This window comes from Camellia sinensis, chromosome 9 (genome assembly GCF_055761805.1).
Source record: "Camellia sinensis isolate YWXY chromosome 9, ASM5576180v1, whole genome shotgun sequence".
NCBI classification, from domain to species: Eukaryota; Viridiplantae; Streptophyta; class Magnoliopsida; order Ericales; family Theaceae; genus Camellia; species Camellia sinensis.
This window is the reverse complement of record NC_138969.1, coordinates 129,290,950-129,363,038: the sequence shown is the minus strand read 5'-3', so window position 1 is coordinate 129,363,038 and position 72,089 is coordinate 129,290,950. Positions and strand designations below refer to the sequence as shown.

Below are 72,089 nucleotides of genomic sequence, written 5' to 3'. Positions count from 1 at the left end.
CTCACTCGGAGGGTTTGAATTAATATTACAGTCCAAATGATAAGCGAATAAAATTATTACAGAATTTCTAATTGAAAGAAAGAATGTAAAAGAAAGAAGAGGGTGGCCGCAGCCTCTGCCTCGGGATGCGCGAACGACGCGTGCTCGGAACTCGGCTTGCCCGAAAAAAAACCGTACCATACCCCTGCCACCTCTGTTTGTCCTGCTCTGTCTTTCTGAAAATTGCCAAAGTCCTGGAGCAGGTTCCTTACACATTGCAGAGCACCACCGACCGGACAGAATCCCCACCGGCACTCTAGGATCTCCATCGGCACTAATTTGATTCACCGGCCGTTCAGATATTGCCGATCGGCACTAAATTCTGCCGGTCGGCATAAACCTCCTGCAGAAGACAGTTTTGACAGCAAACAGAATAGGCAGTGCATGGCATGGAGGTTTCAGGCATATGTGAGCATTGTCATGCTTCCTATCATGTTTTGGACTCAAAGAAGCATGTCCTTCGATTCTCGAGCCATCAATGGTGCATGGTGGCTCAAAGAATCAAATTTGCCATTTGATATAAAGATGCATGCAACAAACAAATGAGATCCAAAGCCTTATCAAGTTGGAGTCAAAGGCCTCGGTGACCGAGAATCAAGGCACATTACATCACTTGAAGTATGAATGTCCCTTGATTCCCAAACTTGGTTTGACACCCCAAACCAAGTAATGTAATGCATGTTATGCAAACACGGCTCAAAATGCGACATGATACCAAGATGCAAGGCACAACAAGTACTATGCGACCCACATGACAAATGTGTAATGCCAAGCATACAAGGTGCAAATGCAATGCAAATCAAGGCCACTTGAGCAATGGGATCAACATGAAACATGACTTAATGGAGCAATTATGTGATAAACATGAAATAAGCATGCAAGAGGGCTTTAAGCCATGAAGTGGCAGACCCTAACCCACCCCAAAACAGTGGCAAAAAGTGTCCGATAGGTGGACAAATGTTCATGCCAACAAGCAAGCCAAAAATCCTACGGTTAAGGCACAAAAAGGGAGACACTCACTCTCATCAACATGACCACTCATGGCATGATTAAAACAAATAAAAATAGAATATTTTCATGCAAAAAGGGACTCCAAACCCTCCTAATATGGCAGCTAAGGTGGCTTCTAAGAAGGCAAATGCACCAAGGCTTAAATGTAGGCATAAAAGGGCACACCCTCAAGACATGAAAGAGGTTATGCATGCACACATACAAGCATGATTCTTGGGCTGAAAAGTGATCCTAAGTGATGCCAAATCATGAGGATGATCACAACCATGCATGCTAGAGGTCAACATGCTCAAAGCTTTCAAGCCAAAATGCAAAGTAACCATAACAAACATGTCAAGCATGGCCAAGTTGATAGCCAACAGACCTTAAGCATGGAAAAATAATGCTAACATCTTCATGGAACCAAGCCAACACATGCAAAAATCATAGCCTAATCTTGAGATGCATTTCTAAGCAAAATGGAGCAATACAAAGCAAGTCCTACAAGCATGCAAGGAGGCACAAATCCGGCCCAAAACAGAGGTTAAATATGACCTAAAACACCCAAAAAAATTCTGAAATGAGGCCAAAAATGATCAAGCACACATGCTACCCTTTTGAGCCAAAAGGCAAGGGAACAAAACAATGAAGGGAGAGGGGTGTCCCTCCCCTATGCAAGACCTCAAACCATCCTTTTTAATACTGAAAAACCACTGGTTTTTGGTGGTGAAAAGGCCAACACACTCAAGCAAACAAAGCCCTATCAAAGAGGCAATAAAAGGGACCAAATAAGGCCTAGCAAGGTGAGTTTGCACTCAAACTACACAACAACCTTAATAAAAGTTCTAAAGCATGAAAATACAAGCCTTTTTTATGTTATACACAAGAGCTAATACAGCAAGCAAGATAGGTAAAAATCTATTGCAAATTTGGGGAATATAAAGCAAGATGCTCACCCTTGAAGAACCTTTGAAGAACAAATGGTCTAGCCCTCTTCTTTTGACCAAAATCAGTCCAAAAACTCAAGAAACAACCCCCCAAGTCCCTCAATCTCGGAGCTATGTGTAATAGTGTGTGTAATGGTGCAAAAGTAAGGTAAAACTCACCTTTAGGCCAAGGAAACACACACAAAGGGAGAGAGAGAGGGAGATATAGAGATAGGGTATATCTATATCTCTATGCTTTGGTTTTTGCCCTAATTTTGCTAACCAAGATCAAAGAGGAGAGGCCTCCTCTTATAGAGGCCCCTCTTGCAAAGCTTATACAACAAGCTTAGTTAGAGGGCAATCCCTCCATACACGTGTATGGAGGGAGGCAGAGTTGGTGCCAGCTATCACAGCTGGCACAAAATATCTCCACAAAGTGGATGAATAGTGGTCGGCTGCCTAAAAATGTCACTTTGACAAAATTTAGTGCCGACCGGCAACAAAAAGTGCCGACCGGCATAAAAGTATGCCGACCGGCAAACTATAGTGCCGATGGAGGCAAAAAACCAGCCAGTGGCCTCAAGCTACTGTCGGTGGTGTGTGGGGATGCCTCACAAGGTATTCCCTGCCCCTCCAAGGCAAGATGCAAGTGTTTGGTGCAAAACCGGACACTTAACGGTCGAATTCGGGGATCCTGAGGCAAGGCGCGCAACCGAGACCTCCGGGAACTCCAAACGAACACAAACATGGATAATCACCGAGTGTTCAAACAGTGACGTCCAAGTCTTGAGGACGGTCAAAAATGGGGTGTCTACAGTTGCCCCTCTTTGACAGAACTCGAAAGTCATAACAATGACGGGAGTGAATGTCAAAGCCCAGAGACGACCTATTTTTGACAAGGCCGAAGACTTGGACAAACAAAATACAAATGAATGAATGGTTGTGCCCGCAGGCTGCCTACGTATCCCTTTGCAAGGAATCAAACCAGCGTAGTTCAGGGGCAGGATGCAAATGATATGCAGGAAGGCTTTGATGATTGGACTTATACGCTACGCGAAGCCGGTTTTGAAAGTTGGACTTATACGCTACGCGAAGCCGGTTTTGAAAGTTGGACTTATACGCTACGTGAAGCCGGTTTTGAAAGTTGGACTTATACGCTACGCGAAGCCGATTTTGAAAGTTGGACTTATACGCTACGCGAAGCCGATTTGTATTCAAAACAATGCAATGTACTAACAAGTACAAGTGAGGTGCGCAAGATAGCGCGATAGAATGCATGCAAAATGCAAGTAAGGTGCACAAAACAGTGCAATGTGCAAGAAAGCGCGAGTGATTTGAAATGCACAAGACAGTGCGAATGAGGTGCGCAGAATAGCGCGAATGATAAACTACACAAAACAGTGTGATTGAGGTGCGCAAAATAGCGCGAATGGATGCATGCAAAATGCAAGTAAGGTGCACAAAACAGTGCGATGCGCAAGAAAGCGCGAGTGATTTGAAACGCACAAGGCAGTGCGAGTGAGGTGCGCAAAATAGCGCGAATACATGCAATGCACAAACAAGTGCAATTGAGGTGCGCAAGATAGCGCGAACAAATGCAATGTACTAACAAGTGCAATTGAGGTGCGCAAGATAGCACGAACAAATGCAATGCACAAAATAGTGCGATGCGCAAAATAGCGCGAAGGAAATGTAATGCACAAAACAGTGCGATGCGCAAAATAGCGCGAACAAAATCTAATGCACTAACAAGTGCGATGCGCAAAATAGCGCGAACAAAAATACAATGCACTAACAAGTGCAAGTAAGGTGCGCAAGATAGCGCGAACAAATGCAATGCACAAAATAGTGCGATGCGCAAAATAGCGCGAAGGAAATGTAATGCACAAAACAGTGCGATGCGCAAAATAGCGCGAACAAAATGTAATGCACTAACAAGTGCGATGCGCAAAATAGCGCGAACAAAATACAATGCACTAACAAGTGCAAGTAAGGTGCGCAAGATAGCGCGAACAAATGCCATGCACAAAATAGTGCGATGCGCAAAATAGCGCGAAGGAAATGTAATGCACAAAACAGTGCGATGCGCAAAATAGCGCGAAGAAAATACAATGCACTAACAAGTGCAAGTAAGGTGCGCAAGATAGCGCGAGTGAATGCATGTTCTATGCAAATGAGGTGCATTTTCTATGCAAGTATGGAAGAGTGCATTTTCTATGCAAAAGATACGAGCATTTTCTATGCAAGAAACAGGAGCATATTCTATGCAATATTGAAAGCAAATTCTATGCAGTATCGAAAGCAAGCATATTCTATGCATGAATCATAACAATGCGCGGCACGCATGTCACAGAAGTGTATACGAAAGTGCACATTCTATGCAATGGAAGGGTATCAAACACGTACTCTGGTGCCTCCGATTTACCTTTCGGAGGACTTTGTAATACGCTCAGCTCAAAAGGGGACACCCTGTTTATGTTGGCAAGAGATAACATCTGCTGTTGCTTTAATTGTCATTCTGACTTGAAGCAGGCTTACACTTGGGGTCGAGATACACTCATACTCCAGAGAGATGGCGAGGTCTGGGAAGGTGCACCTGAAATGCAGTCTCGGATCTTGCCAAAGCTGGAACACCCTAAGATGCTCCAAATTTTCCTCTTTTTTTTTCTTTTGCTTTGCAGTGTGGAACCTACATAGCTTCAGATAGGTCCTTGTTCTACTGTTCACACTTATCGGGGGTGGACCCTGCAGTTTTATGAAAGAACAAATACTGTTTTGCACAAATGTGGAGAATGGCACAGCACTCTGAGCACAAGATGATTTTTGAAAATTGAGAAATGAGTTCTTAACCGGGTATTGAGCCGACGACTGGCCACAGCCAAAACGACTCGACAAGGGAAAAAAAAAGGTAAACAACCTAAACACATTGAGTAACACGCTCGGAACGACTCAAAGAAAGAATCGAGACAAACAAAACAAAAGACACGACACACAGACGTGCACAGGGAGCCTGTTTCACCGGGTATTATTCCCACCCTTTCTTATTTGTGATTCTCACATCACTCGGCTCTCAAGCTCGGTTTTTCTCTCAAAACCCTTTTCTCACTTTTCCTCTCATCGCACATCTCTCTATTCTTCATTCTCTCATTTTTCATCCCTCCCCTGGGTGGTTGATGGACAAACAGCAAACTGTGGGCTCGTGCCCCTGGTATTCTACCAGCTTTTGATTCTTGTTCACAACAGTGAATTCCTCCCACAGAGGGGTTGCAATGCGACCAGACGCGCAGCAGATCTGCAATTGACATCGGTTGACGATGCTCCGCTGGGGAGTTTGGACGTGATCAGATCTGTCCAGATGAGGGAGTGGAATATCTTGATCCTTTCCAGTTTGTGCTTCGCACTTGACTTGATTCCTCGTTGCTTGGAGGATGAGAGAGCTTTTAGCCCTTTGTTGTTGACTTCAGTTGTGCCCTTTTCTGGCAGGTAGAGTGCCCTTCTTGGCAAGTATGTTCTGACAACGGGGGAAAGACAGGAAGCCTGACTCAACTGTGCCCCTAGTTCATCATTTTGACCATTTTTTGTTTTGGTTTTCTACTAAAACAATTTTGACCAATATGAGAGTTAGATTAACATACTTGTTCGATTTTTGATTTGAAATCATGCAAGTCAGGCTATGAGCACTGAAAATTTTCCTTTTTTGGGTCCAAGAAATGGTCCAGTTTTTGGAAAAGATGGAACAATTTTCGAGAAAAGTAGTCAGCTTCAGTAAAAATTCTCAAAAACTATTTTTGCAAACGGCTAATGCTTAACAAGCACGGAACCCACTCTTGAGATGCACAACCTCGGATTTGGAGGAAAATTGCCCCCTTGCTCGAAGAGAGCTACATGGCAACGGAACGTTGCCCCTTGTTTGCACGGCACCGCAGCGCATTGAATGGCAACGGAAAGTTGCCCCTTGTCTGAATGGCACCGCAGCACATTGTAGTCAGTCTTCACAGTGAAGGTCACAACCAAACTCTCAGATACAGAGAAGGCAAAGATGATCAAAACCATTACATGGACACAATTGATTTTAGAGGTGTTTGTGGCTGGACTTCAGAATGAAGTTGCCTACGTATCCCAAACATGGGAATCAAGCCTTACGTAGTTCCGGGTTAAGGTACACTCGGGTATTAACCTCTCCTTTTTAGGCTCTAACTTTTGCCAAGGCGCCCGATGCGGGTTTTCGACCTTGCGAGCTTTGTTCTTCTTTTCTTTTCAATTCTTTTCATTTCTTTTCATTTCATTTCCCTTTTTTTTTTTTTGATTTTCTTTTTTTGTTCTTTTCTTTGCATTTTTTCTTTTTTTGTATTTTTCTCTTGCTCTAACTTTTGCCTGGGTCGCCCTTCCGGGTTTTCGACCCAGCGAGCCTCTCAAGGGTAAAAGTGTAGCTTTGTCCATGTCAAATGGTTTTGAGATCCTGAAGTCATTTGAATCCAGGAGAATGGCTGCTATTTTGCAAGAGGACTCATCTTCAGCTCTTCGAGCATGTCTAATATCTTTGCCCCTAGTTCGAGGGGTACTTCTGTTCTAGCTTTGCAAGCTTCTTCTGATCTTCTGATCTTTTGATCTGACTTTCCTGGCCTCTTGTTCGAGGGCTGCTTCAAATCTAGCCACACAGGCCTCACATCGTAGTTGACCGTCGAACCTTCTGATTTCAAGTTCAAGGTTTGGAAGCGAAGGGGTTGAGTCTCGAGGCTGAGAGCGATCCTAAGCTGCACAATCTCAAGAGCGATTCCACACAGGTCTTCGCAGGATCGCGCAAAACATTTTTTTTTTGAAATCTTTTAAGAAAGCGACTAGTCGCTCGCGCTGAAGACAGTGTGGGACCAATCTGGATCAAGCTAGGGTCCTTCTTAGTACTCACATTAACAAGCATGATCTCAATCATTAAGGGCTTAGCATGCCTCTCTTTCTCTCAAATGATCAAAGTTTTGCAAATCCCAAGGAATTCCTTCCTCTTTGTTTTTATCACAATGTTTCGAAAAAAGTTTTGGAAAACTTAGGTCATTACAATGACTTTGAGGCACAGAAAAGGCAGGCGAAGAGCACTGTCATTCCATTCAGTACTTCTGGCACAACTGGCACACGGCAGAAGCAAACACAAGAGTGTGAAAATTACTGCTGTTCCATTCAAATCTGTTGGCATAACCGGCTCCAAGGCAGAAACAGACTCAAAAGAAGGCAAAAAGACAAACACAAAACAAAATAGTGATGCTCGAGGTAACACCCCCGGAATCACCTGACTCTAACAAAACAGGACTGACTCGATACAACAAGACAGACCATATACAAAACAACAAAAACTGACCCAATACCCAAGTCAGAAAGTACAAAAACTAGTGTTCGCAAATGCTCACAGCGGTGCGTGCCAAACGCCACATCTGGAGTAAACTGAGTGTTGCCCGCAGGTGGTTCACCCCCTGATCACACATTCGTACTATCCCCCGAGTTCACTGATCCAGTGGTGATAGACTTTACTGAGCTGGTGCGGCGATGACCTCATTGTCAATCAGATCTTGTATTTCACGGCGAAGACGGAAACACCTATCAGTGGCATGGCCAACTTGCTGATGAAAGGCACAGTACTTGGCCGGATCATGGGAGGAAGGAAGTCTATCTGGCAGTGGTCGCGGCTCCAGGGGTTTTAGATCCCCCTCTCTAATCAGGACCCTCAAGGCCGCCGATAGAGACATGTACAGTGGTGCGAACACCCTCTGGCCTCGAGGTGGATATTTTGAGGTTTGTGGATTTTTACTGGGCGCACCAGCAAAGGGATTAGCAGGCGTTGACTGGGTTTGCTGATCGTTTCCGAGCATAGGATTAGGGCTGAAAGGAACATTCCTCGTGCAAAGGCCCTTCTCCTGGCTTGCCCCTTGATTCAGACCGCTCTCATTCTGAGTGGCAAAAGTGTCATCCACAGTTTTTGTGACAACCGCGAGGACTTGCTCTTTGTTCAGTCCCTCAGCTTTCAAAGCCTCAATATCCCACTGAAGGTGTTCATGGGGACCAATGCCTGCTCCTACCTTGTTCTTACCAGTCGCTTCCACTTTGTCAAGAGATCGGCCTTCTTCCAATGCAACCCGTCCCAAAGTTGGGGAGCCTTTAGACATGAACTCCCTGGTACGTGATGTGGTTGATGACGGGACCAAAACCCCAAAGGCCAGATCTGCCACAGTTCTCTGAAGATCTTCGATCATCCTCATCAGTTCAAATGTAGTAGGCTCTTGAGCCTGGTATAGCTGGGAGGCCCAGACCGGGTGCGCAACAGGCAACCTGGGCGAATGTGGTGCACCACCATCGATCTCGCCCTGCAAACTGATTCCTTGACCTAATGTGGCTGTCATAACCACAGTCTCTTCTGAATTCTGCGCCATCATAAGTCCCGCCTCAGCAAAGGGGGAACACTGGCTATTCTGTACTACCTCTCTGACTCTCTGAACCTTCAAAGGAAAAACAGACAGCATTTCGGCCCAAACTGATCAAACACGGGCGTAGCCGACCAACTGTACTTTATTACTGATCACTGTTCCTCAGAATCACTGTCCCCAAAACTGAATCCGGATACCCGCAGATATAACTGATTCTCAAAACGCTGATGCTGATGCCCACAGGCCTGATACCCAGACTTGCAAACTGGTATATGCGTTCCTATAGAGATACACTCTAAAAGCACATAGCAAGTAAGAGAGAGCCAAAACACCCCTATGTTGGGGTAGGGTTTCCCTGTCCTATTTTGTCAGGAGCTAGGGTTTCACTACGCACACAGCGGTTCCAAACAACTTAGCATCGGGTAAGCAACCTGTCCTAGCTTGGAATGGTCACTATGGATTTCGATATGCACTAGGTCGAATGGTCAAAAAGGGGTGCCCCGGTAAACCGGGGTTTGTGTTCCCATACTGTCAGAGCCCATAGCCGGTCAGCCTTATGGACATGCCTTGACAAGACAAGCCTCCGGCAAACCGTTCAGGAATGGCAGATGGCAAACACTGTGTTCCTAGGCGCACCAATGCACATGCAATGCAAAGAAACATATAAATGAAGTCAAAACAGGATATCACGAGTTCGAGTCAAACTCTCTAAAAATCCCCAGCAGAGTCGCCAGAAACTGTAACAGCGCCCGTGGGCCTCATGCTACAGTTCGGACTCGATTTGTGTCACGGTTCTTAATCTGAAACAAAGAGTCCAAATCTGGCAAATCGTTTTGAGAAACAGATTTTTGAAAAAGTATTGCCAAACATGGACTGCTTTGCCAGATACAGAGTCGCCACCTAAATATTTTAAAATGGGAGAATTTAGGAAACCCTGACTCGGTGCCGAAGGCCACATGTCCATCATCACCGGAGTTGTCTCGGCTCGGGAGCTTGGGTACGATCGGGGAAGATCAGCTATGAGCACCCCCTTTCGCCCGGTCCGAAGACCGGCCTCTACTAACCGTGATATCCGTTTTTGAAAACTTTATGTGTTCTTAAACCAATTGTTAGCCTAGAATTACTATGTTATGCGCGCGGCAAACAAGTATAGACCAAATCGCCCAAATTGGAACAAAACATTTCATGTTTGTTTTTAAAATGGTTTGCTACTCGTAAGTAGGCTAAAATGCAGATTTTGCCACCCTCAAGTGGGCTTTTAGAAAAGATGATTTTGCCACTATCTAGTGGGCTTAAGAAACATCGCAGTTTTAACGCATTATCCCAATTTAAGCAATTCGACCTTCACCCACAGGCATTCAAACAGTTTATCTCATATAAGCACTTAGCCGCATGGCAAGCATACTGTCATGGCAACACTCACACGCATGCTGGATGCTAAAGCAAAAATACTTACATCGTACTCCGTGCCAAAACAGTAAACTAGTTAGCAAACATGCATGTCCTAGTTCATGTTAAAAGTGGCTAATGCATCACATGCAAAATGCGATCTAGGCAGGCTCGGCTAGCCCTAAACATGGCATATGAAATGCGATCAACTATCACATAGTCAATTTTTGAATTGAAGTACGAATGCAGTTAGCGTGATGTACCGAGCCTAATGCATGTCAACAAATGCATGAATGCACGCATGCATAGCATAAGGTATGCTAAAATAAATGTGCCCTAATCTACCATCATAAGCAGGTAAATAAAAGGGAAGAAAGAAGTGGGGTTGGAAGACATACATCACACGCACACACACTTATTACATATTTACCCTCACTCGGAGGGTTTGAATTAATATTACAGTCCAAATGATAAGCGAATAAAATTATTACAGAATTTCTAATTGAAAGAAAGAATGTAAAAGAAAGAAGAGGGTGGCCGCAGCCTCTGCCTCGGGATGCGCGAACGACGCGTGCTCGGAACTCGGCTTGCCCGAAAAAAAACCGTACCATACCCCTGCCACCTCTGTTTGTCCTGCTCTGTCTTTCTGAAAATTGCCAAAGTCCTGGAGCAGGTTCCTTACACATTGCAGAGCACCACCGACCGGACAGAATCCCCACCGGCACTCTAGGATCTCCATCGGCACTAATTTGATTCACCGGCCGTTCAGATATTGCCGATCGGCACTAAATTCTGCCGGTCGGCATAAACCTCCTGCAGAAGACAGTTTTGACAGCAAACAGAATAGGCAGTGCATGGCATGGAGGTTTCAGGCATATGTGAGCATTGTCATGCTTCCTATCATGTTTTGGACTCAAAGAAGCATGTCCTTCGATTCTCGAGCCATCAATGGTGCATGGTGGCTCAAAGAATCAAATTTGCCATTTGATATAAAGATGCATGCAACAAACAAATGAGATCCAAAGCCTTATCAAGTTGGAGTCAAAGGCCTCGGTGACCGAGAATCAAGGCACATTACATCACTTGAAGTATGAATGTCCCTTGATTCCCAAACTTGGTTTGACACCCCAAACCAAGTAATGTAATGCATGTTATGCAAACACGGCTCAAAATGCGACATGATACCAAGATGCAAGGCACAACAAGTACTATGCGACCCACATGACAAATGTGTAATGCCAAGCATACAAGGTGCAAATGCAATGCAAATCAAGGCCACTTGAGCAATGGGATCAACATGAAACATGACTTAATGGAGCAATTATGTGATAAACATGAAATAAGCATGCAAGAGGGCTTTAAGCCATGAAGTGGCAGACCCTAACCCACCCCAAAACAGTGGCAAAAAGTGTCCGATAGGTGGACAAATGTTCATGCCAACAAGCAAGCCAAAAATCCTACGGTTAAGGCACAAAAAGGGAGACACTCACTCTCATCAACATGACCACTCATGGCATGATTAAAACAAATAAAAATAGAATATTTTCATGCAAAAAGGGACTCCAAACCCTCCTAATATGGCAGCTAAGGTGGCTTCTAAGAAGGCAAATGCACCAAGGCTTAAATGTAGGCATAAAAGGGCACACCCTCAAGACATGAAAGAGGTTATGCATGCACACATACAAGCATGATTCTTGGGCTGAAAAGTGATCCTAAGTGATGCCAAATCATGAGGATGATCACAACCATGCATGCTAGAGGTCAACATGCTCAAAGCTTTCAAGCCAAAATGCAAAGTAACCATAACAAACATGTCAAGCATGGCCAAGTTGATAGCCAACAGACCTTAAGCATGGAAAAATAATGCTAACATCTTCATGGAACCAAGCCAACACATGCAAAAATCATAGCCTAATCTTGAGATGCATTTCTAAGCAAAATGGAGCAATACAAAGCAAGTCCTACAAGCATGCAAGGAGGCACAAATCCGGCCCAAAACAGAGGTTAAATATGACCTAAAACACCCAAAAAAATTCTGAAATGAGGCCAAAAATGATCAAGCACACATGCTACCCTTTTGAGCCAAAAGGCAAGGGAACAAAACAATGAAGGGAGAGGGGTGTCCCTCCCCTATGCAAGACCTCAAACCATCCTTTTTAATACTGAAAAACCACTGGTTTTTGGTGGTGAAAAGGCCAACACACTCAAGCAAACAAAGCCCTATCAAAGAGGCAATAAAAGGGACCAAATAAGGCCTAGCAAGGTGAGTTTGCACTCAAACTACACAACAACCTTAATAAAAGTTCTAAAGCATGAAAATACAAGCCTTTTTTATGTTATACACAAGAGCTAATACAGCAAGCAAGATAGGTAAAAATCTATTGCAAATTTGGGGAATATAAAGCAAGATGCTCACCCTTGAAGAACCTTTGAAGAACAAATGGTCTAGCCCTCTTCTTTTGACCAAAATCAGTCCAAAAACTCAAGAAACAACCCCCCAAGTCCCTCAATCTCGGAGCTATGTGTAATAGTGTGTGTAATGGTGCAAAAGTAAGGTAAAACTCACCTTTAGGCCAAGGAAACACACACAAAGGGAGAGAGAGAGGGAGATATAGAGATAGGGTATATCTATATCTCTATGCTTTGGTTTTTGCCCTAATTTTGCTAACCAAGATCAAAGAGGAGAGGCCTCCTCTTATAGAGGCCCCTCTTGCAAAGCTTATACAACAAGCTTAGTTAGAGGGCAATCCCTCCATACACGTGTATGGAGGGAGGCAGAGTTGGTGCCAGCTATCACAGCTGGCACAAAATATCTCCACAAAGTGGATGAATAGTGGTCGGCTGCCTAAAAATGTCACTTTGACAAAATTTAGTGCCGACCGGCAACAAAAAGTGCCGACCGGCATAAAAGTATGCCGACCGGCAAACTATAGTGCCGATGGAGGCAAAAAACCAGCCAGTGGCCTCAAGCTACTGTCGGTGGTGTGTGGGGATGCCTCACAAGGTATTCCCTGCCCCTCCAAGGCAAGATGCAAGTGTTTGGTGCAAAACCGGACACTTAACGGTCGAATTCGGGGATCCTGAGGCAAGGCGCGCAACCGAGACCTCCGGGAACTCCAAACGAACACAAACATGGATAATCACCGAGTGTTCAAACAGTGACGTCCAAGTCTTGAGGACGGTCAAAAATGGGGTGTCTACACTGTGTTCAACCAAAACAATTTTGTAACCATAAAAAAATATAAAAAAATCTAATATTCATTACATATACATATATCAAAACTTTCAATATCATGATCAAAATACAAATTCAATCGCAAAAACAACATCATAACAACAATATCACAAGCAAAATCAAAATCACCAACTTAAACTAAAAAACACGAAAACATCGAAATTGAAATCAAAATCAAACAAACCAGTCGAGTTTCCTCTACAAAATCGTAAATCACAAAATCTAAATATACACCAAACGTAAAATCGCAAATCCCAATTTGGAAATTGCGAAGATTCACAAAATTACAAAAGCAAATCACAAACCGAGCTCCCTCCACAAGATCGCAAATTACAAATCTAAATATACACTAAACGCAAAATCACAAATCATGAAGCTCCATAAAAATACATTAACAAATCGCAAAGTTCCACAAAATCCAAATCACAAACCCAAACCCAAACCCAAACTTACATCATAGTATTTTGATGACAAAAAGCAAATAGAAAACATGGCAAAAATAGGGGAAAACAAAATAGGGGTAAAACGGTACAAAAAATAGAGCTCCAGGACCTATTGGTGCATAAGGCCAATCTTCCGAACTAAGAGGGGAATAACTATAAAAAGCAGGACAAGCCAGTAAAAATCCCTAAATTATTAGCAACCAAAGTAATTAGGTGGTCATAAATGTAGCCCATGTTTTTTGCGACTAAATAATTGTCGTCGCCAAAAAATTATATTTGGTGACTAAAATTTTAGTCACCTATCACGACCCAAACCCGCCCCTATAGGTTTAGTATCGTAACCGGCCAGTAATCCTAAAATTACCTACGGCCTCTGAAATAGAATCACAAAATAAGGGGCTAGCGGAAGCAAATACATAAATATAATTGTCCAATGAGCCGTGCTGACTTATATGAAACAGAATATTTAAAACTTTATATACATATCCAAAAGTCATTCTTACATTATACACACACACATTATAGCATCTTAAGTATAGCCAACAAAAACAAACAAGTCTTATATACAGAAACAACCAGATCTTAACACGTGACATTTCAGGAACCTCCATGTGAGGCACAATGGTTAGCTGACAACAGAACACAGATCCAAACAAAAGTCTTCAGGCCTGATCTCCAGAACGCTCACCTATACATATATATACACATAGTGAGCTAAAACCCAGTGAATAACATTAATGTAAAGAGGTTAGTGAACGAATTCTGAACATTTCATAATCATAAAACAGATCATAACATAATCATCCTCATATCCGAACATAATAATGGTAAATCCCATATAACATATCACATCGTCTTCCGATTAGAGTAATCGGTTCCGGATACCGATTATACACATCACCACTTGACAAGTGGCTAACGAGATCTCGTAATCACATATATGTCATGGACCCGCATTAACATGCCATCTCCCATGACTTGGGGCTATCTATTGATGCCATAATAGATTTCAAACATAAAACATTTGTTCACGTAAATAAATATCATTTCAGAAATCATAACTTATCAAATCACATTTCAAACATAATTCATATGAACATATCTTTACAATAACGTTACTCACAGTGGACTTTCAGAAATGGTTGGTTAGTCTCCGAGCCTTGACCTACAAACACAAATATATATAGCACAAAACATGTCTCATTATTACTCAGTCATATGGCCATACATGGCTTAGCTTTCTTGCTTTAACTTCTTATTCATTCCATGCCACATAACTTGTTCATATTGGACCACATACTCGGATTCAACACATATTTTCTAACTTACTTACGTATGATGTTTCTTAGCTCATTAATCCTTAATGGCTCATAAATCATGCCTAAGAATGCCCGAAAAGAGATAGAAGCGAAGATATGTACTTAAAACATCTTTTGAAAACATGTTGAAAATAAGCTATTGGCTAGAGCCGGCTTTTCGTGGCTAGAGCCAACTGAAGGCAAAAATTGAGCCCGCTCGAGCCACCACTTCTTCGCTCGAGCCAGCTTTTGCAGAGTTCAAAATACTGGAAGCTCATAATGTTGGCTCGAACCACCACTTCTTCACTCGAGCCAGCTGTGAATTTCTGGGCACCAAATTTAACAAAAATGGCTTCCAAACAACCTTCAAAACTTGGGGTCTTGCATAATTTGATCAAATACATAAAATAGCTTTAGAAAACTCCAATACAAGACCCTTAAAACATCTTTTATTCAAAAACTCATCAATTCTTGAAAGATTTGAACCAAAACTTCTTTATGTAAGATTTTAAAACTCTTTTCAAAGTTTTTCATAACATGCAAATGGTGATTAACAAACTCATGAATTTTTGAAACAATGGACATGATTAAAACTTACATGTATGCAAGGACTTCAAAACTCAAACTCAAAATGATGAAACCGAAGGTTAATCTCCAAGAATGTACATGCAAGTCATCATCTTGATCAAAGACCCATTTCCTTACAAATATCGTGAAATTAGCTCAATAACTTGATGAACTCATGATGCATGGAGGATTTACAATATAAATTAGTCATAGAATTCTTACCCAAAGCTTTAATTTCAAAAATGCGAGATAAACTCTCCTAGTTTCTTCAATCTCTAAAACAAAGACAGGCTTCTCTCTCTAGAATGAGCTATCTCTTTCACTCTCTCTCTCTCTCTCTAGCTCAAGACACGGATGAACTCAATGAAGCCAAATGAATGACACAACATTCCCTTAACTCATCAGAATATACAAAACACACACACACTCTCTCACATTTTGAATGAGTAACACATGCACACACATGCACTACTTCAACAAACCCACAATAAGTGATCCTCTACGCTCAATAGCATCACATGCCTAAGCACATCATATACTTAATCACATCTTGGATTATGAATAAGGTTAGATTAGGTACCAATCATGCATCATTTTAATCAAACACAAGTAGCCTTAATTAATCAAGGTTAGCACATGACTCAATTAATCCAAAATAGTTCCAACTAAGGCTCAATTTAATCACATGCATTTTTTTTTTTTAACTAAACTAAATCAATTTTTAACAAAATATCTCATATGGTTCCAAATATTCTAGTTAGTCAATCCATGAACTCAAATTCGGTTTCTAAAAGCATTTAGGCTAACAATTTCAGATTCAAAGTAGAAATCATGACAAATAATTTTCAAATCAAACATATATGCACAAATTACTACAAAGCACATATCACAATTAATAATAACACATATTTTCATTCTAAACACTTAGTTAACATTCTTAATTACGAATTAGTAATTATTTACAGATCGGGGTTGTTACATCGCCAGCCATATATTAACTTCGTCGCAGAAACTTTTTCCTTGTTCCTGTGTAGAAATTTAGCCTCATGCCAAACCCAATCACGAGCAATCATGTTAACTAGTCGCCAATAGTTTAGTTTTTGGAAACAAATCCATATATGGTCGCCGACTATGTATATTTGGTGACCAATTTATATTATGTTGCTTAAAATATTCACCAAAAATGTTTTCTGTTGTAGTGAATTAAAACAGATTAAGAAACAAATAAATAAAAGAGAGAGAGAGATCTCAAGGAAATATTATATGGTTTCAAGACCATAATCAGAATATACAGTGGAAAACAATATGACGAGGTAGCATAAGTTTTTGAATCAATTGTAAGGGTCATGGGAAACTTTCATAGATTTTGATGAGAATGATATGAAGAAAGTGTTGCATAGTTTTCACTTTTTGTCATTTAAGTAAAAGCTTGAAGTAATAGTGAAAGAAAGTTGCGTGAATAGCATAATTTATCACTAAATAATGGTTTCAAAAGTAATAAAATTGGAAATTTCAACCGAAGTGAGTCCAAATAAGTCTTTTTGACATTATCCAAAGGGCTTTGTGAAAGTTTCTTACTAACTTCTTGATTATTCAAGAAATTTCAAGACATTATTCGAGAAATTTCAGAATGTTTTTACTGGTTTTCTTGATTATTTTTCAAGGGTTTCGTCCTAACTTCTGAGACAAATTTTGAGGAAAAGGTTGCCCACAACCACATAATTACAACACTCCTTGTAGTCCTATTCCATTGAGAATGGAATTATTGACAATTCTTATTCAATTTTTCCATTATCACCAAAGTATTTAACCACTCAAATCCTAGTTCCCTTTAATACAAAATGATGAAATCGTAGTAGACACCGACACGGAAGCGGGCACGGTGACTTAAATATATATATATATATATATATAGATACGGCAAGAATACTGCAAAAAAAATTAATTTTTTTTATATATTTTAATTTACTATGTATATGGATATAAATTAAGAGCATAGAGATATAAGGTATCAATGCACATGTGGGTATGCTTCTTCTTTTTTTTTTCACTTTTTTCTCTTTTTATTTTCATATATTTTAGTTAGACTCCAAATTAGCTTTTTAAAATTATATAATAAATAAATAAATAAATAAACAAACGTGTCTTAACGCGTATTTAAATACATCGCACATCGCATATCAATGAAATATTCTCAATATATCCTGCTGAAAAATAACAACTAAAAAATTAACACGTAACATGACATCTCCTACACATTGATGTACATGTCTACGGTATGTCAATGTCTGATACGAGACACCCATTTGGAGCATCCAAGCTTTCTAGGTGAAATCCTTCATCCACCAGTCCTCTACTTTGCATGAGCAATTCAGTTTTACCAGTCAAATGGTTACGTCTAGCAGTTGTATGCTCTAGCCAAGCCAACTAGTCCAATTATTAGAGCCAATTTAGCCAAAAAAAACATATAGCAAAATATGTTCCCAAATTGATGAAGACATAAATAGCTAGACAGACATCCAACAAAAATGGACCACTCATATGCAACCCACGTTTCGTTTCCTTACTCTATGAGGTGTCCTTCCTTCTGTCATTAGTCTGTCGCGAAATTTGGAGATAGAACTTGACTACTTCCTCTCATTTATTATAAGAATAACTAAAACAAACTTGAAGTTCTCATTTGGTAAATAATATTTTAATAATTTTTTTAGTTTTTTAATTAAAACATGAGATAAAAAAATTACTATGTTTTGAAATAATTTTTTTGTTATTTATGAAATGATGTACAAAAAGTAGAGAGAAATTTTTTTTAAAGTTTTTTTGTATAAATTGTTAGTTTTCTAATTTTTTTTTACTAACTGTTTTACTTTTAGATTAAAATATTGAATTACCAAACGAGACCTCAGATTGTCTGAAAATTCTAACATGAAAAAAGTGAGGTAAGTAATCCTACGACAGATCTTTGAATTCTTAAACAAGAGCTTTAAGGTGAGAACAGGTTAAAATATAAATCCATATACATTTGGATATCTTCCAAAATCCACCACCACACCAGCCATCTCCAAACCAGAAGCTACGGGTATTCGCGTTTGGTTGGGGCTGAAAAACTTTCAATTCATCATTTGTTCGTCAAATTGGTGAATTAAAAAAAAATAATTTGCATCCGTTCACTGAATTGATAGATGTAGATTGAGTGGATTGACGGATAGATATGAATCGGTTTGGGTTTAAAATTTTATAAATTTTGAACATAATATAACAATTTATCGACATTTCTTTTTTGATAACAATCCAACTAAATATAATTAAAAGATTATCAAGTAAATTGTCAAATACCAATAATAAATACGTATAACAAAATCATACATTATCAAAACTATTTTATTATTTTTTTATTCAAAAATTATTTAATTTGATTTTTTTTAAAAAATAACAAAATTAAACATTATATTTTTCACACAAAAATACCAAATATGAACACTTGTCATTTGATAAAAAGATTTCTAAATTGAAAACACAACAGAATATCTTAACTCTTTTTAATTGAAAATACAAACATAATATGTAAACAAATTGAAAATATAAAATCTTACAAATTACTAAGAATGCTCGCAATTTGACAATTTGGTTGTTGTCAAAGAAACTTCAAATTCCCTATCCGTTCAAAACTAAGCGGATTGAAAAAAATTAATTCACAACCATACGCATCTGTTCAAAATGTGACAGATCAATTCGGTTCGATTGGTTTTGGACGGATTAGAATATCCGCCGCTCACTCTAGAAGCTGTGCCTTTTTTTTTTTTTTTTTTTTTTTTGGGTGTAATCACGTTACATTTGAATATTCAAATTAACAGTTATAATGACTCTTACTTCTCAGTCATCAGTAGTAGCTTTTTGTAAATTTTAACTCTTTAACTTAAAAACTGTCTACTCTGACAGCAGATGCACACTCTAATTCAACTGTATAGCAAAATTAGCTTCTGGGTCATTAAATTATTTTAAAATGAATGATCAAATATGTCATAGTTGTGAAGATCCCATACCATGTGAGATTATTGGTCATTCATTTGGCAAATTTTTTATCAAATTTGGGACCTATAACATTTTCCTTATTTAAAATAAAAAATAAAAAATTGAAAAACTCATGCTGGTGCTTTTTCGAAATCCTACAATCCACATGTATAGAAAGGACAGTAAGGCATTTTTTTGCAAAACCAACAAAAACAATACTGGAAATTAGTTTTGCAGCGTCAAAAAAACCTGACTCAATATGCATTACACGACTAGCCTCTCCAAGACCCAACCAACCCATCAACTGAGGCATAGCAAGATGGCCAAATTATCATTGATATAATACCAAAAGAAAAAAAGGGGTAACCCTACATTACCACACAAATTTGCCTAAAAGACTTCCCTACACTTTGCATGGTATACCAGCAAAAGAGCAATGACACTGGCAGAAATAGCATATCCCCAAATCCTAATTGAAATTGAGCAGAGCATCCGACAATAAGAGTTAAAAGTTTGAATTTTTATTAAATCTTCCTCCCCACATGATTATGATCTAATGAAAAACAATAAATTTTTGTAGTACTTATTTTCAGGAAATTACACAAGCAGCACTTAAATCAAGAACTCGTTACAGTAGGATCACCTTTTCCAAACCTCTCAATAGAGATACATGAAAAGGATACAATCACCCACCAGGAGGCCAACAGAGGAATGCATCCCCTTCTCAATATTTCACTCTCACTTTGCCTTTTCATAAGAAATAAGAACATAGACAACTAGAGAAGTCTTGAGTACCATCTACAGTATACAACCAAGAAATAGAACAGAAATTCATGGTTCTTCAATTCATGAGAAAAGAAAAAGAAGCTAAGTCACGCCACCAAAAAGGCAAGATAGAAACATTTATGTATTCCATTTCATATAATCAGACATTGTATCATAAAACAGGTACGGAAAATACAAATGACCAAGCAATTGCTAAAGCTTCAGCCAAAGTAAATTAGTGAAAACAAAAAGTTATCACAGAGAAGCCGCAGTAAAGAAAAGAGAGAAAAGCATACCCTTTTCTCTTATTTCTCTCTTTATTCTGTATCTGAAGGCAAATGTAAAGTATCTGGAATCAAATTTGGAGAATCTGGAAGTGAATATGAAGTATCCGAAACCAAATGTGAAGTATCCGATGCCAAATTTGGAGAGTCTGGAAGTGAATGTGACGTACCCGAAACCAAATGTGAAGTATCTGACACCAAATTTGGAGTATGTGGAAGTGAAGAAGTTGCAAGTTCTTCACCATTCAGGTTCTGCAAACCGGGCCTCAATTCCCTGTTACAGAAATCATCATACTCTCCTTTATCTCCTCCTTTCTTCTTCACCTCCACAACCCGTAACGACGGTGTTAATTCAAATATCTCCGCTGCAATTGTCAAAGGTCCTTTCACTCCCTCTCTAGTCCCTTCCAAACTCACTCTACAATCCTTCTTCCTCACCGTAAAACTCACAACTTTCGCAATCTCCTCCAATTTCGATATTATCTTCGGCACGGGAGCCCCTGAAACAAACCTAGCCCCATCACCTCCCTCCTCAAACAACCCTGACAAATCAAACCCAGGCGAAAACGATATAATATCGAACGCATTCAAACTCGCCGGCCTTGGCAAACTCGAAAGCCTCCTCCGAGACTCAATTTCCAATTCGGATTCAGACAACAACGATTGATCAGACTCAGACTCAGACCCCACATCATTACTACTATTAATCTCATCATGAACACTACACAACTTATCATCCTCAATATAAAACTTAATATGCTTAAAACCCTTTTTAAACCAGCGATTGTTCATAATCTCAGGAATGGTAATCCTAGTTTCGGGATTAATATCGAGAAGACGAGAAAGCAATTTAACTAATTCATTAGAAAACCACCTAGGACATCTAAACTCACCTTTGTAAATCTTCTTATACATAGACATAATGTTCTGATCATGAAAAGGCAAATACCCAGCCATCAAAACAAAGAGAATGATTCCACAAGACCAAATATCAACCTTAGCAGCATCGTACCCTTTTCGACCCAAAACTTCAGGAGCAACATAAGCTGGAGTACCACAAAAAGTGTGGAACAAACCATCTTGTTGAATCTGATCGGAGACAGTACTAAGACCAAAATCGGAAACTTTGAGGTCTCCGTCTTCATCAAGCAAGAGGTTTTCGGGTTTTAGATCTCGATGGTAGACGCCGCGAGCGTGGCAGAATCCAACGGCGGAGATGAGTTGTTGGAAGTATTTTCTGGCTACTTCTTCTTTGAGTCTACCTTTGGCTACCTTATTGAAGAGTTCGCCGCCTTTAACGTACTCCATTACGAAGTAGATTTTGGATTTGGTGGCCATGACTTCGAATAATTGGACGATGTTGGGGTGTCGGACTCTGCGGAGGATCGAGATCTCGCGCTTTATGTGGGCGATTAAGCCGCCTTTGAGGATCTTCTCTTTGTCGATGATCTTGATTGCTACGCCTTCGTTGGTTTTGATGTTTCGGGCATGGTATACTTTTGCGAATGTGCCGTGGCCGAGGAATTTTCCGATCTCGTATCGCCCGAGGAGGAGGCCTTGGGCTTCCTTCTTGGTCTTCGGAGTTGTTTTGCTTGTTTTGTTGTCTGCCATTTTTTGGGTTTGATTTTGAAACCCTAGATTTTGATTTAGTGGTGTGGGTTTGGTACCACCATTGCCATTGGAGGTCGGGTTTTTGAGCTCTTCGTTTTGGGTTTTGCTTGTGAGGTCTCGAAAAGTAGGGAATTTCAGTTTGGTGGGGGATTTTTAGGGGAAATGGGGGTGACGGATTGTGAACGGCGAGGGAGGAAATGGAAGGAAATTTTAACGATTGCCGTTTGACAGCTGTACGGTTTAAGGACGGTGATTGTAACGGCTCTGTCGTGCCCTAGAGGAGAGGAGAGAGGGAGAGAGAGAGAGAGGAGTGATCGAGTGTGTATGTGAGCATATTTTTGTCTTGGTATGGTATGGAGAAATTTTTGAATACAAATAGGATATGTGTCATATGGTACATTTTTCTTCTCTCAATAGTTAAGAAAGTGTGGAGTTATATTTATGTATTGAATGATGAGGAGACAATATAAATTGTTATAGTATTTGTAATTAGTTAAAAGCGCCATATAACATGCCACAAGTGTCCTCTTAGCACCTAAGAAATTTTTGTACGAGACATTGGCATAGGTCTATAAAATGGACCAACCCCGTTCAATCCACTTGCTTTTAACTGGTTTTAATAGTATGAGCAAATGGATGCCATTAAAAAAAAAAAAAATTAAACGGTTGGACGATATATATTAATACTAGTTACAATATTATTATTAATTTTACTTATTATTTAAATTATAAATATCAAAAACTTTTTAAATTATGTGATATCATCAATTGATACATTAATTAGTATATTAATTGGTACATATATCATTATTCTTTTTTAAATCTCCTTAAAAAAAGAGCCACAAAGCTCAAATTTGTAATAGACTTCATGTGACGTGATATTTTAATCTCGATCTTTTTTTTATAAAAAAATTTCCACATCTCCCCAGCTTTAGAGTTGGGTTTAGAGCCCAGCTCTAGAGCTCTTGTCATTTCTAAATCTCCTTACATTTAGATGAATAGTGGTTACGAGATTACCTAACGCTACTAGATTTGCCAAATCCCCTTAAAAAAATGATGATATGCTTTTATGCTTTATGTAGATAAATAAATAAAAATATTTTATTTAGTAATAACATTAATTACTTATGAAATATGAACTTGGCTTTATTTAATAATAAAAAAATGAAGAACAACAAATGTTGGACTCAAATAAGGCCTAAACTAGTAAAATCACACTCTAAAATAGTTCAAGAAAAAATATAAAATAGTAAAGTACAAATTGTCAAATCGATTTGTATTAACTCGCCAATCGGTACGGTCTGCTCATTTTATATCCGATAACTAAGCGGACGTTTTTCCAATCTACCTAAGTGTACACAAGTGACGAATGAGAGGTCATCCGACCCGACCCAACCCAATCCGTAAACACCCCTAACAACGACAAACTATAGGAAAGACAAAAAAATCAAAAAAATTGAAAATAGCTTTGTTTTGTATATTTAAAAATATTTTTTCATTTTCATTTTCAATTTGTATTTTTTGTTTTTTATTAATTTTTTAAATATTTTAATCAATTATTTTTATTTTTTAGATTCATTAATGAAGATATACTTTAAAAAAATATATAATGTATATATATAAATATTTAAACAATACAAAAAATAGTACATTTTTCCTATTGTTTAAAATTTATTAAATTTTTTATAAAAAAGTTCAAAAAAAATTTACTATATCTATATTAGGTACATCTTAAAAAATATCTAGTGTGGTATAATTGGAAAGCTCTAGTATTATATGCACCCTACAATAAATTAACATAATTTTACCATAAAAGTTCATAATATCAATCACAAAATGTATAACTTTACCATAAATTGGCATAATAAAAAACATCGTAACAAAATCACAAACTTCTATTACATGAATCACAAAATTTTAGATATTTTATTATGCTAATTTGTGGAGATGTTATACATTTTGTAATTGATATTACGAAATTTTATGATAAAATTACTCTAATTTGTAGTGCGAGGCATATGATATGCACCCCTAAAAGGGTGCACACCATAGGCTTTTCCAATATAAATTTTTAAGTAGTATGCTTAGAATTTAATCTAATTTTGTTAAATCATAGGTCTTCTAATTAAAAAAGACTAAGGTTTTTGTTTGGGAAGTTGGGTTGATGGTGGTTTTTTTTTTTTTTTTTTTGACTAAAATAGCCAATAAAGATAAATAGTCAATAAGACAAAATGTCATATTCAAATCATAATCATTTCACTTTTTTCTCCTACAATCCAAATTTTTTTTTTTTATTATCTTCCAAAACACTACTTCTTCAGCCAGATTAAAAAAATCAAAAAGTCAAAACCCAACTAAAAGTCCAGTGAAAGTCCAGCGATAAATGTCGGTGCCCAAAAAAAAGGACAGGCTACAGTGCCAATCGTCTCGCAGTATGAGAAGAGACTTGGGAACTCGTACTAGCGATCACAGAATGCCGGGAGGACAAAATCACAGTGATAAGAGTCCCAGAGAACCCCGAGGACTAAAGGTGTGATGCCCCGAATCTATACTATTGATTGCAGTCAAGGGAGAGTCACTAATGAGTCCTATGGTCAATAACCAAGTAAGATCCTAGATCGCCGGAGGAGTCAAATTAGCCTCCCTTCTAAGTCCGGCTTTCTTAGGCAGCGCACTACCATTTTGATAGATCTTAAAAGGTATTAACACAAGGTCTCATAAGTAACGATATGGTGTATACATATAAATATTAGAATATAAGTACATAACAACCATGAATATCCTTAATTTCAAAAGCTTGTTCCATTCCATTACATCCCCAAAAGAAAATTTAAATCTTCATATGAGTCTTACAAAATATCAAAGGAATTTCTAACTTTCCTAAGATAGCCAAAAGTCTTCAAAGGTTTCAGGTTCGTCGTCTCCAGCTATAAGCTCCTCTTCGGCACCTGGCATGATGCGCAGTGAGCTTTGAATGCCCAGTAAACACACACACACCCCGTCCCTTTTTCCCAGTCCAATACACAATCACAAATATAACATCAAGTAGTAAAGTATGATACTCAACTAAATAAACAAAGGGTTACAAGTTAGATATTAGTAAACTATAAATCCCCTAAAGAGATTTCGTCCTCCCAACCACAAGAATCGGACGGGGATTATTCGGTATGCCCTCTCTTTTGCTGCTTTGTTGCAGAACTAACCTCGGATGCCTACCAACGGTTATATACCGCATAGCGCCAACCGTAGAGCCTCAAAAGAGACGGTAATAATGGGCCTTGCCCAAATCCCTCCTCCCACCAAACCACCTAGGGTCCGAATACAACCGCTCCATTCAAGGGTTCCGAAAACCACTTGCGCAAGACTTTAACTTCCAAATAGGGAACGCATCCCAACAATCCATACATCATACATTATCATCTTTTCATTTCTCAAGTGATCGAAAACCCAATACCATCCCAATTACGTTTTCCGTGGAGTTAAATGTTTTAATTCAAGGTTAGACCAACTTAACAAGATAATAATATCCACATAAGCATGCATCATTAAGATGAAGAAGATAAAGAACATAACCATAAAACATACAATATCATGCCAAGATATGATCATAAGCTAATAAGCATTTTCATGAACACAAGAGTATAAAACACCCATACATAAGAGAATTTACACATTCGATATCACATAAGGATTAAAATGAAAAGGACTATTTAAGATTTTTCACCAGACTCGGCCTTCCTATGGTTCGTAGACAATTTAATCTAGTTTCCAGAACACATTTCGGAAATGGGATAACTTTTCTAGATTTTAAGTTATTTAGAAAACACTCCAGCGCTGTCCAGATTCGTCGACCGTTACGAAAATGTGATTTTCTTACAAAGCGTTCACTGTTTTTCAATGAAACCAATTTTATTTGAAATCTAACTCCTTAAGGAAGATTTTGACATAAAATAGAGGTCAAGAATAATTTTCTACATTTTTATAGAAACTTTGAAAGTTGGCTGCAAAAACAGATTCTATGGCACAATACCCAAAACAAGAAGATTTATGAGAAAAGAGATCCATTACAGGAAAATTTTCATTTCTTTTGTGATGAAAACATGCTAACTAACATATATTAAACTCAGAAAATTTTCTTGAAGGTGTGCCTTTGGAAAGTTTGAGAGATTGGTATGAAAATGATAGTTTTGTACCGAAATGAGGGAAAATACAAGAGAGATAGAATCATGACTCAACTCTTATCATTTTTAACACAAGTAACTCATCAATAACACATCTGAAACAATGTCTAGAACCCTTAAGAACATGTATTTGAAAAAGGAAAATGAAAGAGAAGGTTGTGTTGTGGCTTACTTGCTAGGCTTGAACAAGATGACTCTCCTCTTCCTTCCTCTTCTTCTCAAGACTTCTCTCTTACTCTCCTTTCTCCCCTCTAGGCCGAATGTGTGTGTGAGTGTGTTGTTTGTGTTTGCCAAGCTAGGGGGTGGTGGTATTTATAGGCAAATTTTGGTGTAAAAAGACATAACGCCCACTAGTTGGAATTGGATGGAAAAGTTAGGATTTACTTGGAATCTAATAAAATAGGAAGTGATTAGGGAACTTAATCATGGGATTAGACAATATCTAGTTGGTCTTAAGTTGAAATGAAACTAATATTGGGAACAAAACCCTAGGTTTAGGGGTACTAGGTGCTAGGATCATAATTGCAATTCTTGAAAATAGGCCCCTCACATTTTCCTAGGGTGGCCGGCTATTGGGAAGGGAGATGGGGCATTTTTTTATTCAATTTAGATACTAGGGACACATTTCCCAATATATATATATATATGTAGATCTCAAATTGATTGATGGTACCTATAGTCTAAAAGTACATGTACTACTTTGGGGAAATTCTTGAAATTAATAAAAGAAGTGAGGACTTGGAATTAAATTCATGTATTGGAACCTTACTTATGTAGGATTAAATTAAATTAAGCTAAGGAACCTAATTTGGCTAGGATATTCCTGTTTTGATAAAAAAAAAAAATGCTTACAGACAAGATTCAAAATAATTCAAGGAACTGAGGGGCTTTAAGGAAATAATTCAAACATTAGGGTTTTAAAGAGAATATATTTTTCAGGGGCTTCACAAAAGGAACCCAGATCAAGGGATCTCAGCAAATCAACGGGCAAGGCTTTTGCTTTGACGACGTAATAGGCGTAGAGAAGTCCAAAATGATGTATCCCAACATAGGAAGCAGCGCACCTAAGAGATTGAAGTGAACCGATAGCCGAGCTCCCAAACGAAAGATGGAAGTCAACCAATAGCTGAGCTCCCGAACTAATGAAGGAAGACCTGCGATACTACCTCCAAAGGAAGAGACAAGGCTTCAAGGTCATGTCAACCGTCCAACTGAGAACACCTTTCTCGGTAGAGTTGGATGTGTTCGAGGCACTGAAGAGATTTAGTATACCGAGGTTCCAGATTTATGATGGTAAGTCAGATTTGAACTTTCAAGTTAGTTTATATTTAAATGCAATGTCTCTGTGGAGTGGGAATGAGCAGTTTCTATGAAAGGTGTTCCTATCGACATTTGGGGAAATAGCATCAGATTGGTTCCTCAAACTACAGAATAGATGCATCAAGAATTAGGAATGCCTGGCTGAGATGTTTGTGGCTAGGTTTGTTATGAACAGATTGCAGCCATTATGGGTAGATTCCATGTTGGCCTTGAAGATTAACGATGGTGAAAGCCTTAGGGCTTATGCCAAGAGGTATTACGAGGTTTACAACCGAATCTCGGCTTGTAACCACGAACTTGCATTCGTGTCTTTTAAGAACGGCTTAGATAATGATTGCCTACTTCGGCAATTCCTTGCAAAGACCCTTCCAAAGAACATGGAGGAGCTCGTGGCAAGGATTGAAAAGTACGCACAAGCGAAGAAAGACAAGAAGCAAATAAGGCAAGTGTAGTGAAGGAAGAGAAGAGAAATGGCTCGCTAAAGCGCAGTTAAGGAAATACAGACATCGACAGGCTAGAACCAGGATTGAAGGCTATGCAGGCTGTGGGCACAATTTTCAAGATCTTGATCTACAGGATGTTGGAGAGGATCAAGAATCAGCCTTATTTTAAGGCACAGCAAAAAACCCCGGGGGAGTATATGGGCAGGAACCTTGGGAAGACTTATGTCTACCATGACAAGAATGAGCACATTACTCAATGGTATTGGGCTCTAAAGAAACACACAGAGGACCTAGTTAGATAGGGACACCTAAAAGACATGATAGATGAGGCAAAGACAAAAGAAAAACAGACGAAGCTAGCCCAGGCACTAGCAGCAGCAGCACCACCACCCCCGGTGCCATAGACAGATGGACCGCGGGTTATCAACGTGATCCACTTGAAAGTCAATACGAACGAGATCCAAGGAGAGACAAAAAGGTTAAGGTATCAACAGTATGTCTTCCAAGTCCAACAAAATAAGCCCCGGATGGAAGGACATCGGGAACCGATGATCTCATTCACAAACGAAGACCTAGATATGGTATAGCATCCGCACAACGATGCTCTACTAGTGACATTAAAGATTAGAGACTGCCAGGTAAGTCATATACTAATCGATTAAGGCAGCTTCTATGACATTATGTATGTTAGATGTCACAAGGAGCTTGGCCTCCACAAGGACGACTTGGAGCAGTTCGACAACCCCATGGTTAGATTTAATGGGACCTCGATATAGCCACTAGGAATCACGAACCTAGAGATTCAACCAAGGACAAAGACGATAAATCGTGATAGACACATATTCTCCATACAACATCATCTTGGAAAGGCCTTGGTTGAATGCTATGAGGGTTGTTCTCTTAACTCTGCACCAACTGTTACAGTTCCTAACTGAGTTCGGGATTGAGAAGGTGAGAGAAGACCAAGTGCAGGTGAAAAATTACTCCATGACAGCAATGAAGTACATCTGCAATGTTAGAGAAGCGAAGATGGAAAAAATAGAAAACGAAGACCGAGCGGTCTTGGATGATGTCATCAAAGAGCTCGCCGACAAGAGTCATGAGCCTTTGAAAAAGGTTCTGGTACAGAAAGGGGAACGAAGAACGATTCTTTCTCATCGACTTAGGTTTGGCCAAGGAGGAAAAAAGAAAATTGGAGACTTTTTTAAGAGAAAACATAGAGGTGTTCGCCTGGACGCTGTACGACATGTTAGGGATCAACACAAGATCACATGCCACAAACTCAACGTGGATAGGTCAGCCAAACCCGTGATCCAGAGAGCTAGACGACCGACCATGGTCCACGTAGAAGTAGTGGAAGAAGAAGTGGAGAAACTACTAGAAGCGTAGGCCATTTGAGAAGTGAACTACCTGATTTGGCTCTCTAACACAATGGTAGTGAAAAAGAAGAATGGCAAATGGAGGGTTTACGTGGACTTCACAAGCCTGAAGATAGATTAGCTTGTGGATGCCACCTTGGGACATGGAAGGATGAGTTTCCTTGATGGATACAGAGGGTATCATCAGATAGCCATGTATACACCAGATGAAGAGAAGATGACATCCATCACTCCCAAGGGACTCTATTGTTATAGGGTGATGCCATTTAGACTGAAGAATGCAGGAGCAACATACCAGAGATTAGTGACCAAGATGTTCAAACATCTGATTGGAAAGACCGTGAAGGCCTACATCGACGACATGGTCGTGAAGAGTAAGAAACCTTCAAATCATCTAGTCGATTTGAAGTAGGTTTTTTATATCTTGAATGCATATCGGCTTTGCCTGAATGCCCCAAGTGTGTTTTCGGAGTAGGATCTGGTAAATTCTTAGGATATCTGGTGACTAGGAAAGAATTGAAGCAAGCCCCGATCAAATCAAAGCTATCCTAGATTTGAAAAGCTTGACAACAACAAAAAGGTCCAAATTTTGATTGACAAGGTAGCCACGCTAAATAAATTCATCAGTTGGTGTTCGGATAAGTGCAAGCCATTCTTCCAGCTGCTGAAAAAGGCCATATATTTTTTATGGACAGATACATGCAAAGTCACCTTAGCCGACTTCAAAAAGTATTTGACAACCCTACTTATGTTGTCAAATCTAGTTCCAAGAGAGGGACTATTTTTGTATTTGGAAATCTCGGACCATGCTGTCAACACTATAATCGTCTAAGAAGAAGAAGGAGAACATAGGGCAGTATATTACGTAAGCAAAACTATGGCGAGCGTAGAGACAAGGTACCTACCCCTAGACCTAGGTAATGGCTTCAAAAAAATTAAACCACTACTTTCAAGCTCACAAGATTGTCGTGCTTACAGAGTACCCACTAAAGTCTCTATTGCAACATGGAGACTTGTCGGGAAGAATCGCGCGATTGATTGTAGTTCTGGGTCAATGTGACATAGAATACAAGCCAAGGACAGCTATCAAAAGTCAAGTTCTAGCTAACTTTGTTGCTGAGTTTACACCAAGCACAAACACAAAGCCGAGATCCATAAACCTCGGTCTAAGATGCGCAAAGGAGCCAAAGGAAACATAACTGGTAGCAGAGAACCCCAAGCCAACTGGACAGAAGCAAAAGCAAGAAAAATTGAAGCCTTATGACATCTACATCGGCGAGTCCTTCCAATTCTTTGTCGATGGCAGTTCAAATAGACAAGGAGCGGGGGCATGAGTAGTACTGGTCTCATCAGATAGAGAAATGATAGAACAATCAATTTGACTAGGGTTTAAGGCCTCAAATAATGAAGCAAAGTACAAGGCACTGATTGTTGGATTAAAACTAGCAACAGCAGTCGAAGCCGATGAAGTGATAGTCTACTGTGACTCTCAACTCATCGTGAACCAAGCGATTGGGGAGTATTCAGCCTAGAATGAGAGGATAGTGGCCTGTGTTAAAGAGGTCATCAAGTTATTAGCACAGATCCAAAGTTGTCAGCTATAGTAGGTTTGTCGAGAAGACAGCAGCCATGCAGATATGTTGGCCAACCTTGCCAGTGCCATAAAGTTAGACACACCGAGAACAATTTTGGTGGACTATTTATCAGGCCCAAACGTAGAGCTTCTGATAATCGAATATGAGGCAATGTGCATAAAGTTGGGCCTAAGCTGGATGGATGCCCTGGTCTAGTTAATTAGAGATGGCCAACTGCCAGAAGACAAAAATGTGGCACACAAGATTAAGCCAAAGCCAGCAAGATTCTTCTTATCAGTAGAAGGGCACCTATACAAAAGGTCATTCAATGAACCTTTATTACGATGTGTGCACCCTTTCCAAGTAGAAGACTTCTTGTACGAGATCCACAAAGGGGTTTATGGAAGCCATGCAGGGGGAAAATGTCTTGCCCACAGAGTTATATCACAAGGATATTGGTAGCCCTACATGCAGAAAGATGCAGAAGCCTATGTCAAGAAGTGTGAGAAGTGTCAAAGGTTCGCACCTTTGATACACCAGCTAGCTAGAGATCTAAATCTAGTATCCAGTTCTTGGCAATTTGCCCAGTGAGGCATAGATCTAATTGGGCAATTGCCTAAGGCAACTGGACAAAGGAAATACTTGTTAGTAGCCACAAACTACTTCACGAAGTGGGTGGAACCAGAACATTTGGCCAAAATCTAAGATGTATATGTGAGAAATTTCATCTGGAAGAACATAATTACTAGATTCGGGATCCCAAGAGCCATTGTAGTACACAATAGCACCCAATTTGACAACAAATTGATCAAAAACTTCTACACGAAGTACAAAATCAAAAACTAGTACTCAACTTCCAACTTCTCTCAAAGCAATGGCCAAGCCTAGGCCTCTAACAAGACCATCGTAGATGGAATAAAGAAGAGATTGGTAGCTGCCAAGTGCAAGTGGGTGGAGGAGCTACCTAATGTTCTATGGACATATCGCATTACGCGGAAAAGATGTACCAGAGAATCACCGTTTGGCATAGCTTATGGCACTGAAGTTGTTATACCGCTTGAGATCAGCATTCCTGGAGTCAAAACTCAAGGAGTAGAGAACGGTACGAATGAGACATTCTTAGCCTGAGATTTGGACTTAATTGAAGAAATGAGGGAGAGAGCAGCAATTCGGCTAAGGGCATACTAGAAGAGACTTGCTAGAGCACACAACAAGAAAGTGAACCCCAGGGAGTTCCAAATTGGGGACCTCGTCTTAAGGAAGGTTGTTGGCAACAAAAAATATCGTAGGGAGGGTAAGCCTGGCCCAAACCGGGAAGGACCATACAGAATCATCTCAGTTGCCAGCAATGGCACATACCGGCTAGAAGATAGCGGTGGTAAGGAATTTCCAAGACCTTGGAATATTAGCAATCTGAAGTTCTTCTATCATTAATTTTCCTTATTTTTTTCTATGTAATTTAGATGATTTTTAGCCGAAGTAGTGATTAATAAAAACTTGTTTGATTTTGTTCTTTACAAAATGTTGTTACTTAATAATTAGTGGACAGTCTTAAGCCAATGTTCCAAATAGGAACAAGATGTTTAACTTAGACTTGCTAGAATGACAGAGTTGAACTAAGTTAAAGAGATGTTTCAAGGAGAAACAAGGCGAAACCAGCCATGACCTGGCTAGTTTGTATGAAAAGCCAAGGTAGGTAGTACTCTCGGTGCACTAAGGTTAAGCCTTGAGTATTTTGTTTAGACAAGCTAAACACAATGACCTTGGTCATGGATGTCTAAGTCAAACTTAGGCACGATTTAGCTATTTATCCTTAATGTGAACCTAAGTTATACTTATATTCATATTAGAGGGCATGAATAATGGATGAGTCAAGTGAATATGATACTTGTAAAAAATTTCAAACAAATTGTTATGAGTTAAAGTTATTCGAGATGTTTGATAACAGTACTATCCGAGATGTTTTAACTCGAGATAACTATCTAGGTGTTATACTTAGAATAGTTCATGAGAAGCAAAGCATATGGATGGCAAGACTGGACAAGACATGTAACGATAGGGATAAAAGCTTGAAGCATCAAACACTTAGACAAAAATAGACTTGCATTCATAAAGAAAGAACTTGTTTCAGTACATTAGAAAGCACTTTGGCCTAGCAAAGAAAATAAAAGTGTTCAAAGAAAGACTGGAAAGAAAAGTACAACTGAAATAAAGGAAAAAATCCTAAGTGCTAGATTTTGAAGCAATGTTCTCAGTCTATTCCACCTCGACAGTTAGCGTTATGTCAGCCTTGGTAGACAGTGAAGCAACTTTCTCAGCCTCGGCGTTGGATGCTATCTTTTCATTAATTTCTCTCAGACTCTTCTTGAGACTCTTACTTGCAGCAGCGATCTTGGCTTCTAAAGTGTCGGCCTTCTTTGGAGAGGTGCCTTTGGAGACCTCATCCTCATCCTCCTCAGTCAGGTCCAGGATCTAATCATTCAGAAATGGGGACTTGGCCCCAGCAGCAGTACTAGCATCAATTTCTTCTTCTTCTTCCCTTTCCTCCTCAGATTAGACTTGGAAAAAAGGGAACGTTACATTAAACTGGCAGAGATCTCTGAGTGAAGAGTCCTTGGGGATGGAAAGCTTTTTTAAAGCAACAACCCAGCCAAGGTAGTAACCCTTGTTATAGGCCAGGTTGACTTGCTTCTTGTATTGCTTCCGCAAGTCGGCTCGCCCATTTTCATAGGCCTTTTCGTCAACAGCCTTAATCTCGGCCTCTTTCGTATCCAGGGCCTCCTTCAATTTGTTGCCAGCATCAGCAACCCTTTCTTCAACAGCCTTGGCAGCAGCCTCAGCGGCTTTGGCAGCGACCTCAGCCTTGTGTTCGGCAGCCCTGGTTGTGCTAACCTTGTCTATCTAATTTTTGATCTTGGCTTCAGCCTTGTTGAGCTGAGAGAGGAAGTTTGTAGCTTCTTGAGTCTTCCTGGTTAAATCTTTTTTCATCAACTCGGCCTTAACCGCATGAGAGTGAGCATGCTGAATGGCCTACAAGGAAATTAGTGAATTAGTCAGATTTTGTTAAGTATGGAAGACTGAATATACAAGGAGAGTAAGGATAGCTACTAGAATAGAGTATCTTATCATCATGACAAAGTTTTCGTATTGATTATAGTCGCTGATCTAGTCCATGTCAACGGCCAAAAGAAGGCCCGTAGTCAGTGTAACTCCGACCTCGAGGTCCTTGATGGCACTATCGTCAACTTTCAGAAGTCGGTCACTTATTCAAATCTTAGGGAGCCAGGCGTTCTTGAGAAGGACATCCCTCATAGGGCTGACGGCCTTCAGCTTCTTTGTAGGCGGCGCATCGGCGGACTTAGTTGAGGTTGGCCTCTTCTCAGCCTCGATCAACTTCAAGATCAGCACTAAGTCCTTAGGATCCTCCTCCTCATCAAAAGGGATGGATGTGACTTTGGCCTTTGCCTTAGCCTTCTTTACCTCTTCAATTTTTGAACAAACTGAGGAGAATGGTAGATTGGACTGTGACAACGTCAGGCAATCCGATGAGAAGGTCCTCGGCGATTGTTGGTTTACAACCCATCTCCTCTAAGGTAGTAACGATGGTCACTCCAGTGCCAAGTCTGAATGTAGGAAGAATGAGAGGTGGGTTGGTAGGATAGAATGCCAGAATATTGGCATTTCGACATTTTTTGTTGTGAGTTTTGCCTGCTGGGTCGTTTGTAGATCGGTGACGACACAGGCATTGAGCTGGTGGGATGTGCTAAGATGGAACCGAGGTCAATGGCTGGTTTACTACATCAGAAGTGGAGGCTTGATTTGTACGTGGAGAAGATGTTGTTGGTGGAGTTGTTGCAAACAATGTAGACACCCCATTTTGACTGGCTCTAAGACTTGAGCGCTTTTTTTTTATTACTCGATGATGAAAATAAGAATGTGTTTCTCACAATAGCCTCAGTAAGAAAGATGGAATTTGTGCTTCTGTTCCAACCCTAAGCCTGTTTTGGCCAAATGCTTAAGTCCCGTTCAAAACTCTATTTCAAAACTTTCTTTCCGTGCTGGGTTTCGAATATTTTTGTTGTGTTCCAAGGCTTATTTTTAAACTTCAAAATAAAACATTTTTTAAGAAAATTGAGCAAAGAACAACGTAGAAATAGGAGGAAAGGATGATAAATTTTGTCAAAAAATCCTGTTTCGTACAAGCTAGTAAGGCCACGACCAACTTTTTGGCCGGCAGGCCAATTAATTGGTGGCCAGCCAAGAATTTGGCCGACCGGCTAATTTGCCCAGGAGTAGGGTAGTTTCAGCAAAATACTTGTTGAATACATGTGAGTCATACCATTACAGTTGTTATTGATACATTTAGTGCATGAGATACACACCTAGCCCCTCCATTATCTTCCTTTGGCCTCCATTATCAAAAGAGCATTTGTATCTTCTCCAAAAGATGGCATCTAATTTAACAACCCTTGTCACCCCATCATCCTTGTCTCCCCACCTTGTCTCTCACATTCTTCTTGATTGAACAGACTTGCATTGCATATAGAGAAGATCAGAATGTATGTATCAGAAGGAGAATCAATTAGAGAAAGAGAATGAACTAAGAAAAGAGAGACATAGAGAAAGAAATAAGTTTACGTTTTGAGCCATAAACCTCCATTGCTTAGAGATACAATGATATCCCATATTTTTATATATCAAAACCACCCCAGAAATTCTGAGAGAACCAAATTTTTGAGCTTTGATTCAAAAGAGAGCGAGTGTTGTTGAAAGGAAGAAAAATATAAAGTTAAGTAACTCCCGCCACACACCCTGTTAAGCAATCCAAAACACCATTCTAATAAGGATTTTAGATTTTCGAATTGATAATTGAGAACACACTTCCTAAACTTGAGGGTGATCAAAAGGAAGTTTAGAAATCAAATCATTTCCTTAGAAGGTGAATTTTGCGGACTTTTATTTTCTTGCATTTCTTTCATATATTGCTTTTCTTGCTTCAATTTCATATTATAAACCTATTGTAAGCTAATTGGAAGTGGTTAATTAAGCCACCTACATATTTTTCGTTTTTTTTTTCTGGTGTTTGCAACAAAACAGAGCTTTTGGCCTGGTCTGATTTGGCCAGCTGCCCAATTAATTGGTCGGCCGACTCATTTTTTGGCTAGCTAGCCAACTTCTTATTGGACAGAATCTAGCAGCCTTTTGGCGATGAGCCAAATATTCTCTGATGGTCTCCGAGGACCCCTGAAGCTCCTGTTTTCTTTTATTTTAGTTGCAGAGAATTGTGAGGATTTAATTTTTTTGTAATATTTTTTTCCCTTTTCTCCCTTTTCTCCCTTATTCGGATTTGTAATATTCAAAGCATTGTAACAATTTTTCGCCCCGTTTCTTTCTATCCCATTCTTTTATTTGCTTTCCGTATTCTATAAACATGCATCTTATATTGGCTTGTCATCATATCTATACTTTGCATCCATGTTTCATGCCTTAAGATCCGGCTAAATTTGCATCCATAGATTTAATCAATTATCATGTGATTTTGTGCGCTACCACATGTCTTGAGATGATTCACATGCCATATAATAGAAGCCGAATCTTTAGTTGCATTTTATGAGTGAATTGCATTAAGATCTTGTATATAGGATCATACATGTGTTTAATAACTTTGTTTTGTAATTATTTGCAAGACGTCGGTAAATATGTAAGCTTTTCTGCTTTAGCATCCCGCTTGTGTGTTTTTTTCTTACTATGTTTAGCATCCTACCATGTGGCTATTTGCTTATTTGATATAACTCTATACATGCCAGGGGGTGAAGGTTGTGTTGTTTAATTTGAAATAAATTTTATTTTCATTCTTGTAAAATTCACTTTTATGTGTTTTGTACACTAGTCAAAACTTTTTCAAAATATATGAAATCAAATTGTTCTAAAACAAATGACACAATCTATATTTGTTTGCTTCACATAGCAAATGTTAGGATTTATTATCAATAATTGGAATATGAACACATAAAGTAAATAAAAATTATATCATGATTTAGTAAAGATCGATCTTTTGATCAAGTGAGCAAGGGTGCTCAATTAATAACCTTCTCTCCTTATACCTAAGGTTTCGAGCCAAACATTTTTAGTTATGACGAACAGTAGCCTTGGCACAAATCATGAGTTTCCTAATTTTCTCAAAATAGTAAGTGGCGACTCTGAGATCTGATGACACAGTCCATTTCTGGAAATTTTTTGTAATAAAATGGATTTTCTATAAAAGTTTCCAAATGTCACGACCCAAACCCGCCCCTATAGGTTTAGCGTCATAACCGGCCAATAATCCTTGGATTACCAAAGGCCTCTGAATAGATCATGACATAGTAAAGGGCTGCAGAAGCAACTATAGAAAATATACGTAGTCTATTGAGTTGTGCTAACGTAGATAAAACAGAATTTTTGAAAACTTATATATATATATACATACACGTGACGTCATAATTACGGCAACCATACATCACCCATTTACAAAAATAAAGTCATAAAGTCAAAAGGGGACTTAACCATATACCAAAAGGAAACAAGTCTTATACATTCACAAAATATGACCACAGGACTTTCGGAACCTCCTCGGGAGGCACAAGAGTTGGCTGACAAAACAAGCTCCAGGCGATCATCATTGAGCCTGGTCACGCGCCTAATCACCTACATACATAATATAAATAGTGAGCGGAAGCCTAGTGAATAATAACAGAGTAAAGAATTTAATGAATGATGTCCCATAGTAGATTTCAAATCAGATACAACTTCAGATTCGCATACTTAACCAAAAATCATAGCAATTATATGTGGTACATCCATTTAGCTATCATATCATACAGATTTTGCATAGTCGGTACCCACGACCACATAGGTCCACCTCTTGTGCACAAGTAACCATTGTATTGTTACCCCCAAGCGAGGACCACGTGAACATAAGCCTCGGTATTGTTACCCCCGGGCAAGGGCCACATGAATATCAGCCACAGTATTGTTACCCTTGGGCAAGGGGCACATGCATATTGGTCACGGTATTATTACCCCCGGATGAGGGCCACGTGAACTAAGGATGTCACAAATACATTTCAGAAAAATGGGCATTCATTCATAATTCATAAAATAGCATTTTAAAAAACAGATTCTATCATTTAGTTAGAAAATACTTATATCCAAACATAGCTTTACAGAGTTATTGTTCACAGATGGCTCCAAAACCAAACAGACAGAGCAGACAAATTAGATAGCTTACGACGCGTGACCTACACAAACATAACAGATACACAGATTGAAACACACACTCAGAATGTACTTAACTCATTACGTTTTGTTCTTAGTGTGTTTTTAAGTCTTATCCTCATTATTATGTCTTAATCTTGACTTAAAAATGTTTAGGATGCAATGAGGATGCTAAAATGTACTTGAGAACACTTAACAAAGCTTGCTGAAAATAGGGGTCTCGCTCAAGTGCAACTTCCTTCACTCGAGTGAACGTTCAAAAATGTGAGTGGTTGCTTGAGCGCAACTTTAGTCCCTCAAGCAGTCTATAAACTCTACAAAAGTACTAGTTGCTTGATTTTTCCACTCAACACATGCTCGACGGTCGCTCAAGCGTGAGACAGAGGTCTTCCCTCAAGCGCAACTCTTATTGCTTGAGCGGTCTGCAAAACATGGAAACTTCTACAAGCATGCAATTTATGCTCAAGTCAACTCTTGGCCGCTCGAGTAGAAGTATGAAAATAAAAGTGGACGCTCGAGTGCAAGATCCGTCACTCAAGCGGTGAGGTCAAATTCAGGAATTCTGGAATTTCCAAAATTCAACTCCAAACTTCAAAACCCATCTTTAACCTTTCAAAACACATCTTTTTGAGCCCAAAGTTGAGAAAACACATATATATATATATATATATATAAAATTATAAAACTTCTTGAAATGAAAGAAATTTTGTCAAATCAAAACCCAAAAGCATGTGAATTGCTCAAACTCAAACTTAAAATGTTGAAAACATGACATGCATAGAAGTTTTTGACTTCAAAGCTTCCAAATCATGATCAAATGAGGCAATTTGATGGAAAACAAGATGAATTCTCAAAACTAAGATAGACTTGGTACAAGATGAATTATCAAAACTAAGATAGACTTGGTACATGCATATGAGAATTACTTGATATTCAGCCTAAAAATGTGATGAAAGTGCATGCATGTATGGTATGGCTTCAATTCATCAATTCTAGCTCAATCATTGTTCTACATCTCTAACTTTCTTGAATTCTTGTATGGGTGAGTCAAATGTAATCTTAAGGAATGAAAATCTCACCTAAAGTTCTCAATTCCTTGAATTCTTAGTGAGTTCTAGCTCAATTCTCCAATTGCCCTTCAATCCCCTAGCAAGTCCTTCATTCCTTCTTAAACTCAAGTCTCTCTCACTCTCACTCTAACTCTCTCTCTCTCTCTCTCTCTCTCTCTCTCTCTCACGTTGGAAGCTCAAGGAGGAAGAAAATGAGAATGTAAAGTATAGTCTTGAAATCTCATATGCCTTATATAGGCTCTATGAAGGCTTAATTACACTTGGTTTAAACTAAGCAAATGTGTATTATTAATTCAAATTAATTCGTTCCGAATCAAATTCTGATTAAATCTATTATAAATTTTGAAAAATTCCAAATAACACATAACCGTAGTCAATTTCATAATTGAATGCCGATAAGGCCTTCAATTCGCAAAACTAAATAGAATTACAGACAGATATTCCTATCATGAACAGATATGAACACAAATAAAGCAACACACATGCAATTAATTCAGAATTTCTTCTTAAGTACTTATTAGGCATCCTAAATCATAGGTCGGGATTATTACACCAAATCTGGACTCTCATCTACGTTTTACATTGTATTCGTGAGACTAGATCGAATAAACTGAGGATCCGAACTGTTTAATGCACTCGGGTACATACTCCTGGATAGAACGTTGGATAGTGGAGACCGGTACGTCGGCACATAATTAAGCAAAATGAGGGCCTTGCGGTCTTTAATAGGCAGGTCCAGAAGTTGGGTAAGGTTCTACCTTTTGACGTATGACTTGCAGAAGGACTTGTTTGGCTAACGAAGCTCTGCAAAAGTAAGAGAAAACATCAGAGTTGGACTTAGTTTGGGTAACAATGTTAAGAGTGTGTGGTTTGGGACGACTAAGTTCTTACCCTTATCTTCCTTAAAGAGCCCTCGGCTCAAGGGAAAGAGAGGAAATTCATCATCTGGTGCAAACTCCGAATTACCCGAGATGATGAGATAGTCTTCTCTAGTAACCTTGTTGGAGTCTAAAAGGTTAGCTATTATCTTGTAAGCGGTTGACCGAGGTTTGAGATAGTAGGTGTAGCCATTGGTTGATTTAAGGCTGCACATGGTGTAGCAGTACTGAATGTCGGGAAGGGTGAATGTCGCGTTATGTCAGTAACATAACTCAGCTATGTCATTAATGATCCTAAAAGTGTTTATTGCTAGCTGCATGGGGTTGAGTTTGTAGAAGTGCATCATCTCCCTAAAAAGGATGTCGAGGGGGAACCTAATTCTACCCTCAATGATTCATACCATTTGAAAAGATATATAGTTTTCCCCAGGCATGATAGAGTCATTCTCACCGGCTAGCCTAATGTGGACATCCGCTGGAATGTTAAACTCTTGGCAAAAATACTCTAGCTTACCAGGGGAATCTACCCTCCATTTGAACATCCCCATTATCTCGAGTAGATGAGTAGAGACCTAGGTTTTTTGATTTGGGCCCTAAGGTGTTCAGGTTTGAAGGTTTTGATAATCTTGTGAAGGTTCTATGACCCCAATATTTTAGTTTTCTTACCATTCTAGCAAATCCCAATACTAAATGTTCATTTATACAAGAATACAGAAATTAGCGATAGTCGAATGGAGAAATCTGGAAACAGAAAAAGAAACAAGGAAAATGGATTCAATTTCTAAAACAGAGGCGTGAACAAGGCAAAGTAGAAACATGAGTAAAACATACTTAAATTAAATTCAAGAATGCATTCAAGACATTAACATATTCAAATGCAGGGATTAGAAAAGGATGATTCATGATAATCTGGTGTGCAAGAACCGGAAAGGTGATGTGCATAAGGTATACGAGAAAACATGGAGGCATGCTTAAAAATATGAAGAAATGCAGAAGAATGAAGTTGAAAATGATCAGTGGAGTTGAAAAGAACATGGAAAGACAACAATGGCGGTTTTAAAGAGAGGAAGTATGAGAGAGGGTCGAGATTGCAGAATTAAGAGACAGAGACAGAGAGAAGAACTTTTGATATAATTCAAAAAGACGACAAAAGGTAATAATTCAACCACCTAGGGAGACGTGCCCATGCTAGCGTCAGGTGGCATGGGACAGAATTGACGTGACACAATGAGGACGTGGTTGGTACACACCAGTCAAGTGGAGACACATGAAGGAAACAGTTGAGGGAGTTATAGCCCGACAACTCACGCGTATCTTGGATGCTTGAAATTCTTGAACTAGTGGAGTCATGATCTCATCTAGTAGTACGTTCTCGGTTGAGATGTTGGACTTTGATAAGAAATTACATCCTAATTCTTGGTTTTTGACGAGTGGACATTTGAGTTATTGTTTCATGAAGCCGACGAATCATGATCTTAGTCAAAGGAGTATCTCTAGCATGTTGTTTAGCCGACATATTAGAAGATCGGATGATGTAGGTTCTATCAACTCAGTTTGCCGAGGTAATAAAACCTAGAGGCAATTGTGGGCATGTACTTTTGGGGATGTGCCACAGGGCCAAGGTTTTGGCTGAGGTACGAGGACGAGCCAAATTACCGAGTTGATTTGGTATTGCCAAGATATGATGCAGTAATACCGAAATCTGAGCTATTTGGATAGAGGATAAGAGTCCTAGATAAGTGAAACGCTTAGTTCGGATAGGGATGAAGCTCTTAAAAAGTTCATCCATATCTAACTAAGAGTCCGAGATAAGCATTGTACTTGAGTCCTATGAAGTGAGACTTCTAGGAGACGAGGGCACTGCTAGCTATAAAAGTAAGACATCGGCGTAGGTCTAAGGTATGCTTTTTCTTGTGAATTGTTCATTGTTTGATATCTTTGAGAGATAAGTGACTGACTTGATCGTTGTAGTGCCCCCGGGTGGATGAGCTACCGTAGTTTCTCTTATCTTCTTGTGTGCAAGTGCTTGGCTTAATCTATTCTGTCACCTGCTCTTCAGCTAAGTTTCCTTTTTGGTTGTCAGGTCCCAAATCAACACCCACAATTATCTTCCCAAACATAAATTTATTTAGCCAGATTAAAATAACCACTTAATCTACACACATTTAAAATGTTTCACATTTAAACGTAACTTTTTATAAAATTATTGAATAATAAGAAATATACAACAAAAAAAATGATCTGCTTTATGCTTAGTATGTAAAAATAAATAAAAAATATTTAGTAATAACATTAGTTACTTACGAAATATGAAAGCTTGGCTTTATTTAATTATAAAAAAAAATGAAGAACAACAAATTTTGGACTCAAATAAGGCCTAAACTAGTAAAAACACACTTTAAACTAGTTCAAGAAAAAATATAAAATAATAAAGCCCAAATCGCCAAATTGATTTGTATCCGCTCGCCAATTCACACGGTCTGCTCAATCCGTATCCGCTAACTAAGCAGATGAATGCAAATTAATTTTTTTCAATCCGCCTAAATTTAGACAGATAGAAGATGAAAGACCACCCGACTCAACCCAACCCATGAGCACCCTTAATAATGACAATCTATTGGAAAGAGAAAAAAAATATCAAAAAAGTTTAAAATACCTTTGTTTTGGATATTTAAAAATATTTTTTCATTTTCATTTTCAATTTGTATTTTTTTATTAATTTTTTAAATATTTTAATCAATTATTTTTTTATTTTAGATTCATTAATGTAAATATATTTAAAAAATATAAAATGTATATATACATAAATAATACAAAAAATGGTGCATTTTTCCTATTTTTTTAATTTATTAAAAAAAATTTAAAAATTCAAAAAACAAATTACTATATCTATGTTAGGTACATCTAAAAAAATATCTAATGTGGTATAAATGGACATAATTTTACTATAAAGTTTTATAACATCAACCATAAAATGCATAATCTCACTATAAATTGGCGTAACAAAAAATGTTATAGCCAAATCACAAACTTTTGTTACATGAACTACAAAATTTTAGATATTTTATTATGCTAATCTATGGCAAGGTTATACATTTTGTAATTAATTTTACGATATTTTGTGATAAAATTACTCCAATTTGTGGTAGAATGCATATGATATATATCCCTAAAGTGGTGCACACCATAGGCTTTTCCAGTATAATTTTTTAAGTAGTTTGTTTAGAATTTAATCTAATTTTGTTAAATCACAGGCCTTCTAATTTAAAAGAACTAAGGCCCTGTTTGGGAAGTAAGGTTGATAACTTTTTTGGCTAAAATAGTCAATAAAGACAAAATAGGCTAAAATAGTCAATAAAGATAAAATAGGCTAAAATAGTCAATAAGATGAAATGTTACATCCAATCCGTAATTATTTTCTCTTTTTGTCTTACAATCATCAAATCAATTACAAAACAAAGGCCAATTATCTTCCTAAACACAACATTTTTAGTCAAATTAAAACAAGCCCTAAGTAACAAAAATTTTCTTGTTTGTTCTAATTCTTTAATTCCAATTTTTTGAAAATTGTGTGTGTGTGTGTGTTTTTTTTTTTTTTACTTTTTAAATGCACCTAACCTAAATGTACGTAAAAACTAAAATATTTGTAAAAACAAATGTTTAAAAAAAATTAATAAATACATAAGAATACAAAAAAATGTATTGAATTTTTATATTTTTTTGTATTTTTTGTATTTAGTGAATTCTTTAAAGATTTTTTTTCACAAATATTATACTTTTAAAATATATTTATGTTAAGTATATCTAAAAATTAAAAAAAATTCATTCAAACATTAAAAATTAAGTGAAAACAAAAAAAAATACAAATAACAAGAAACTCAATTTTCTAAAAAAGTGAATTTGAAATCCTGAAACCAAACAAGGTGATTAATTTTTTTAAATAGTATAAATTATAAATACATCTCTTCATGTTTGCTTAAAATGTGAATTACGCCTTGTACATTGAAAAGTTATAAATATCCTCTTGTCATAATTTTGTATTTAATTGAAAAAATAAAATTTCTAACTCCTCTTCTATATAATAATAAAAAAGTTGCCTAAATTGTTAATTGAAATAAATTTCTGATATCATTAAAAAACTGTTAATTAATTTAATAATTTATTAATAAAAAGAGTCATTTGTTATGAAATTAAAATTTTAAAGGATAAGATATAATTTTTAAAATTACAGATAACAAACAAATCTTAAGAAACGTGTTTATAATTTACCCAAACACACAAATGTTCAAAATAAATGTGACTAAACAAATTGTTCCTAAACAAGGGGTTTCGACTTAAAAGCTAACTTCTTTTTGTTTTTTAATTTTATTTTTACTTGGATACAAAATATTCAAAACACACCTCAAAAGACCCCCAAAAAAGTTACACATAAATAAATCGAAAAATGTTGGCTCCTTTAAAGGGTGTCTTGAATGATCTAAATATATTTTTGAATTTTTTATGAAAAGATGTGCAAATAAATAGGGAAATAATGTCACCCAAAAAGATAAAAAGATTTAAAAAAAAAAAAAAGTGCACTTTTGTAGGGGATGCAAAATAGTGCTTTAATTTAGTTTTGAAATTCATTTTTGTGATGTCCTGGGTCTTTGGGCTTGAATAGTGTTGTGTAGTAGGGTAGTATGCTTTTCTTTCGGTGTTTGGTTTACCGTATTGGGTCGTTGAGATTCCCTTTCTACTCCTACGTAACCTCTCTTGACTTTTTCAGGTTGAAAATTTTGAGCTTTGGGCTTTGGAACTTGTTTCGAAATACAAAATCAATTCTCAATTTCTGGGCAAAACCGCTCGTGCGAGATTGAAAACTGCCTGAGTGGATCCTCGTAGAGTTTTCCAAAATTTTTAGAGTTTTCTAGGCAGAAAACCACTTGAGCAGATTTTTGGTACCACTCAAGTGGATTTTGAGTGGATTTTCTAGGCAGCTCTCTGGAGCAATTTGTCCTTGAGGCAAAATTTTCTGCTCGTGCAGATTGGAAATTCCGCTCGTGCGGAATTGAAACCACTAGGACGGATTTGGCCGCGTTTGCCTCGAAATTTGTGCTTTTTTCCCTTAAAATTGATGCCAAAAACCGATACACATAGATTTTCACTCCTCTCTCTCCCTCTCTATATATATATATTCATCTTTTCTCTCAATTCTCTCTAAAAACACACCCAAATCCAACTCATGTCTAAGATTTAGCTCAAATCTTCAAGAGTTTGAAGGGGTTTTTTTACACCAAATCGAAGAGGGCGACGAGGGCTAAATTTGTAACTGATTGGATCGTGTTTTCGTCACTATTGAATTCTACGGTTTTCTTTCTCTTCATCTCCCAAGCTTGAGGTAGGGATAATCTTTGAGTTATATATATATATATATATATATGCAAGATTATGCTTGTTTGGAGCATTTATTACATGTTTGAATTATGATTTTGGGTTGTTGAACCCTAGATGACGTTAGAAGATGATTTTATCTATTTTCCCAAAACTTTTGAGATTTTGAGTTATATTCTAGGTGTGGGTGTTGTTTTAGAAAATTTTTTTCAAAAAATGGAACAAAAAAACCTTATTTTCGTGGAAATCCTAGAATTTGGAAGTTTTTAGAAAATGTTGAGATATTGTGAAATTGATACTTGATAATTTGTTATGTAAAGAAATAATGCAGAAATTTTCATGAAGGAAATGAGAACAATTAATTTTAAAACTTATCATTGGTTGTCTTGAAAAATCAAGTTTAGAAAATGATGTTTAATAAGTGGAGAATACATGAATGATGATATTGTTATATTGTCGCTTGAAAAAATATATTTTGATGTTATATTGATAAGAGATGTGAAATTTGATCACAATGGAGGATTGTGTGGATAAATTGAGAAATTTTAAGGCATTGGTATAGAAATATATTGCATCAACACTTGATTTCATTATTATCACCTTTCGAATTAACATTGTTGAGATATTTAAATAAAACTTTATTATTGCACTGGACATTTGCGTTGCCATTCCATTTCATCATTGATGAAATTGATTTTAAATATTGCATTGGAAAAAGTATTGCTTTGAGAAAAGAAATTATTTTATGAAACAAGATCATATTGATTTGTTTTGGGGGTAAATAGGTTTATAAGTCTAGATAGGGGGTGTAGTTGGTATTGGTTAAGTTGGCCTGAGTGTCCATGGTGAAATACCGAAAACACGCGCGGAGGAGGTATCACGTGCCTTCTGGTTAGCAACTAGTAAAGTGGGGATTGGTAGTGCTTGTTATGCCTACTTGCAGACACCAACCTAGGAATTACCTAAGTCGTATTTACTACCAACTGAATTGTTAAATTTTCATGATTTCATAGTGCACAAAAGTTTCAGAAGATAGAGATATATGCTTTTGAATATGACATGGTATATGCATTCATTTCATGAGATTGTATAAAATGTATATCTTTTGTTAAGATTTTTCTACTGGATTTTGTGCTCACCCTATGAGATTTTATGTAGGAAAGGATGTGGTGATGTCGCAAAGTTAGAGGCATAGAATATATTTTGAGAACACAAGGCTCTTTTCTTTTTGTTGTAATTATTTTGACAAGATAAGGGCTTTACATCTATGAGTTCAAAAAATTATTTTTATGTAGCCGGGCTTAAGCCTTAGAATTTGTAGCCTTTCGAGGCATTAATTTGTACTTAACTTATTGTGTCACAAACTATAGATTCATGTTTTAGAAATGTTGAATTTATATTCACATGTGGAATATCTTTTGTAAATCTCTTGATGGTTAATGAACACGAGTGTTGGAGATTTGAGGATGATATCAATATTGAGACTTTATTTCTGTTTACATTACATAATGAAAGTTGATGAATCTATATAGTGTTAATTTTCAGGGCGTGACAATTTTGAAAGATAATTTAGTGAAAAGTGTTTTGAAAATTCAAAATATATTTAGTTATAAGTTTTCAAACTAATTTTGAGTTGTATATTTTGAAAATAATTTTTAGAAATTTGAAAATTGAAAACTTGTTTCTTATGAATTTTCGAAACTAGTTTGAGTTTTTTTAGGTCTTGTATTTATTTATTTTTTGATCATGTAGTAAAAAAAAATTCTAATATTATAGTCAAATTTGTTTACGTATTTCATATACCTAAACTAAATTTATTTTTAAAATCAATGTAATCTAATATATAAGGCAAAGTTTTACCACATATATTTTTTATTTTTAATGAACGTTTTAAGAATTTTAACACTTCTTTTCTAGTTTTATGTCCACTCAATTTACATACATTTAAAACGTTTTACATTTAAATGTAACTTTTTTTAAATTACTGAATAATGAAAAATATACACACACAAAAAAATTATGGTATGGAATGAGTTTTAAAAATTAATTTTGTGTCATTTACATTTTAAAAATTAATGTAAAAATTAACTATTTAAAAATTAACTTTTTTTATTTTGAGTTTTCCCATTTTAAAAATTAATACAATTTTAATATTTTATTTATTTATTAATTTTTTTTTTGAGTCATTTACATTTTGTTTACTTTTTAAGTCTATCTAGATCATAGACATATAAAACATAAAAAATTATTTGGCCAATACTTGAAATCCAAACAAAATTAATTTTGTGTTTGAGTTTTAGGTTTTGGAATGAGTTTTCAAAAAACCTAAATCAAACAAGTTTTGGATTTTGAAAAATTGATTCAAAAATTTAACCAAACACACCCGTTGATATTCCATTAAAAGTTAGGCTTATGGTATGGTATACATCCTTCAAAAGTTATATATTATATACACCTTATTATGTATTTTTATAATAGAATTTACGTATTTTTCTGTTAAGAGTTATGACAATTTATAATTTAGAAATGAAATTTTATATTTTTGTGCTAATATTATTTTTCTGTTAATTTAGTATTTTATAATTTAGTATTTTTCTGTTAATACATTTTGCAGTTCACATATTTTCTAACTACGGGGATGCTTGGGAAGGGAGTTTGGCTAAAACAACTCACTAACAGACAAAATAGGTTAAAATAACTAATAAGACAAAATGTCACATCTAACTCATAATTATTTTATTTTTTTCTCACAAACATCAAATCAACCGTAAAAAAAAAAAAATAAAATAAAATAAAATAACCATCTTTCCAAACACAACTATTTTAGTCAAACTAAAATAGTCAAATAACCAACTTCTCAAACAAGGCCTAGAAAATATATAACAATACCACAAAATATGAAATATATTACAAAAATACATAGTTTTATTTTTTAATTACAAATTATCATAACTCGTATAACAAAAATGTATAACATGTACTATAAAAAATACACAATATATATTATAAAAATATGTAACAAGATACATATGATAGAGGTGTGTGCACCATAAAATTTTTTGATAAAAAGTAGGGTATTTTGGCGGTATTTGGGAACGTGGTTGGCAGCCTATTTTACCCTCTAATGGAAAAAAATTCAAAAAGCGTAATGCTAGAGATCTCAAATATTCTACTAAAAGTTTTACCAAATGTCTCACATGGGTGTGGGACCCACACAATGTGGGTTCCATGTGAGTCCCACACCCATGTGAGACATTTGGTAAAACTTTTAGTAGAAATTTTGGGGCCTCTAGCATTTTTGATTCAAAAAATCAGCACTGTTGTCGAGTTCATGACCTGCAGTCCAACTGTATGGCATTAGATTGGTAAAAAGACATTTTTACTCTCTATTCATTTATCTGTTTGGAAACATGCTCATATCTCTCATATCTCTAATCTTTGGGTCTAACTGGAGGCCTTTATAATAGAGTGGACTATCTCTCTCCGGCGGCTCACTCTGGTGGAACTGTTACGAAAAGACCAAGTTACCGATCGTCGAGGATCTGCGATAGGTACGGTTGCCAAACCCAATTTATGTGCTTCTTCTTTGTTCACGAACTTGGTGTTGCTGCTTTTCTTTTTTTTTTCTTCACTGACCTGCACCTATGATGATGTAATCCCCTTCAAATATTTTTTCTTGGTTCAACTTCGATCGTTCAATCACCGATCTTCCTAATTCTCCTCTCTGTTCTTGTCCAACATTTTTTTTTTTGTATCTAATTTGATTTTTAGTTTAAATTAAAAAATTTGACATGATAACAATTATTTCAATTCGTAATGTAATTTTTTGTAAAAATCTTTTTCAAAATTATTCTCATATATTAAAATTTGGCTTTCATCAACATTTAATAAAATTGTTCATTTCTATTTCTGAATTATTAATTTGCAAAAATAAATAAATCTTCTTTCATTTAACCTTTTTTCAATGTACAAAAAATATCTGAAACTAATGGACAAAAAAACTAAAACGATGAATTAATTACCTTTTTTCAGTGTAATTTTTTTTTTCTTTCTTCCATGTAAATAAAAACTAAAATGAAGATTTAATTGTTTAAAGCATCTGTCAGTTTTCATCAACATTTTTGTTTTTTAATCTAATTTGATTTTCAGTTTAAATAGATTTGATGAATTATTAATTTGATAAAAAATAAATAAATCTTCTTTCATTTAACCTTTTTTCAGTGTACACAAAATTTTAAAACTAATGGACAAAAAAATAAGTGTAAACTAATGGACAAATCTGTTTTGTATGTTCAATTTGAATTGCGCACATCTGCTGGAGTTAACTTCATTACCTATTCTCTGAATCTGTTAAGCTGTTAACAATCAACTGTTGTTATAACTTAAACACCTATTCCTTCAATCTGTGGGTATGCCGTTATAAATTAACTGTTACATTTCTGGAGATTTGACTGTAAATTTTGTTCTTTCTTCCATCTAAATAAAAACTAAAACGAGCATTTAACTGTTTAGAGCATCTCTCACTTTTCATCATTTTTTTTTTTTTTTGCGATTATCTAATTTGATTTCAGTTTAAATAGATTTGATGAATTAGTAATTAATTCATTAAAAAAATAATTCTGCTTTCATTTACCCTGTTTCCAGTGCCCACAAACGTTTAAAACTGATGGACACAAAAAAAGTGTAAAGTAATGGACAAATCTGATCTGTACAGTGAATTTGAATTGCGCAAATCTGTTGGAGTTAACTTAATTACCTATTCACTCAATCTGTTATGCTATTAACAATCAACTGTTGTTATAAATGTAGATTGTTATTCCTTCAATCTGGTATGCTGTTATATAAATTAACTGTTACATTTCATCGAATATACGTGTATTGCAATTATAACCCCAATCTGTGGTGCTGTTTTAGTCATGTGTTTGGTCTATGTGTAGTAATATGGCTTCCTCTTTTTCCACTACCACGTCGACATGGCCACAGCGCATGTGTGCTTGTGGCTATGGCCATTATTTTGTGAAGGTATCAAGATCTCACAAAAATCATGGCTGTGTATATTATGTTTGCCCCTGGCCCATGCTAAGTTGTCACAAATGATTATTTCTCACTCCATATGTTTGCAAACTGTAATTCCAATAACTAATAAATGTTTTACATTTCTTACTCATCAGCAATGTGTTAATTGGATTTGTTGGTGTGACGAATCAGGAAGACGGAGCCCCAACCATGACTCTAGGTCAACCGATGTCATGTAGTTACGGGATGATGTCGTGCACATTATTAATACGTTGCGTGTAATGAAAACAGTGATATGTGTGTTGTGCGTCATGGTTATCATCTTATTATTGCGAATGTAAACCCCGTAAATCATTACCCTTGTACATAAGTACTGTTTTGAAGAAGTAATGTTTTGAACACGTAACTGCATTGTGATCGTTTGTATGTCAACGCTATATGTTGCTAGTAATTATCGTACTAGTTTTGTTAAACTTTGTGAGAGTTGTCTTTTGCATAAGGTTCATAGTTTATTGTTTGAAATGTATTCATCAATTGGATTCTAATGTATACAATACATCCTCACATTAGTCGAATGGCTGTAACACGGTCGTCCCCTCGCACCCCGCCTAAGAATAAAGGGGTTGGCCCATCAGTTACTGAAGGAATTGTTGATGACTTGGATCATGCACATAAGGCAAACTGGGATAGTGTAGCCACAAAAATCTTCCTACAGTGTATTAGGGACGCAATATTAGCGGGTTGGTGGGTAGGTACAACCATAACCAAAGCAGGGTATAACGAAATTACACTGAAATTTGCTAAGCGCACGGGTAGACGTCATGAAATTATATAGCTGAAGAACAAGTACAACAGTTTGAAAAAGGAATGGCAGGCTTGGAACAAGTTGATGGATAACAGTAAAGGTGTGACAGGCATTGGGTTTGACAGGGAAATCGAGTTGTTCACAGCGTCAGAAGAGTGGTGGGAAAATCTTAAATCGGTATGTACCAACATATATTTTATTTTACGTAATAAATCCTGAAATTTAATGGCAACTTGTACTTGTTACTAAAATTATTGGTAGTAAACTTTTCACATATGTAAGTTATGTTCGTTTCAAAACATTTCAATACAAAATAACTACAATTGTACCACACTGCACAACAGGAAAAATAACTACATTTAACTTATATGAAACTAGCATCTTTAATTTCGTACACACATGTAATGGAAAGTAACTTGTTCGTTGATTGTCCGATGTCACTGTGATGAAAAAATTAAATTGTAATTTGATTTTTCATCTGCAGACAAACAAGATCGCTTACAAATTCAAGACGAAACCATTGGAGCATGAAGAGTTGATGCGCGAAGTATTCACCGATGTAACTGCGACAGGAAAACACCATTGGACGCCGGGGGAGAAGGCTGCGGATATTGGCGAAGGTGAATCCGACTCAGTGGACTCTCCTGGGTTGGTACCATTTACTGAGCCATATAGACTGGTTGTTCACTCACCTCCAAACTCCCCCACCGTTCATCTTGAAGAAGCAAACCTCAGGACAAAGAGGAAAAATGGAGGTAGCACTAGTGGAAAGTTAAAGAAGATATCTAGTGGAGCATCGATGCTTGCGGATAGTTTTAACCATCTGTCTAAGGCGGTTCAAGCACAGAAGCATTTGACGGTCAGGCACGGAACTGGTGCATCGTAGAAGTATGGAATTGAGTCATGTATGCAGCGGCTTATGGCTATCCCAGACTTCATCAGTACCCCCTATTCCATTTCACCGGCATTGCGTTAAAGAACGCGGATTATCAGAAAATATTGATGTGCATACCAGATGATAAGAATGTAGTCGATTGGCTTGCGGCATTGCAGGCTTCAAAAGGGCTGTGAGTACTTGGGTTTGGTCTGTTAGGCAAAAATGAGACTGGAAATGGTTTGTTGTAGTGTGGTTTTTGTGGACAAGTTCTGTGGGTATTTTTTTTGTTTTGTTTTGTTTTTTTTTTTTTTTTTTTTGTGTGGTTACACTGCGCTGTAGTTACTGTTACTTTTCTTTTATGAACGTTGCCTACTTTTGTGTTACGCAATATGGGATCATGGTGTAACCTTTACTTTTTTGGCATTGTGAACTTTAATGGTTGAATGTAATGTAATGGATAGTTGATGTGTTCAACTTTAATGGTTGAACTTTTATGGTTCAAATGTACTTAGTTTACAAGTGGATAATTGATGTGTGTATTGTGTGCATTGTAGGAGTCATCAATAGCTAAATGTGGAAAGGTGAAAGTAGCAACTACGGAAATTACGATGGTGTAATCATCGAACTCGCTGAAGAAGAAGAAGACCTACAAAACAGCGTAATCGGTGACGCTGTGCAGCATGCAATGGAATATTACCTAAAGTACATGGAGAAGATCCCATGCCGAACTTCTATTCCAACCGATTGTGCCTGGATTCAAGAATTATTTGATGGGCACGTAGGCAGGGGTGAACAAAATTTGCATATGCCGCTGTATGTGTTTCAAGTGTTGTGTGACACATTGCGAAGCGACTTCGGTTTACGGGTACCTACATGACCCCATGGATTACACATTGAAGAAAGTGTTGCGATGTTCATCCATATATTGGACGGATACACCAACCGAAAAATTCAGGAACGATTCCAACACTCGGGAGAAACTGTGTCGCGACATTTCCATACAATGTTGGAAGCAATGAAGCTGTTCACAAAAGTGCATTGTAAGCCCACCAGAGATCAAAATAATAGGCATCCATATTTGCGATCCAGAGGGAAATACGTGTCTTTCAAGGTTAGCATATTAGTTGTCGTTATCAGTTACTTTTCATTTTATGTGATGTATGTAAACCTCATGTGTTGTACGTTATTGGTGCAGCGATGTATTGGAGCGTTGGACGGTACTCATGTAGAAGTCGTGTTGCCAGCCCGTGATGCCGGCACATATTACAGTCGCAAAGGATATCCAACCCAAAACATACTAGCAGTATGCGACTTCGACATGTGCTTCATTTTCATATCTTGTGGTTGGGAAGGAAGCATGCATGACAGTCGCATCTTCAAGGAAATAATTGAGAACGAACATGCACCGTTCCCGCACCCCCAAGAAGGTAGCACATTTGAAATTAAGTACTCATTATTAATTTTGTTGAAAATCTTAAATTGATTGAGCAAATGTAGGTAAATATTACCTTGTGGATGTGGGATATCCAAACAAGAAGGGGTATTTGGCACCGTACAAAGGGTCTCGGTATCACCAAGCACAATTTCGAAATCATGGACGACCTAATAACCCAAGAGAATTGTTTAACGAGGCGCACGCATCATTGAGGAGCGTGGTGGAAAGAACATTTGAAGTGTGGAAATCGCGCTAGAAGTTCCTAAACGACATGCCCAACTTTGATTTTGCGACGATGCAGTTGCCATTGGTTGGTGCGTCAATGGCCTTACACAATTTCATCCATAGGCACGAGATAGCTGCTAATGCACACAATGAACGTGTCAGTTGTTCCTCAGTTCCAGATGACATGCCCGCCGTGGAAGGAGGACAAAATATAGATGATGTGTCACACCCCGAATTTTAATTACTCGAAAACATTACCAAAGCCTGTAAGTATAGGTTCTTTTATATATATATATATATATATATATCTTTATACATCTATTACCCTTGGGTAATAGAAATACAATAATACATGTTCTCTCTCTCTCTCAATGAATACAATAATAACAATAATAAATACCGAGCTTCCACTACGGAGCTACAAATAAATAATTACAAACATCCATGTACAATATTTATTTTCTTCACATCTACAATGAAATTACATATAAAGACACATGGACTTCTTAACTCTTCAATCAATGAATCCAAACTTTCTTCCTGTAAAAAGATAAAACAACAAGGGGTGAGCACTAATGCCCAGTAGGAATCTCATAGTTCTACAACAATAGCCAACACACAGATAGAAAAGATCATGCATGCAGGGTGATACCATATAGTAGGGTGACATTTTATAATTTCAAAATATCATAAGTAAGGTACCTTTTTCTCAAAAACTATTTAAATGCTTTTAAGAAAATTCTTCAGCCATTAAAAATTATCCATTAACCTCAGAAAACCATAGATCCTTGTGAAACAAACATATTTGAGAAACAACATCATTTACAAACTATTAACCAATTCCCAAAATATTTCTTATTTAATTTCCATTTTTAATATTCCCCTTTTTCTTTCATTCTTCCTTTCTACTCTTTATTTTTTTTTAGAACTTCATAACTTCAAGTTCAAGTTCCCTCTTTGGTTTACGGACAATTCTCCTATACTCAATTCACACCGTTATTCACGCTCTCAAATTTCAATTCAAAGTAATACAAAATTAATAAACCCCTTTTTAATTCAATTCTTCAATTATTTATAGAACACTCGTAATCTACCTTTATTATCACAACTAATTCATTATGTTTGCCCTCACCAATCCATAATCCCCTTACCCATTTTTGGGTTCTATTCCTTACAAATAATGACTATGTACGTTTCCGCTTTATACCAAATTACACATCAATTTGCAATTTCACAGATTCATCACAAGTCACAAATAATATCATTAACTCAACACAATCCACCTTTGCCGACTTACTACGGTGGGATAGTGGGCACCCAATTCGTAACACTTTCCACCTTTCGTCGGCTACTATACGGCGGGAAATGAACTCCCAAAAACATTTTCTCAAAAGTCATTTTCTTCCAAAAACCATATTTCTCCAAAACCATTTTTTAACTTTTTAAAACCTTCCCCTACATTTGTTGGCTACAATACGGCAAGATGTGGGCACCCAAAACATTTTCAAAAACCATTCGTTTTTCCACTTTTGCCGGCTACAATACGGCAGGACTGTGTGGACACCCAAAAATCATTTTCCACTTTCGCCAGCTACTATACGGCGGGACTGTGTGGGCACCCAAAAACATTTTCCCACATTCGTCCAGCGATAAGCCTAGATAGGACAATTGGGCACCTTTAATTCAAACCACCCCCACATTTGCTGGCTACTATACGGCAAGACGTGGGCCCCAAAAAACCTTTTTCTACTCCCTGCACGAGTACTAACACAACACCACCCAACACAACTCAACCCAACTTGACACAACCCAACATAACTCAACTCAACACAACTCATCACAACTCGACTCAACATAACTCATCTAAACCCAACACAACTCAACCCAAACTCAACACAATCAACACAACACAACTCAACTCAACACAATTCAACATGATTCAAACACAATTCTTCATAGTTCTGTTAGACAATCTTTATTGTATTTGAAAAAATAAAATTCTGTTGTGTACTTAACAATAAACAGAATATATAAGAAATAAAGGAAATGAGAGAATTTGTTTGATTACAAAAATCAAACTAGAAAAATAAAATAAAATAAATAAAAATAGATTTTTATTTTGTTACAAAAACAAAATCAAAATCTGATTTAAATAAATAAATCAAAAAGAAAATAAACAATCAACTTACTTGATTAATTTCTTGAATAATATTTTGATCAAGTCCAGCGTTAGACACTGTGTCCTTAAGACAGATTCGTTCTCTCCACGGTGCTTTCAGAATGTGGACGTCTATCTCCCAGGATAAAATGATCAATCAACGTAAAATAGTAGCACTACAAATTTTCCGTTCAGCGAATACACTAAGTGTATATACTCTTTCTCACAGAAAAATAATGCAGCAATATATAAGAATAATATCAGAATTATTATGGATGAAAATTGTGAATGAATTTATCAAAAGAGGGTTGCCTATTTATAGATGGATTGGTGGCTTTTCAATTTGAATCCAACAGGTAGCAATTTATTTTGAACAGATACAGTACCTGTTCAGCACTGTTTGAACAGGTTCAATCTGTTCGGTTTTGAATTTTGAACACATAACTGAATTTGTTGCACAGATTTATTTCAAACATATCAATTCTGTACAGAAAAAAAAAACTGGACAGATTTGAATTTAATCTGTACAAAATTTGAAGAGGTGCAAATTAATTTGAATTCAAACAGATTTTATTTACCAAAAATAAAAATTAAATTCAAATGTTTTTTGCCCAAAAAGATTAGTATTGGGCCGGACAAGCCCAACCCAACCTCACACCACGCACCCGCGCTCAAACCCAGGCCCAGCCCAGCTCACCCACCCGGATGGCTACGACGGCGGCGCGCGCGCGTGTGGTCATTTTTGGGTCAAATGGGTCCAGCTCATTTTGCCCATAACCTCCCTTTCTACAAAACTTGGGTATCCCTTGGGGTACACCCCAAGTTCCAATCTCATGCCTTATAAACCCACTCAAAACTTCCCACCAAATCAATCTGGGACAAGCCATTTTTTAACCTTTAAGGATTTTCCACCAAAACTCCTTTTTCATGGAGCACACTTTGGCTTCAATTTTTCATTCACTCGATAATGGTTTTGAGCAACCAAATATACCACGTGAATCACAACGCGGCATAGAACACGTTACCACTTTGACTCGTAAAAATCGACGCACGAGTCCCACCTAAATATTAGACCAAAGTTCTTAAAAAATTCTAGTTTTACCCAGATTTTTCAAAACATTTCTAACAATCTCCCACATGAATGAAATTTGATAACAACAGAAATGCAAAAATATGCAAACTTTGTCGAAAAAGTATAAATGAAAAATATCTTGCATCAGGATAGGTAGCTTTCGGCCTTGAACCTTCCCTAGTGATAACCTATCAGACTTACTAGCTAACCAATGAACGCGATGCCTTGAATTGTTCAGTCGTTTGTGTAAGCCAAGACAATAGATTTCACACAAAATATCTTCTAACACATCGTGGTTCTCACTGTTGTATTCATTTTGGCCTTGAACGATCCTGGTTTTCATGAGTGCTTCTAGAGAATTTAGCCTCTTCATTCTCGTAGAACCAGCCCCAGTTCAACACTCATATAGGTGATTCTTATTGTGAGTATCTCCTTATAATCGTCTTGATTTTTATGCCTAAATCAAGACATAAGTAATTATTAAAAGCAAAGCTTATCCTTATATCCTCTGCAGACAACACATGTTGCAGATATCACTCTCACCATAAGAATGGGTAGGAAATTTTAATCCCTTGGTGATTTCTGGCGAGTCAGACATAACTTAGTTGTCCCTTTGAACTTAGTTCTTGGGATCTCCAGTCATATAAGTAGGGTTACCATTATGATGACTCTTATGTAATAGGCTTTAATCACATCCCCTTCAATGAACTATACACTTGCTCTTTTGTCAAACCTTTTGTTAACGGATCCGCAATATTCTCTTTAGATTTTATATAAGTTATTGAGATTATTCCATTTGAGAGCAATTTCTTTACGGTATTATGTCAACGACGAATGTGTCGTGACTTACCATTATACATATAATTCTGTGTCCTGCCTATTGCAGATTGACTATCACAATGAATGCAAATAGCTGGCACAGGTTTAAGCCACATTGGAATGTCTTCTAAAAAGTGACGAAGTCATTCTGCTTCTTCTCCTACTTTGTCTAAAGCAATGAACTCAAATTCCATTGTGGATCGTGCAATGCACGCTTGTTTCGTGGATTTCTAAGAAATAGTAGCGCCTTCCAGAGTAAAGACATATCCACTAGTGGATTTTGAATCTTTAGTATCCGATATCCAATTTGCATCACAATAACCTTCGAGTACTGCTGGATATCGAGTAAAGTTCAAACCATGATCACGGGTAAATCTTAGAAATCTAAGAACCCGAACGATCGCCTTCCAATGGTCTTCTCCGGGGTTACTAGTGTACCTACTCAATTTACTGACTGCATAAGCTATGTCAGGACGAGTACAATTCATTAGGTACATTAGGCTTCCAATGATTTAGGAGTATTTCAATTGAGACACCGCATCACCTTTATTTTTCGATAAATAATGACTGATGTCTACAGGTGTTCTACCTAAATTCATATCATCCTTGATAAATTTACCAAGAATTTTCTCAATATAATGTGATTGAGATAATGCATATCCGTCAGATGTTTTAGTAATTTTCATTCCTAATATAACATCTGCGACCCCCATATCTTTCATATCAAATATTTTGTTAAGCATTTGCTTAGTTGACTTGATCATGTTTTGACTGCTTTCAATGATAAGCATGTCATCCACATAAAGACAAACTATGACATATCCTTGGTCAGTGTTTTTAACATAGACGCATTTGTCACATTCGTTTATCTTAAACCCATTAGTAAGGATAGCATGATCAAATTTTTCATGCCATTGCTTAAGTGCTTGTTCTAATCCATAAAGAGATTTTACAAGCCGACAAACTTTCTTTTCTTGCCCCGGTACAACAAACCCTTCGGGTTGCTCCATATAGATCTCTTCATTTATATCACCATTTAAGAAAGCTGTCTTAACATCCATTTGATGTATTTCTAAATTAAACAACGCTGCTATAACAATAAGCATGCGAATGGATGTTATTCTTGTCACAGGGGAATATGTGTCAAAATAGTCCAGACCTTCCTTTTGTCTGTAACCTTTAACTACAAGTCTTGCTTTATAGTTGTCAATTGAACCATCTGCTTTCATTTTTCTCTTGAATATCCATTTATATCCAAGAGGTTTAGAACTTAGTGGAAGATCCACCAATTCCTATGTATGATTTTGCATAATAGATTTAATTTCATTATTAACAACCTATTTCCACAAAGGTGCTTAAAGACCTGTCATTGCTGCCTTAAAGCTTTGAGGTTCATTTTCTAACAGGTATGTCAGAAAATCTGGACCAAAAGATTTTGATGTTCTCGCTCTCTTACATCGTCTTGGTTCATCAACAGTTAAATCCTATTGGTCAAGACCATTACTAGTCTCTTGTGTTTGATTGTCGTTAGTCTCTTGACTTTGTGTACAATCATAAGGTCTTTTCTATGAACTTAATTCCTGTCCTTTCTTGTAAGGAAAGACATGTTCAAAAAACACAGCATTCATTGACTCTATAATAGTGTTCACATTTATATCAGGTATTTCTGATTTATAAGTCAGAAACCGATATGCACTACTATTCTGAGCATAACCAATAAACACACAATCTACTGTTTTTTGTCCAATCTTAGTCTTTTTAGGAATAGGAACTTCGACTTTTGCCAAACACCTCCACACTTTTAAGTATTTGTTGGAAGGTGGTCGACCTTTCCACAATTCATAAGGAGTGCTGTTGGTTTTCTTGTGGGGTATTCTGTTAAGAACATAATTAGCAGACAATATTGATTCCTCCCACAAGTTCTGAGGTAAACCTGAACTTAGTAACATGGCATTCATCATTTCTTTTAGGGTTCTATTCTTCCTTTCAGCAATTCTATTTTGCTGAGGAGAATAGGGTGCTGTAGTTTGGTGCATAATGCCATGTTATGCACAAAATTCATTTAATGGTGCATCATATTTACCACCCCTATCACTTCTAACCATTTTAATGGTTTTACCAAGTTGATTTTCAACTTCTGTTTTGTAGAGTTTAAACATTTGTAAGGCTTCATCTTTACTTCTAAGTAAATAAACATAACAATATCTTGTGTAATCATCGATAAATGTTATGAAATACTTTTTGCCTCCTTTAGTTTAAACAAATTTTAGGTCACATACATCAGCATGAATTAATTCTAGAGGTTTGGTTTTCCTTTCAACCGATTTAAATGGAGCCTTAGTTAATTTAGCTTCTACAAAAATTTTACATTTATGATTAGGATCAATTTCAAACTTTGGTATATAATCCAAACCAATTAATCTATGCAAAGCATCAAAATTCACATGTCCTAATCAACCATGCCATAAATTTGGCTCAAGAATATAAGCAAAAGATGTGTTACTCTTATTCATAGCAACTTTTGGTACAACAGTCATTACATTTAATTTAAAAATACTATCACTCATGTATCCCTTACCAACATACATACCACTCTTTGATAATGCAAATTTATCAGACTCAAATACAAACCTAAAACCATTTTTACTTAACAAAGAGTCAGAAACCAAATTCTTCCGGATGTCAAGTACATACAGTACATTGTTGAGGGTCAGTTCTTTCCCTGATGTCATCATCAAGATCACATTTCCTTGTCCAACCACAGTAGAAGTAGAAGAATTTCCCATGAAAAATTGTTCACTATTTGCAGCCTCATTGTAGGTAATGAACATCTTCTTGTCCGCACATATGTGACGAGTTGCTCCAGTGTCAATCCACCACTCCTTGAGATTTCCAACCAAATTAGCCTCAGACACCACAACACAGGTTGATGTCATTCCCTCCGTCAGAGATGTAATCTAATTCAGTTACATTGGCCTGATTGGTAGTCTTCTTGCTTGTACTTCCGCGATCCTTCTTAGGGCGGCAGCAGTCAGAAGCTCGATGTCCAGTTTTGCCACAGTTATATCATTTTCCATTGAACTTCTTGTTGCTATTGTTGTCACATTGTTTAGGACCAACTCCAGTAAATTTCCTCTTTTTGTTATGTGGTTTGTGAACTTATTCAACCACATTAGCCTTGGACTCAATGGGATTTTTCCTATTCTTCTTTTCAGCCTTTCGATTATCTTCCTCAATTCATAAATGGTCATCTCCATGCGTTTATGTTTTAAATAATTTTTAAAATCTTTCCAAACCGGTGGTAACTTTTTCACTAGAGCAGCAACTTGGAAAGACTCGCTAAGAGACATACCTTCTGAATGAATATCATGCAAAATTATTTGAAAATTTTGAACTTGAGAAATTACCGTTTGGGAGTCTAACATAGCAAAGTCTAGAAATTTACTGACAACAAATTTCTTCATACCGGCATCCTCTGTCTTGTACTTCTTTTCCAAAGAATCCCACAATTCTTTTGCTGACTTTAGAGAGCTGTAAACATTATGCAGCATGTTGTCAAGGCCATTGAGGATGTAGTTTCTGCATAGGAAATCTGAATGTTTCCAAGTATCTACAACAACAACAACTTGCTGATCACTTTCACCCTCTTTAAGTGCTGGAGCCTCTTCATGGAGAAACTGGGCCAAATTTAGAGTTGTAAGATAGAACAGCATCCTCTGTTGCCATCTCTTAAACTCAGTACCGTTAATTTTTTCAGATTTTTCTCCATGATTTATTGGTACTTGAACATGGTTCTAGATAGGGACCGGTGTTGGTGTAACAATTGGAGTACCACTTTCAGTTACAGTTTCAGTTGTAGTAGCCATAATATCTGATTACAAAAATCAGAAAAACAAATCACAAATTAATTTTCTAGTTACTAAAACCAGAAAATAAATTATAACACAAAATAATTTTATTTTCCTTGTTACTAAAACCAGAAAAATAAAATACCACAATAATTTTCTATAACACTAAATAATATTCTGTAATTGTTAATGACACTAGTATATTACTACTAGTTGTCAAAGAAAATAGACAGTATATTACTATTATTTGTCAAATAGTTTATAAATACTATTTATATTTTTCAACCAAAATATCACTTTGTGAAACACAGAAAATTAAAAAAAAATTACGATACAAAAAATTAGTTATGTCTTAAGATTGTTAGACAATCTTTACTGTATTTGAAAAAACAAAATTATGTTGTGTACTTAGCAACAAACAGAATATATAAGAAATAAAGGAAATGAGAGAATTTGTTTGATTACAAAAATCAAACCAGAAAAATAAAATAAAATAAATAAAAACATATTTTTATTTTGTTATAAAAACAAAATCAAAATCTGATTTAAATAAATAAATCAAACAGAAAATAAATAATCAACTTACTTGATTAATTTCTTGAATAATATTTTGATCAAGTCCAGCGTTAGACACTGTGTCCTTAAGACAGATTCGTCCTCTCCACGGTGCTTTCAGAATGTGGACGTCTATCTCCCAGCATAAAATGATCAATCAACGGAAAATAGTAGCACTACAAATTTTCGTTCAACGAACACATTAAGTGTATATACTCTTTCTCAAAGAAAAATAATGCAGCAATATGTAAGAATAATATCAGAATTATGGACGAAAATTGTGAATGAATGTATCAAAAGAGGGTTGCCTATTTATAGATGGATTGGTGGCTTTTCAATTTGAATCCAATAGGTAGCAATCTGTTTTGAACAGATACAGTACCTGTTCAGCACTGTTTGAACAGGTTCAATCTGTTCGGTTTTGAATTTTGAACACATAACCAAATCTGTTGCACAGATTTATTTCTGACAGATCAATTTTGTACAGAAAAAAAAACTAGACAGATTTGAATTTAATCTGTACAAAATTTGAAGAGGTGCAAATTAATTTGAATTCAAACAGATTTTATTTACCAAAAATAAAAATTAAATTCAAATATTTTTGGCCCAAAAAGATTAGTATTGGGTCGGGCAAGCCCAACCTCACACCAGCGCCCAAGCCCAGCCCGCCAGACCCGACCGGATGGCGCGCGTGTGTGTGGTTATTTTTGGGTCCAATGGGTCTAGCTCATTTTGCCTATAACCTCCTTCTTTACAAAACTTGGGTACCCCTTGGGGTACACCCCAAGTTCCAATCATATGCCTTATAAATCCACTCAAAACTTCCCACCAAATTAATGTGGGACAAGCCATTTTTCAACCTTTAAGGATTTTTGATCGAAACTCCTTTTTCATGGAGCACACTTTGGCTTCAATTTTACTCGATAATGGTTTTGAACAACTAAATATACCACGTGAATCACAACGCGGCATAGAACGCGTTACCACTTTGACCCGCGAAAATCGACGTACGGGTCCCACCTAAATATTAGACCAAAGTTCTTAAAAAATTCTGGTTTTACCCAGATTTTTCAAAACATTTCTAACAAGTTCAACACAATTCAATTCAATATTATTCAACACACTTAATTCACATAAGCCAACACAACTTAATTCAACAACACTATTTGTAATTTCAACGTAATTCAAGATAAATTCTTGAATCCCCTTTCAACATTCCATAACCAAGTTTATATCATCTATATCATTAACACATCTTTTCTCCCAAAGTCATTTCATATTGTAGCATGATTTACAATGTCCATAATAAAGGTTCAATCGCTAATTTTTAACATAATTTTCAAACACTTCCAAAATTCAATTAAAGTTGTATATATACAATTCAATACGTCAATTTCATGATTCTACTTTCAATTTGAAAAAAATCATTAATTATCATCATGAATCAACCTAGGGTTTTCAAGAAAAATCAATACTTTCAAGAAAATCAAAACTTCTCACACTACTACTTTTTATTCCAATTTTCCCATTAATTATACGCCAAAGATTCATAATCCACAATTTTAACCCAACAATTGAACCCCAACATTTCAAACCCTAAACCCCAAAATTTCATGATTTAACACTATATGCTCAAAAATGTAGATTTTGCATTTATATAGTCAAAATACCACAAATCTATCTATTAATGCAAGTATTGAAGAAGAACTAGGACCCCTACCTCAAGATTGGAAGCTATGGGTGAAGACTCATCTTCAAACTTCAATGGAATCACAAATTAATGGGTAAAAGTCCTGATCCTTGCTTGTTCTTCAACCTTCTTGGAAGATTTGGGGAGAATCTTTGGTAAAAAAATAGAGAAATCAAGAGTTCGGGAGGTTAGGTTTTCGGGTTTGGAAGATGAAAAGAGAAGAGAGGGAGAAAAAATACAATTTTTGGGCCAAAAAGTCACTATAATGTCTGTTAGTGACCTAGTCGCTCGAGCGAAGAAAGGTTGGCTCGAGCATAGAAAAGAAGCTCTCAGGTTTCTGAAAAATGCACTCTTCGCTCGAGCGAATAAAGTCTCGCTCGAGTGAGCATGGTTCCAACATAGAAACTCAAAATTCAAATAGGTGTAACTCTCTCGTTCGGTCTCCGTTTTAGGTCGTTCTTGTGTCCAAATTGAAGCCCCGGAAACAAGCTTTCCAATGGTTCCAATCTCACATTCAAATTCAAAGTATGGAAGGAGAATCGGGCAAAAAGGTGAAGGTTGGCCAAAAACTCAAACTCAAACTTGGGGCATTTTATCTAATCTTACCTAAATACCTTGTTAAGGCTTCAATCAAGGTTCCAAACATCACCCAAGGGTCCTCAATTATAATATTTAAAGTTCACTTGCCAATCCATCAATATCAAGAGTCCGACAACCATACAAGTTTTAAGGTGACGGGCACCACTATACATCAATCCAATGTGAATTAAAATCCGAGTCATTACAATCTTCCCATCTTAAGAAATTTCGTCTCTGAAATTGCATCCTTTCTAACAAAAACAGCAACAGCCTTATACTTACCAATTCTTAACAACCCATAGTCCAAAAATAAAGCATAAGAGCACCCATATATATCCACCAAACCTCAACAACTTTCAATTACACCTTACCTCAATTCTAAACCCAAAAGCACAAAGCGTCACATGATGGCCTCATGGTTGGGGATATGAATGTAGATATGGCCAGAGTTCGCGTTCGCATCCGTGACCATTTGTTTCACATACGGAATCAAGGACTATTGTGAAATGCTTGTTATCTAATTTGTATGTTAGTGTAATTTGTAATTTCTATTTTCGCAATGCAATGTGACTAAGAAAATTATTTAAATTTGTAATTCGTGTAAGGACAATGCAAGTGTGTTACAAATTTTTTTTTTTTAAGTACTACATGTTATCATTTACTATTTAAATGTAAATTGCTTTTGTAATTTTTTTTTTTTAATTAACTGCTTGTATAAGTAAATGCCAAATTCGGTAACCACATTTGTCTAATTCTGTAAAATTTTCTTTTCTTACTTAACTAAATTATCTGAAATTCAACATTTCCCCTTTCATTCTTTTTTTTTTTTAAATAGAAATTGTCGTCATTGTATATTTTGTAGTAGTAATGAATTTCAAAGATTCATCAAAATAGAAAATTCGTTGTATTTTTGTCATTAATTTTTAAAAAGATACAAATATTTTAGAACAAAAAAATATTCGAATAAAACCTTAGAACTTGTTTGGTTTGGTTTTGAGAGATAAATTTTGAAAATAAATTATAGGGAAAGAGTTTACAAATTTATTTAGTTTGTTTGGTTTTATATTTTCGAACTACTTTTGGAGTATAGGAGTTTTGAAAATAATTTTGTTGTAGTTGAATAGATGTGTATGAGAGAAAAAGTAATTGAGAAGGAGAGAGGTGTGACAAAAAGTGATTGATTGATGTATAGGAGATAGAAAATAATTTTTATTTTTTTTATTCCCAAATTCACTAAACCAAACAAAATTTTAATTAATTTTTATATGTAAAAATTAAAATAAATGTTTCCAAACAAATGTTTTTAATTTTTTGGAGAAATAGATACAATTTTCAATTAAATAAAAATTTTAATTAATTTTAATATGTGAAACTAACAGCAACTTCATTAATTAATTCATTTTAATTAATTTTGCAAACAAATGTTTGCACCTGCGTCGGAGAGATTGCAACGGTGGCCACGTGGACATTAACACCAATTTGTTATAAAAATCTATATGGGCAATTTGGTCAATTTACATTTTATTATCATTTCAAACACATTTTTTAATACAATAATTCTTACAAAATTCATCCCATCTTTTCAAACACACAAACTAAAGTACGCTACTAATTTTGTGTTTGGTTGAGGGTGTACGCTACTAATGGTGTGTTTAGTTGAGGGATTTAGAGAGAACTTTGGAAAGAAAAAGGGAAAAGGTGTGTGAAATTATGTGAAATATAGACATGATTTATTCACATTTCACCTATCCTTTCCATTTTCCTTTCCAAATTTCTCACCAAATCTCCCAATCAAACACAACATAAAAGAATCAAACCACCAAAAGACTCAAAAAAAAAAAAAGCGGTAATGCTATGGAGACCAAATTTTCTACTAAACAAATGACTAAATGTCTCACATAGGTGTGGGATCTACAATTTTGTGAGCCCCACACTCATATGAGACATTTAGTCATTTATTTAATAAAAAATTTGAGACCTCTAACATTTTTCAAAAAAAAAAAAACCAACTTCCCATACACGGACTTTAGCTCAACAGAATGAGGACACATGAAAATCTCACGTACAACAGTAGCACTTGATTTTTCTCTAAGAACGAGAGGCGCAGATCGTGTGAGTGCCATGAATGTGATGTCAATTGCCAATTAATTTGCCAGCGTCAACACGTAGGTGAGTCCAGCATGACTGTGACGCAATACACGGTACTAAACTGCGTCCACAATTATAATAATGTCATAAATCTATCATCAAATGATTTTACTATAATCGGACGATGCAATCTTTCACTAAATTTATCATTAAATTCAAATTTAATAAACAAAAATTTAAAACGTGAGTTTCAACCATTTTATCAAATTGATATATAATAAAGAAAGAGTTGTTTTTTTTATCAAATCAATAAACTCTTATCATTTCATTAAATTTGTAGGCATGGTTTTAAAAACCGGACCGGACCGGCCGGTTCAACCGGTTGAACCGCCGACCGGTCGAGGTTCCGGTCCGGGTATACCCATAGAACCGGTCGCAGTGAAAAACCGGCCTATTTTGGGAGAACCGGGAAAACCGGCGGTCGGACCGGTGAACCAGTCGACCCGGTTCCGGTTTTTCGGGTTGATAAAAACGAAATTTTGATTTTTTTTTTCTTTTTTTTATTCTTTCTTTCTTTTCTTTCTTTCTTTCTTATATTATATATATATATATATTATATATATAATAAAAATTTAATTGGAAACTCTCTTTTAAGGGTCTCCTCTTGTGAGGAATCCCATTGAGAGCTTGAAATTATTGTGAAAGCCTCTATCTATTTATAAGAAAAAAATTCTTCCAAAAAAACTGAAGAAATCTATGTGGGATTCAATCAAATCTATTGGAGGGAAACTTAAAGTTTTGATATCCCTCCAAAATTTTTGCTGTTCTTTCAATCAAATTATTTGAATTAAAATCATATGGAGGGAATATTGAATATTGAATATTTGATTTCTTCTTCCAAAATTAAAATTAATAATATTTTTAAATATATTTTTATATTTTTTAATAAAAAAATATTAAGAGAAATATTTAAGATTATTAAAATTTTTAATTTATAATTTTATTACTTATATTTTTATTTAAATATAATTTTAATATATTTATGACGTCACGGTTCGATTCCGGTTCAACCCGACGGTTGAACCGGTGACCCGTCCACCCGATCATTTTTCCGGTTCACTCACCGGTCCGGTTTTTAAAACATTGTTTGTAGGTGATCATTGATCGGATGTCTGCTCGGACATGCTCAGGACATCTTCTTGAACAATCAATTTTAGAATGAATTTAATAAAAAATTACTCTAAATCAGATGATCGATGGAGCAACTGTCCAAATTTAATGAAATTATTGAAATATATTTTATCAGATTAAATTTTTTATTTAAATTTAATAAAGCGTTAGCGATACTTTTGGAAGAGGTCAAGATTTGGGATTGATCAATTGACCGGTTGATTGAGGTGGTTTCTTGAAAACTTCAATTTATCAGATGTTCATGATGGTTCCACAAGTCAACCAAATTGTCCGTGCTGATTCGAAGGCACGTATACATGGAAAACACCATTACCAAACTTATTTTGTTCACGCTTCTACTTTTGATGATTCCACTCCATGTTAAGTAATTAAATTAATAATTGGTCATTGTTAAGTAATCAAATTAATAATTGGTCATTGTAAAGATTTCAACAAGAAAATCAAAAATTGATTATTATGTTTTGAAAATAAAAATATAAACTGTTGGACAATCTTCACTGTATTTAAATGGATTAAATTCTGTTGTGTACAAAACAACAATAAGAATATAAAGAAATAAAGAAAATGAGAGAATTTGTTTGATTACAAAAATCAAATTCGAAATAATAAATAAATAAATAAATAACAGATTTTATTTTGTTACAAAAACAAAATTTAAATCTAATTTTAATAAATAAAAACAATACTGAAAATAAATTAAATAACTTACTTGATTTAATTTCTTCGAATTATTTTCTAATCAAGTCCAGTGTTTGACACTGTGTCCTTAAAACAGATTCGTCCTCTCCACGGTGCTATCAGAATTTGGACGTCTATCTCCCAGGATGAAATGATCTACCACAAACAATAGCAGCACTACAAATTGTTTGCCTTACGAACACACTAAGTGTTTACAACACTCTTTCAGAAATAAAATGCAACAAAATGAAGAATAGAATAAGCAGAAGTGAAATACGAAATTTCTGAATGAATAACATCAAATGAGGGTGGTTCTATTTATAGATGTAAAGGTGGCTCTTGGTTTTAAATTGAACAGGTATGATACCTGTTGGTTTTGAATTCAAACAGATTTGAATCTGTTAATAATTCAAATAGATAGCAAAAAACAGGAAGGGCCCTGTTTGGGCGTGCACTAATTCCAAACTAGTTTATTTCTGTTTGAAAACGAGAAGGGCCCTGTTTGGATGTACAGAAAATCCAAATCAGTTTAATTTGAATTCTGAATTTTATTTTACCAAAAATAAAATTAAATTCAAATGTTTTTAGCCCAAAACGATTAGTATTGGGCCGAACAAGCCCAGCCTGCCTGACCGGACGAACGGCGACGGCGCGCGCGTGTGGTGATTTTTGGATCCAATGGGTCTAGCCGTTTTTGCCCATAACCTCTCCCTCTAAAACACTTGGGTACCCCTTGGGGTACACCCCAAGTACCAAACCCATGCCTTATAAACCCTTTCAAAACTTCCCACCAAATCAATGTGGGACAAGCCAATTTACAACCTTAAGGAATTTCTACCAAAACTCAATTTCCATGGAGCACACTTTGGCTTCAATTTCCCATTCACTCGGTAATGGTTTTGAGCAACCAAATATACCACGTGAATCACAACGCGGCATAGAACGCGTTACCACTTTGACCCGAGTAAATCGATACTCCGGGCCCACCTAAAAAATAGATCAAACTTGAGAAAAAATTCTGATTTTACCAAGAATTTTTCTACCATTTCCAACATAAACTGCTATCTGTACAAAGACAAATGTTTTAAAAAATTAATGCGTAATTCACATTTTAAATGTGAGTTTTATCTATCTAAAAAAAGATTGAGTTTTAACATACAAGGGTCTAATCTTAATTATGCATATCATACATAGTAAATTTCATTATATGATATTTTACGTTGTATTTTTATTAGATGGAAATAAATCAAAATTAAGTGATAATCACCCACCATTAAATGGGAATGATTAGCAAACATTATCATATGTCTCGAGAAAGAATAGCCTTGTATACATCCCTTGGTTGTGAGTCTTCCACATGAAGAGTAATATAGACATTGGTTCGATGTCGACAAACAACCAAGTCCCAGCAAGCCTTCTTATAATTTGTAAGGGTTGGTATTAAAATTTAGGCACGTAGAGTCAAGTTGGAAAAAAAATTTAGGCTTAATTATAATATGAGTTCAAGTCTGACTTGGATGAGCCTAACCCCAAATTATATTGTAGAAGGCTCACAACTAATTCACCATATGTGATGAACCCGACATACGTATTATTTTTATATATTATTTCATTGAGCATATTTACATGATTATGTACTTAATTGATACTTATCTATTTGTTTGTGAATTATCTGTTAGAATACAGGCTTCGAATTCGAAATTGACAACCCAAACGGATTTAGAAACTGAAATTGACTAGTTCAATAGGCTAATAAGTTTAATTAAAATTTGATACGGATCAAAATAATTAGAATAAATCTTAATTGATTAGCTTTAATTCTATTTAATTAACCTAACTTAATCTACCTATATATTTGCCTTAATCATGCTTAGAAGTTCATGTTCATCATCTTTTTGAGCTGAAAATTAGATGAGAGCTCAACACTTTAGAGAGAGAAGGGAGGAATTCGAGAGAATTAAAGAGAGAATGAGGAGATTAAGCTAGCAATCATCAAAATTCAAGTTCTAGGTATGATCTTTGACCATAATTCATGAAGATAATCCATGTAGAAACTTGAATTCACTTTAGTCGTAGGATCAATTGCATGTAATTGGAAAGGAAATGTTAGAAACAACTTGAACATAGTAGAAATGAGCCAATTGTGTACGTGCATGCATAATTCAAATACATGCATAACAAGAACATAGAGTTTTGAACCTTGTTATGAAAAATTGGAAGAGAATGTGAGATCATGGTTATATAATTCCAAGTATTCATGTTTTATAAAGAATTTCTATGCTTTTGAGCCAAGCCATGCAAGTTAGGAACATGAGAGTTGCATTTTTGAACTTTAAATTCTGTTTTGGAAATTCCATAGTTCGTACACTTCGCTCGAGCAGTGAAGTCGTCGCTTGAGCGCACTTTTCATGCTCTCAGTATTTTTGCAGAATTTTGTACTTGGCTTGAGCGACCAAGTGTGCGCTCGAGCGGACTCAACTTTGTTTAGCACTTAGTTCAAGCAAACATTGAGCCTACTTTGACAACATCTAGTACTTTTGCAAACAAGCCATACCGCTCAAGCGAAAAAAGGTGCGCTCGAACGAACTGCCCTATTTTCAACATTTTTGAAACACATTTCTAAGTACATATTTGCATCCTCATGCTCTTCTATGCACTCTTTAGTATCATTTAGACATCCTTAACCATGGTATAAGTAATCTGTTAAGAACATGTGCTTCAATGTGTATTTGTGTTATGTGTTTTGTGTAGGTGATCAACCGAGGTCCAACATCTGTGCCAGCCCATTGTGAGTAGTATCTTTGTACAGATATGTTGTTAAAATGTATTTTAATTGCAAGAATGTTATTTTGAAATGCTATTTTAATTAGAATGAATGATTATCTCTTTTGAAAAGTAGTTGTGGCATCCTTAGTATAACCCACGCTTGGGGGTAACAATGCATGGCCTTTGCTATAAGGCTCTTGCCTTGGGAAAACAATACCGCAACCCTTCGTTAATAAAGTCCTTGCCTAGGGAAAACAATATCGTGGCCCTTTGTGTTGGAAATGGTAGAAAAAATTCTGGGTAAAACCAGAATTTTTTCTCAAGTGTGGTCTATTTTTTAGGTGGGCCCCGAGCGTCGATTTACTCGGGTCAAAGTGGTAACGCGTTCTATGCCGCGTTGTGATTCACGTGGTATATTTGGTTGCTCAAAACCATTACCGAGTGAATGGGAAATTGAAGCCAAAGTGTGCTCCATGGAAATGGAGTTTTGGTGGAAATTCCTTAAGGTTGTAAATTGGCTTGTCCCACATTGATTTGGTGGGAAGTTTTGAAAGGGTTTATAAGGCTTGGGTGAGATACTTGGGATGTGCCCCAAGGGATACCCAAGTGTTTTAGAGAGAGATGTTATGGGAAAAATGGGCTAGACCCATTGGACCCAAAAATCACCACACGCGCGCCGCCGTCGCCGGCAGTCCGGGTGGGCTGGGCTTGGGCGTGTGGTGTGTGGTTGGGCTTCTAATCTTTTTGGGCCAAAAACATTTGAATTTAATTTTATTTTTTGGTAAAATAAAATCCAGAATTCAAATTAAACTGGTTTGGATTTATTGTTCATCCAAACAGGGCCCTT

The 72,089-nt window shown here is 36.5% G+C and overlaps 2 protein-coding genes across 5 annotated transcripts; one reads left to right on the top strand and one right to left on the bottom strand.

Annotated features, from left to right (window-relative positions):
- Positions 1-20,202: 20,202 nt before the first annotated feature.
- LOC114308478 (CBL-interacting serine/threonine-protein kinase 12) lies at positions 20,203-22,369 on the bottom strand. The gene has a single exon (XM_028254060.2). It carries the CDS (start codon positions 21,966-21,968, stop codon positions 20,391-20,393), a length of 1,578 nt encoding a protein of 525 aa, XP_028109861.2. The 5' UTR covers positions 21,969-22,369; the 3' UTR covers positions 20,203-20,390.
- A 26,378-nt stretch (positions 22,370-48,747) lies between these two features.
- On the top strand, positions 48,748-54,147 carry LOC114310981 (uncharacterized). Of its 4 annotated transcripts, XR_014340285.1 has the most exons (5): positions 48,748-48,991; positions 50,378-51,438; positions 52,693-53,249; positions 53,334-53,565; positions 53,636-54,147. XR_014340285.1 is itself a non-coding variant. In XM_082887655.1 (2 exons), exons 1-2 carry the CDS (start codon positions 51,346-51,348, stop codon positions 52,145-52,147), a joined length of 486 nt encoding a protein of 161 aa, XP_082743781.1. In that variant the 5' UTR covers positions 48,748-51,345; the 3' UTR covers positions 52,148-52,612. The 4 variants fall into 4 exon arrangements, 2 of the variants coding, with proteins under 2 accessions (XP_082743781.1, XP_082743780.1); XR_014340284.1 differs by having other exon boundaries at positions 48,748-51,438; XM_082887655.1 differs by lacking the exons at positions 52,693-53,249; positions 53,334-53,565; positions 53,636-54,147 and adding an exon at positions 51,755-52,612 and having other exon boundaries at positions 48,748-51,438.
- The last annotated feature ends 17,942 nt before the right edge of the window (positions 54,148-72,089 follow it).

Excerpts from the sequence above, each read along its gene's own strand:
- LOC114308478 (XM_028254060.2), bottom strand. The coding sequence starts at position 21,968 with ATGGCAGACAACAAAACAAGCAAAACAACTCCGAAGACCAAGAAGGAA.
- LOC114310981 (XM_082887654.1), top strand. The coding sequence starts at position 51,346 with ATGGATAACAGTAAAGGTGTGACAGGCATTGGGTTTGACAGGGAAATC. Across the intron at positions 51,439-51,745 it reads GGTGGGAAAATCTTAAATCG|ACAAACAAGATCGCTTACAA; the intron begins GTATGTACCAAC and ends TTTCATCTGCAG.